General features: G+C 37.1%; 2 protein-coding genes and 1 long non-coding RNA gene across 4 annotated transcripts in view; 2 read left to right on the top strand and 1 right to left on the bottom strand.

The window, feature by feature from the left end:
- LOC126825145 (cytochrome P450 3A6) overlaps positions 1-12,954 on the top strand; it is a 17,425-nt gene extending 4,471 nt beyond the window's left edge. Inside the window, exons 2-15 of the mRNA XM_050554648.2 lie at positions 924-1,040; positions 1,537-1,630; positions 1,796-1,848; positions 2,745-2,841; positions 3,388-3,504; positions 4,345-4,433; positions 4,977-5,125; positions 6,016-6,140; positions 6,739-6,826; positions 7,892-8,049; positions 8,529-8,617; positions 10,417-10,554; positions 11,458-11,617; positions 12,174-12,954. Of these exons, the coding sequence (XP_050410605.1) occupies positions 967-1,040; positions 1,537-1,630; positions 1,796-1,848; positions 2,745-2,841; positions 3,388-3,504; positions 4,345-4,433; positions 4,977-5,125; positions 6,016-6,140; positions 6,739-6,826; positions 7,892-8,049; positions 8,529-8,617; positions 10,417-10,554; positions 11,458-11,617; positions 12,174-12,251 (1,509 nt within the window). The 5' untranslated portion in view covers positions 924-966 and the 3' untranslated portion in view covers positions 12,252-12,954. The remainder of the gene's footprint in view (positions 1-923; positions 1,041-1,536; positions 1,631-1,795; positions 1,849-2,744; positions 2,842-3,387; positions 3,505-4,344; positions 4,434-4,976; positions 5,126-6,015; positions 6,141-6,738; positions 6,827-7,891; positions 8,050-8,528; positions 8,618-10,416; positions 10,555-11,457; positions 11,618-12,173) is intronic.
- A 3,767-nt stretch (positions 12,955-16,721) lies between these two features.
- Positions 16,722-33,559, bottom strand: LOC126825173 (uncharacterized). 2 transcript variants are annotated; one of them, XR_007681822.1, is made up of 7 exons: positions 33,446-33,463; positions 25,905-26,005; positions 20,881-21,185; positions 20,218-20,295; positions 18,873-18,917; positions 18,285-18,340; positions 16,722-16,800 (listed from the first exon to the last, which is right to left on the bottom strand). It is a non-coding gene; the product is annotated as an uncharacterized LOC126825173 (long non-coding RNA). The 2 variants fall into 2 exon arrangements; XR_007681823.1 differs by lacking the exon at positions 25,905-26,005 and having other exon boundaries at positions 33,446-33,559.
- An 11,677-nt stretch (positions 33,560-45,236) lies between these two features.
- Positions 45,237-69,040, top strand: LOC126825161 (phosphoenolpyruvate phosphomutase). Its single transcript, XM_050554669.2, has 8 exons — positions 45,237-45,534; positions 59,004-59,056; positions 60,627-60,723; positions 61,977-62,290; positions 63,294-63,411; positions 64,671-64,750; positions 65,554-65,736; positions 66,235-69,040. Exons 1-8 carry the CDS (start codon positions 45,480-45,482, stop codon positions 66,313-66,315), a joined length of 981 nt encoding a protein of 326 aa, XP_050410626.1. The 5' UTR covers positions 45,237-45,479; the 3' UTR covers positions 66,316-69,040.
- The last annotated feature ends 3,049 nt before the right edge of the window (positions 69,041-72,089 follow it).

The following is a 72,089-nucleotide window of genomic DNA, read 5'->3' as shown; positions in this document are numbered from 1 at the left end:
GAATTTCCCTTATAGCACACTGTATGGCGTATGTCCGTCTAGATTATCCCAGTCGGAACAGAACAATATGATGTTAAACCCCATTTCATTTCATTTTATTTCATACTACTATCCTGAGACTTTCCGATCATTAACAGCAGGCATTGTCCACTGGACATCGGTCACGATCTGGACGAACAACAACGCTCGACAACACTTCGACAAGAGCAGCACATCATCCGGCAACATCTGTAGGATCATAGGATGTCTACTTCCCGTACTGCTGCTACTGTGAAGTGTTCAAATTGGTTTATCAGTGCTGATACTATTCGTGGCCGACCACGCTCTGGCTGAGTGCCAGACGATCTTACAGAGGACCAATCCTGACTCAGTGCCGTTAAGGACTTTTTAATTTTTAGCCCTGATGCCTACACTTCACTATTATGTCCTTCGTGATTTGTTGGTTATCTTGTTTCATCTTTGAATGACATTTAGCGATTGAAAATAATATAACACAACACAGTTCTGTGGATTGGATAACATTCATGATATTATATACACATTATCTAATATACTAATCCTTCACTGCTCTAGAAGTTAACTTTAAACCTATAGTGTTAAACCTGCGCCGGTTTCGCTGGATATTCCTGGGACAGAAAGGAAAAAGTTCAACCCCATTTCATTTAATCTATCCGGGCCAGTGGTTAGGTCTAAATATTAAGGCTAACTGCAGATTTGTTCAAAGGTCATGGGATGTAAACAGGGTTAGCGCTAACCCTAACTAGAGGCTACCATCTCGTCAGCAATCACGTGCCCTAACACTATTTACATCTCGCGACCTTGACGAAATTTGCAATTGGCCTTAGTATTTAGACTTGACCCTGGCGCAATTAATGTATTAATAGTCTGAATCAGTCAAGTGTATTGGTTTTTTTTTCTTTCAGATATATCGACTCTCGACGAATTAAAACAACCAAGTCAACCATCATGAATTTTTTTGGTCTAATTGACATACCCGTTTGGATTTTGTTGATATCTTTCATTCTGTCATTAGCTATCGTGTAAGTTTTCATTTAAATAACTTAATAAGAAATATGGCGATCTTTGATGAAGGAAGACTTCAATTTTAAGAGGTCATATATATCGAAAAAAGTTATCTGGAAAAGGAATCTATATTTTTCGAATTGAAATCCAAATTTGCCCCATTTCGTGAATTAAATACAAAATGTTACAGAAAAATGGTATTTTAGTAAGCCACATTTTTGGGATAGACAGTTGCTCCGAACTGGGCTGATGAAGACGGGCATACGCCATACAGTGTGCTGTGGACGAAATTTTGCCCGGACAGCGGCACTACGGCCTACACTTATATCTAATTCCAATTGTGAAGGGATCTTTTACGTGCACGCCAATGTGTACACGGGACCTCGGGTTTTCTTCTCATCCGAATGACTCCATTTGGTACTGACAGGGTATGTTTAGTTTTCTCAAACAGCTGATACCACGTCTCATTTGCGGTGTCGACATAATAACGATGAGCAAACTTTTATATTTTAGGTATATCACGTCGACTCATGGAATGCTTAGAGCAGCAGGTGTCCCTGGTCCACCTCCAGGAATATTTGGAGTCGTCAATGAATACAATAAAAAGGTAAGACCGGTATCTAGCGGAGCATGTTTATTTTTGGCTGTTGATATTCTAAGCTCAAAATTATTAAATGAATAAAATTGAGGGTTTTAAACAGACCCAATAAGAGAAGTTGTCATCTATCTGAATAATATGATGTTTTATTATATTTTCTATTAATTGATTTAGGGAGTCGGACAGACGGATCTGGATTTAGTCAAGAAATATGGTCGACTTGTAGGGTTAGTGTTATCGTTAAATATTTTATAAAATATGAACACCCAAACAACAAGACAGAATAGTTCAAAACACAAAACTATTTTGTGGTTTCCTCTTGCCAGTGGTGTCAAATCGTTCGGATGAGAAGGAAACCTTGGGTCCCGTATAAACGTTGGCGTGCACATAAAAGAATCCTTTAAAGATGGAAGAGTAGGCAGAAATGCCGCTGTCCGGGCAAAATGTCCCTCGTAGCACACTGCATGACGTATATACATCTTCATCATCCTGGTTTCTGTAGAAAAGTAGGACGTTAAACCCCATTTTTTTTTCATTTCATTTGAGGCAAATATGTCACTCCATCGCCGAGATATAAATGCGGTAAAGCCTAGCTCATAACCCGCCGTAAGTGACGCGTTAGTCCCATAACCCGCCGTAAGTAACGCGTTAGTCTCATTACCCGCCGTAAGTGACGCGTTAATCTCATAACCAGCCGTAAGTGACGCGTTTGTCTCATAACCAGCCGTAAATAACGCGTTAGTCTCATAACCCGCCGTAAGTAACGCGTTAGTCTCATAACCCGCCGTAAATGTTTTAACACGCACGAGTTGTAGGATTTGGTAGCTTGCAAGAAACTGGATGAAAATTTTGTACGTGCCGAACACACGCAAGTGGCGCGTTAGTCTCACTTACGGGTTTACTAACATTTCCGACGTAGGCTGTCAGTAGTAGCAATGCACGAATCGTATGCATTGCATATGGAAATCTATTGCTTTGATCTGACCATTGCCTCGCTTGGCTTTTCAATAATTAACTGAGTCTACTATGATATTATATTAAATTAATTCCATTTATTAAAAGTTTTATACCATTTAACTTTTTAATCAGTGTTAATCCACAGGTGTGTAATATCTATTTTCAGTATTTATCACGTGCGACTACCTATATTACTAGTGGCTGATGTTAATATTGTGAAAGAAATTTGTGTTAAAGAATTTCCTCGTTTTACCAACAGAGTCGTAAGTATAATAGATACAGGAGGATACTCAAATGAACGTCCCGGAATTAAATTCTCTCAATCCCAAAAAACTGACAATCTGCCTATTACAAGTGTTTATTTTGGCATCAAATGTTATATAAATTATTATTTAGACATTTATTAACTTGCCAAGACCATAATCAACTCTCGATGCCATTGGATGTCATATCCATGGATGCACAATTGTCCACTAAGGGTTCGTACGAGGGCTTTTGACCCTATGATGTCAAATATCGATTAATCAATCAGCGTTTCTAGTGGTTTACCCACAGTTCCGTGCATGGCACACCAAGAAGTCGCCGTAACAGAATGTTTCATTGGCTTATTACTCACGTCAACCAAAACGCCGCTAATATAACAACTCTTTGCGATCCTTGTGTAGTAAAGACATGTAAAACGAAATTTTGAACTATAAAAAACGAAACGAAATAGGATCTGTGTTTTAATCATATTGATCCAATGATTGTTTTCAATATTAACTGTATTGTGTTTTCTCAAATAAAATCGTTGTATTTTTTACTGACAGGTTCTGCTACCAAATGATGAAGTGAATCAATTGTCGGTAGGGAACGCTCGTGATGAAGATTGGAAGTTCACACGAAGTCTTTTAAGTTCTTCTTTTAGTAGCGGTAAAATAAAAAAGGTATGCATTTCTTTTGTCTGCATTATTACCCTCGGTGGATGCAAAATGAAATAAAATGGGGTTTAACGTCCTACTTTTCTGCACTGTCTGGGCTAATGAAGACGGGCATACACCATTTATTGTGCTATGAGGGGAAGTTTGCCCGGGTAGTGGCACTACGGCCACTCCTATTTCGAATCCCAATTGTCAGGGGTTCCTTTACGTGCACGCCAATGCATACACGGGGCCTCGGGTTTTTTTGTCTCAGCACAACGACTATACGTTGTCCCTTGCCAGGCGCTCCGCCCTAAACACTGAAAAAGTCGAACCACGTCGGAACATGTCGATGAACGTTCTCGTCAAACACCGGGATCGAACCTATATGCTACCGAGTCAATGTCTTACTCACTGCGAGCCCCTGGTGTTGGCCAAGAAAATCCCCCGGAATTTCCCAGCATGATTTTCCCCGTGTCAGTGTTGTAGGACGGGTTCTTGGCAAGGAAAAGCGTCCAGCCGTTCGGATGGGACGATAAAGCGAGATCCTGCGTACATGTTTACGGAGATGTAAAACAAAGCTTGACAGTTGAAATTCGATGAAAACTAGCCCTTGTTGTACATTGAATTCCGTGGGTGAAGGTTGCCCTTAGTAATCACGAGTTTTAGGGGTGATAACTCTGGTGTCAAATTAAAATTAGATTTTGAAAGTAGAAAATATAAATTGTGACGTCATCCCCTTCATTTATATTGATCCTGTTCACTAATGCAGAAAGGGATAATTAATATTCATAAAACTGTTTCCATGACGGAATTGTTTAACAAAGATGCTGGTGGGCGTATGCTAAGTTACCTCTTTTGTTGTAGATGATTCCATTGATTGAAAGCTGCAGTCACATCTTGATAAAACATTTAAAGAACAAAGCTGAGACTGGCGAGGAGTTCGAAATGAAAAGGTAGAGCATACATAATACGGTACCGGGTCAAAACGATTACCAACCGAAACCGGTTTGACAGTGCACCTTACTTTTTGTAGGTACAAAATAAGCGATCCTTGCCATGGGATTGTTTCTAGCAGGAACCACTGCATGGTTTTCACTGAGTTTCGTCAAGTTGGGATCATAAATGGCTGATTCTGGTCATGAACGGTTGATTTCGGTGACAAGCGGATGATTCCGGTGTGAAACGGTTGATTCCGGTGACAGAATAGAAGAAGTGGTTTCGATTCACCGGTTGTACGTGACAAAGAGTAGGGTCGCCTGTCCAACCTCGTGGGTTTTCTCCGGGTCCTCCGGTTTCCTCCCACTGCTAAAGACCCCTACGCGCAAGCGAATTATTGAAATAAAATTGAACCATATGTTCGTCCCGAAATTACCTAGTTTGTGTCGAGTGGAGGTTAAACCCCATTTCTCTCTCTCTCTCCATAATGAGATAAATGTATGTCTATTTTCGTCTCATATTCAAGTAAGACTATAATGAGATAAATATTCTATTTTCAGATTCATGAGTAGCTTTACTCTCGATGTGATATGTAGTGTAGCGTTTGGTATAGACATAGATTCTCAGAACGACCCCAATAACCCGTATGTACGCAATGCACTTAAAGCTATTAATATCAGTTTTCGTTCACCCGTTATGATTTTATGTTGTAAGTATATCTTTGCATTCTACCTTTAGCTGCGACAAACCTACCGTGAAAGCAGGTTTTGAACTACCACGCTTCCCCCCCCCCCCCCACGCCCCTCAGCTAGGTCACGCGCCTGTCAGCACCTATGCGCTGATAAGACCTGATAAGGGGAACCACCGTAGCAAGAGCAACCCGAGTGTCCGTCATGTCGTTAAAACAACTGGGGTGTATTGTCCCGTGTCCGAAATATCGTGCATACAACTTGGGTGTATTGTCCCGTGTCCGATATATCGTGCATACAACTTGGGTGTATTGTCCTGTGTCCGTATTGTCGTGAATACAGCCTGTATCCAGCGCATTAACAACACTGGTTTCTCTTATAAGTTTTACACGTACACGCTGGTGACATGGCGTCATTGGCAAGCCGGGATACGAACGTATTGTGAACACACTGGAGAGACTTAATTCAGTCACCTTGCTGATATACCCGAGCTATTTAAACATACTTTATGCAAGAGGTAAATCTGTCCATTGCAGGTCTTTCTTTACTCCTGAAATGTTATATGAACTATTAATTAGACATTTATTAATATGAAAAGACCATAATCTTATCTATCCGATTTTCATTGGATTTGAACCCGATTTACTGTTCAAAGTCCGTTGATGATTAAACGCAAAAGTGGATAATCGAGACTGTTAATTATCGTGACAACGCTAACATTGACACATGAGGCAAGAGTGAAAGCATATTCCCTTTACATCATCTAGCTTTTAGCTACTATAGTGTGAACGGCCAGCTCTTTATCTAATCTTTAATGTATCTGTAAATAACAGTTTTCAAAACAATCCAAGGACGACCCCCACCCTCCACCCACCCACTCAAATTACGCTATAACTGGTTTATTTTCTAGTTTTGTTTCCGTTCATGAAAGATATATTTCAAAAGTTGGGGATGACATTTTTGGACAGGAATAGTCAGAATTTTTTCGTAGAAGAAACTTCAAAAGTTATAAAAGAAAAAATCCAAGATCCCAAGGTATGTATTTGTTAGTTGAACTCATATATCATACGATAAAATCCAATCTGATTAAAACACAGATCCTATTTCGTTTCGTTTTTTTTATAGTTCAAAATTTCCTTTTACTTATCTTTACTACACTAGGATCTGGAAGAGTTGTTATCATTGGCGTGTTCTGGATGATGTGAGGGTCTGGGCAATGAAACAGTCTGTTACAGCTGATTGGTTAATCAAATGTCTGACGTCATAGGGTCAAAAGCCGCTCGTATGACCTCTGACGCGACCCATCACTACAACCGGTCAGATCTTCATGTAGTGTAGGCCATCGAAAGTATAAGAAAACGAAACGAAATATAGATCTGTATTTTAATTCGATTTTCTTTTTTTCCTAATATTTGCAAATGGGAAGACAGCCCGAGGTCTCGTGTACCCATTGGTGTGCACGTAAAAGAACCCTTGATAGTTATAATTCGAAAAAAAATAGGCTGTAGCGCGGCTGTCAGGTCAATTTTTTCCTCACAGCACACAGTATGGCGTATGCCCATCTTCAGTAGCCTAGTCGGTGCAGAAACATAGGACGATAAACCCTATTTCATTTCCCCTGTTCTATTTATAGAAACGTGATGATATTTTACAACTTATGATAAATGTCAAAGAAGAATCTCAACAAAATGAAAGTTATTCAGTTGGTGGAGTTCATAAAGGTATTCTATCATAATTTATTTATAGAATCACATATTGAAACCAGTGGTCTAAGTGGGTAAAACGCTGGCTCGCTAGCCTGGAGATCCGGACCCGTAGCCACGGGGGGGGGGGGGGGGGCTTGGGGAGCTTAGCCCCCCCCCCCCCCAAAAAAAATAATCGAATTAGCCCCCCCCAAATATTTCGCCAACAATAATGATTTCTTAGGAGCGTTCTAAGCCGGCCACATCCTCAGCCCCTCCAAAAAATTCCGTAGCCACACCAAATATTAAGAGCTGGCTACGGGTCCGATTCGATACCTGCATTGGTCGAGAAAGTTCATCCAGATTTTCCGGTGTCTAGTCGTTCGGATTGGACGAAAAATCGAGGTCCCGTGTATACATTGGCGTGCACGTAAAAGATCCCTTGGCTGTTGAAAGTCGATATAAGAGTAGGCTGTAGCGCCGCTGTCCGGGCAAAATTGCCCTCATAGCACACGAATTATTTGTCAATTTCAATCAACATTGATGATGTTGTGATCTTCCGGGAAACGATGGACTTCTGATGTCCAATATTGATGACTAAATAAACTTTTTACTAATGGTACACGAATCGTGTACCATAATGCGTTTTATCGTCATTTGTAACAAGGGACTCGAAGAACAAGGCTAGACATGTTCCACATGTCACGTTGTTATATTATTATCTGGAGAGCATGAACAATAAATAATATCGGTGTAGACTTGAATAACCAGACGCTAGAGATTGCCATTCGATTGAGACTTCTGGCATATTTCGCCGAACTAAACTGATTTGAATTTAGAGTAAAAACGGAAACGATTGAATGGAAATCCATTTATACACATTCATATTACATTGTTATATGCGTTACGACCCATTTGTGTCAATTTCTAGGTCCCAAATATTAACGATTTAGCTCCTTTAATAAAACACGGGACTATCTGCAACACCATAATTAATTATGTATGGCCTTAGCAAAATGAAAAAGAGTATTCTTAAACGTTTTAGAGATAGGAATCCAAAGTACATGTATACAACACTAATTGTTTTCTTTATAATGTTTTCAGTATTTACAGATCTGCACATTATATCGAACTCGATCACGTTTCTTATTGCTGGGTTTGAAACGACTTCAAATACCCTCAGCTTTATTAGTCATTTACTGGCAACCAATCCTGAACTTCAAGACAAGATGATACAAGAATTAGATTACTTTGTTGGCGAGGTAAGGGTGTGTTGCACTGAACTATATCTGACATGTTCTGTTGTTGACTTGTGGAAAACGACGATGGTGAAACAGGCATATTCACAGATTCGTGTATCTGGACTCGGATTTGAAGATCTAGAGGGATCTGGAATCTGGAAAGGCCTTTATTCGGATTATTGTCTCCACGACTTTGATTATAAAACTTAATGTCATTGTAGACCTACTCAGATATAAATCTTGCCATACATGTACTTATTAAAATCATACCCAATAAAAGTCAATTTTTCACATATAGAGGATCCGTGTATACATTGGTGTGCACGTAAAAGATCCCTTGGCAGTTGAAATTCGATATAAGAGTAGGCCATATTGCCGCTGTCCGGACAAAATTTTCCATATAGCACACTGTATGGCGTATGCCCGTCTTCATGATCCCAGTAGGAGCAGAACAGTAGGACGTTAAACCTCATTCCATTTCATTTTCGTTTATTTACCAGGGGGAGATAACTAACGACAACTTGTTTAAACTACATTATATGGACAGATTTATCAGCGAAACGTTGCGAATGTATCCTCCAGCCATCAGGTATGTATTATTCATACTGCCATAAAACATAGAAACACTATTGTATAAAAAGGTCACTTTAAAAAACACGGTGTTATGAATTCGCTGTCGCGAGAAGAGAGGGCGGGTCATCTTCGACCTTCGTCCTAATAGGTGCACAAGTCAGGCTACATGTATTATAGAAAAACAGGCCAGACTACATGTATTACAGGAATACATTCCAGGCTACATGTATTACAGAAACACAAGCCAGGCTATATGTATTATAGAAACACAGACCAGACTATATGTATTATAGGAACACAAGCCAGGCTGCATGTATTATAGAAAAACAGGCCAGACTACATGTATTACAGGAATACATCCCAGGCTACATGTATTACAGAAACACAAGCCAGGCTATATGTATTATAGAAAAACAGACCAGACTATATGTATTATAGGAACACAGGCCAGGCTACATGTATTACAGAAACACAAGCCAGGCTATATGTATTATAGAAACACAGACCAGACTATATGTATTATAGGAATACAGGCCAGGCTACATGTATTACAGAAACACGAGCCAGGCTATATGTATTATAGAAACACAGACCAGACTATATGTATTATAGGAACACGGGCCAGGCTACATGTATATGTATTATAGGAACACGGGCCAGACTACGTATGTATTATAGGAATACAAGCCAGACAACGTGTATTATAGAAACACAAGCCAGGCTATATGTATTATAGAAACACAAGCCAGGCTACATGTATTACAGGAACACAGGCCAGGCTACATGTATTATAGAAATAAATGTATGACATGCCAAATTTTGTTTGATATGACAAGCAGTTATAAGTGATGTTAGGTCGCATTGGATTTTCACCCTATTATGTAAACTAATTTTAGATCCATGTATTATAACATAAAACTATGTAAGCACATTAATTACTTTTAGATCGAAGCATTATTACATTACACTATATAAGACAAATTAATCCATTTAGATTCATGCAATATTACATTAAGTTTACATTATGTGAGACAAATTAAATGGGCATTAGGTAAGATTATAGTTGCAATTTCATATTTTTAAGTTATATTTTTAAAATTTATTAAAATTAAGCCTTAAAATAGATTGTTAAAGAATAATCCTATAATTCACTATTGCGAGTTGAGAAATTGGCAAAAATATCATTTTCATCTTCAAATTCCAGCGTTTGAAAATAGCTACTCCATGGTGGAGAATAGAAAACAAGGGAGGTAATTGTGTTATTATTTCCGGTGTAAATGAGTTTTAAGTGTGAGAATGACACCTATGATTGTATAATAGTGAGTTGACAACCTATTGAGCAAAAGACATACAAATAATTATGTTTTGACTTTCTTAGAAAATATGAAATTGTAACTTTAAATAAAAAGCTAACAGTTCTCGCTATAATAGTTAAAAACAAATAGATAATGGAAACAAAATATGCTGAAGATTTCTGAACCAAGATATTAGCCATTGAATTTTAGGCTAGCCTCAGTCGTCATTACTGGCGTTGGTATGATAATAAACAAAGACGACTCGATTATCCAGATTATCAATTTTTACGTTAAATTACCCATCACAAAATGTATTCAAATCCAGTAAATATCGCAGGCTAACGATGACATCGAGAGTTCATTGTGGTCTGGATAAATTAATAATTTAGATAACATTTCAGGCCTACAGAAAGACCTGAAATAGGCAGATTTAGCTCTTGCATAATGCATGTTTACTCCGTTTAGATCCAAGCAATATTACATTGGGTTTACATAATGTAAAGTAATTAATATATTTTAGATCCAATCGAGAAGCATCAGAAGACATCGAGATTGGGGGTTACAAGTTACCACGTGGTACAGAAATAAACGTAGCAATATATGCTATACACCATGACCCCGAATATTGGAATGACCCGGAAACTTTTGATCCAGACAGGTAGGCTAGACCTTTCAATTTAAAGGCATGCTCCTTTGAGAATTTAAGGATATGTTCTTTTTAGAATTTAAAGGTATATTTCTTTGAGATGGGGAATAACCCCTCAGATTGCCATAACACCAGTTAAATAAAATTCTATCCTTCCAAAAACGCCGGAGTTACCCATTAAAGGTATGCTAACATTGGTTGATAAAGACTAGAGAAGGGCCTGGCAAAGAACGCTGTCTAGTCCCTGGCAGTTGAAATTCATTTGCGGCCCGGTCAATATGTTTTTCATAGTATCCTCCATAGCATATATCCTTCTTCTAAAAAACAACCCCAGTTGTACGTGTAGGAGTAGGATCGCCTGTCCAGCCTCGTGGGTTTTCTCCGGGTCGTCCGGTTTCCTCCCACTGCGTGTGACAATATCTGATCAGTTGTAGTGGAAGGTCGTGTCAGGTGTCATACGAGCGGATTTTGACCTTATGACGTCAGACATTTATTAATCAATCAGCGTTGTCGTTTCTAGTGGTATACCCAAACTTCCGTGCACCTCACTCCAAAAAAATCGCCGTAACAGACCGTTTCATTGACTATTCCCTGACATCATCCAGATCGGGTTATATAAAAACTCTTTCTTCCAGATCCTAGTGTAGTAAAGACAAGTAAAACGAAATTTTGAACTATAAGAAACGAAACGAAATGTTTTAATCAAATTGTGTGATTGCATGCGGCTAAGCGTGGGTGTTTTATAGAATAAAATTTATCTTTATCTTTTATCATTGAACCCGTTATTCCAGAAAAGTTTGAGGCTTAATTCCATTTCATTCATTCATATTATTGGTTGTATTAAATGACAAGACTTCTAATGCTTTCTTTATTATTTTTTTATTAGATAAACATCTTCCATTCATTTATTTGTAGGTTTTTACCTGACAGGATGGGTCCCAACCCTCCCTGTTTTATGCCCTTTGGATTGGGTCCCAGAAACTGCATTGGTATGAGGTTAGCTCTTACAGAAATGAAAGTGTCTTTAGTGTCTATTTTACGTCACTACCGGTTTGTTACGTCACCATCGACACAAGTAAGTAATTTGTGTTTTATCGACAAGCCTTGGTTTATCTTTACGGACTTACTCAATAAAGGTACAGTGACCATAACATCCTGTATAAATTGAGATAGTCAGATGTGGGGAAACTTTCCAGTGATTTCCACAAAGAAGTTAAACATTTTTGGCCAATATCGTTTTCCAAATAATGTCTCTATTTTGAACAGCGGTTGTAAATTTTATTATGCCACCCAGTTCTGCTTCACTCCCGTCCGCTACGTTAGCCTTGATAAAGATGGGTCAAATTGTCGATTGGGACTGTAGATTTTTGATTGGGTTCTGATCGGAAGTATGCTTACGTCATGAGATACTGTTTTTATCTGCGCACACCGGGACATTCTTGTCGCAAGCCCAGTAACGATGGCCACTGACCAAAATAAAGCAATGAGGTTGAACTCCTTTGAGATGAAGTCAGTTTTATTGTGGTTTTGGACGTGGACTGTCAACTGTTGAACACATAATCGGTTGTAGCTCAACGTCCGTTCGATCTTTAAAAATGAAATGACATTACTTGTTTTTTTTTTTTTTACAGATACCACTTGTTCTAGCCAAGAATGAAGTTATGCTCCAATCAGAAAAGGGCATATGGCTGAAAATAGAGGCTCGATAAATGTATTCTCTCAGTTTAAACCAATCATACAGTTATAATAGCAGTGACGTGTCTCAGTTTAATCCAATCATAAAATTACAGTTGCAGTGACGTGACTCAGTTTAATCCAATCATAGATGCAATAGCAGTGACGTGTCTCGGTTTAAACCAATCATAAAGTAACAGTAGAATTGAAGTGTCTCGGTTTAAACCAATCATAAGTTACAGCATGAGACAAAAGTAATGTGACGTGTCTCTGTATAATGATAATTCTCAATTTGTATAGCGCAAAAATACGTAATAGCAGTTTCCATGACAACAGGCCCGAGTTCACAAAGCATTCTCAGATTTAAGTTGAGAATTTACTCAAAATTGTTTACCTTGATTTAACTAAAATGTAACCCGTTATAAAACTTTTGTTGTTTTAATGTATCAAATACATCAATAAGAAACTGTGTGCAAAGTTTTGTGTTTCTGGATCAAAGATATTTCTCATAAACAGTGATTGGAAGTTGAGTATATTCTCAACATAAGTCTGAGAATGCTTTGTGAACTCCGGGCCAGCTTTAACAACGTCATTAAAGCTTCTTGGTGTGAACCAACATGACTAATTGTATTTAATATAAACAATATTTATTAGAACGTCTCATTATGACCTAATAAGGTTAATTGTACAATGTGTATGATATCTATAGTTATTAGAACAAAATATCTCCGTATGACCCAGCATGACTCGTATTGTATTTATGATATAACACGTATCAGAGATAGTGTAAATTATATCTAGAGTTTGGGCATATATGGCGGAAGATGCTTACTTTTTATAATCATATAATTCTTTGTATTTTTTATTGTTATTTATGTGATTTTTTTGGGGGGGGGGGGGCTGGCTTCGCTTTGGTTTGCTTTGCTGGCGAGGGTGTGTGTGGGTGTGTGGGTGTGTGTGTGTGTGTGTGTGGGGGGGGGGGGGCTCTTTGGTATGAAAGTTGATAATGTTAAATGAATTTGTATGAGGTTATCTGTATCGAACACTGGTCTGACACTGGTCTGGATGGAACTGGGGGAATCCGTATTGAATAGTGGTCGGGGTGGAACTGGAGGCATCCGTACTGAATAGTGGTCTGGTGTGGGACTGTGGCACTGTGGGTTACTCTACTGAATACTAGACTGGGGGTATCTATACCGAATACTGGTCAGGGGTGGGACTGGGGGTATCTATACCGAATACTGGTCTGGGGTGCGACTGGGGGTATCAGTACCGAATAAAATAACTGACAAGCTTGGAGCCAAAAAAGGAGGATGTGTTTCGTCATTCCTTTGGCTGACCGAGGACAGTCCGAGTCGCAAAAAGGTAAAATATGAACAAGTTTTCAAAGGACTATAACGCCAAACATTGCCGTTTAATTTTAGTGAGAGCTCATATTAAAATATTCACAATGGCAACCCACTATCCTGTTCGTGATTAAATCAAACAGACTATTTTAAAAACACCATAAAAGGACAGATCTGTTAAGAAGAGTCCCGTCTTGTCCTCACGAACCCACCAAACAAGTTGATTTGAATAAATCTAAATAAACACAATTCCATAAAAAATTCTAAATTTTGCTTAAGTTTATCGGGGGTTTCAGAAGAAGATCAAGTCAACATTGTCGCACTTTTCCCTTCATGTTGTCCCTCTTCATGGTGTCCCTCTTCATGGTGCCCCCTGATGACATAAATGATTTTGGTCGATTGGCTAAAAAAACCCACAACTACCCAGATGTGAATGTTTTATTCTTTATTGCTAGGACAAACCGTGCTGTCCTTACCATCCGAGACTACTTTTGCCATTTTTATCAAGCCAGTGTTATAACCACCGTGATAGTACACGTCTGGTTCTAGCCCTTTGTTAGCACGAGCCTGTAATAAAATAAAAACACATTTACATATGAAATCAAATAAGGAAATAAAGGATTGGGGTGGGACACCCTATTGTTATGGTACATTTTATCTATACTAATATTTATGACTGTCGTTTGTTTTTGTTTTGTTTTTTCTCTCGTCTGTCTGTTCGGGGTTGGCGGCTATACTAGGGCTTAGACTGGACAACCTGCTCTAAATGACGTCAGGCTGGTTCCTACCTCACTGCGCTATTCTGACTTCAATATATCTATGCAAGTCAGAAAAGGAGTGACGTAGGAGCGAGTCTGACGTATTAGAGCAGGTTATCCAGTCTACACTAGGACTGTCCCCAGGCTGAAATTTGTTGGACTACCACTTCCGTTTCGGGAGTTATGCTACTTCCGATTCATGGCTATACCCGTGCTACGCCGGGTCAACCGCTAGTATAGTCATGATTCTCTAGTGTGAGAGAGATGGGTTTAGCGTCCACTCGACACAAACTAGGTCATTTCGGGACCAAAATATGACTCAATTTTATATTAATTCTTCGCTTGCGCAGGAGGTCTTTAGCAGTGGGAGAAAACCTACAAGGTTGGACAGGCGACCCCACTCTTTGTCACACACAAGCGTTGGATCGAAACCTCGCCGATTGACTCAATGACAGACCTTACTAAAGATTTCACGCGCACGCGTTAAACCACGAGACCATTCAACATCTCTACCTTGTGGCGTGTAACTATCTGTATCTCCGTGGTGCCTTTTCGCAGAAATACAAACTTTCAGATTACATTTATCTTTGGTGATAAGTTTCCAAATTCCACGCTATCCCAAATCTGCCATTGTTGAAGAACAATAAACGGTAAGTGATACATTTCCAGCTTGACAGCTGCAATAGTGTCTGGCTAACCATGGCTATAAGCGAAAATAGTGTCTGGCTAACCATGACTATAAGCGTGTGGAGGTGTAGTTATACCTCATTCTCCATTTCTCATTCTTTGCAAGCACTGAAAGAAATTGAACCGTTTTTGGACTAAAGTTGCTTTCAGAGATTCACCTTTCACATTACTGCAACTGATTCGTTAGTCTCTCAAAATGAGGTTTAACGTCCTACTGTTCTGCACCGACTGGGCTAATAAAGACGGACATACAGCGTGCTATGTGAAAAATTGTGCACAGGCAGCGGTGCTACGGCCTACTCTTATATCGAATTCCAGCTCCCAAGGGTTCTTTTACGTGCACGCAAATGTGTAGGGGAACCACGTCGGAAAATCCAGATGAACTTTTCTCGGCCAATAAGGGAATCGAACGCAGGTTACCGAGCCAACGTCTGACTCACTGAGCCACCGCGGCTCCTGCGACTCATCGTTTTTCTGAGAATTCTGTGATATGCAATACAATACTGGCAAAAACATACGAACCATTATGAATTCTTTAGCTTTCTTAACATCCGGTATCGACATTTCTAGTTTACAACCCCAATTCACCAGTGCAAAGGGCTGGAACAAAAAGAAAGACAAAAGTATTACTATAGTAAAAACTTTGAACGTACCTTAGACGTGGAAAGTTGATAAAGAAGCCAGTAAAACAGTAAAACCATTGTACGTACCTTAGATGTAGAAAGTTTTTTGTAGGGTGTAATAAGATGGCGTCTAACACAAGAGCGGAGCAGATCGATCAGAGGTTGAAGATCCTTTTTATCAACACATGGATGGTACACCAACAATATAGCAGCATGCTAAAATATTATAAATTATATAATTATAAATTATATAATCATAAATACGAAATATTATAAATTATATAATTATAAATACGAAATATTATAAATTATATAATTATAAATACGAAATATTATAAATTATATAATTATAAATACGAAATATTAAAAATTATATAATTATAAATACGAAATATAATTTATTATAGCGTATATAATTAAAAATACTATATATTATAAATTATATAATTATAAATACGAAATATTATAAATTATATAATTATAAATAGGAAATATTATGAATTATATAATCATAAATACAAAATATAAATTATTATAGCGTATATAATCATAAATATATATAAATTATATAATTATAAATACAAAATATTATAAATTATATAATTATAAATACGAAATATTAAAAATTATATAATCATAAATACGAAATATAATTATTATAGCGTATATAATTATAAATACGATATATTATAAATCATATAATTATAAATACGAAATATTATACAGTATATAATTACAAATACGATGTGTCTAGGATAACTACAGTTGTCCCGCTGGCAATTGTCCTGCTCCCAAATACGATATATGATAAATTATATAATAATAAATACGAAATATTATAAATTATATAATAAAAAATAAGAAATATTATAAATTATAAATAAGAAATGAAGCTAAATTTGAATTCAAGTCTGGCCATTTATACATTTTGAATTTACCCTCACTACCCTGGTGAGTGTCGGATTGATATGATCTTAGAATATGCAGTTCTTTATCCAAGTTACAGTTTCAAATTATGATCAGCAAACAACGAACGACAAGGCAACTTCAGTCGTCTTGGATATACATAATATAAAATAATTTCTCCTTACCTCGAGTCCATGTAACCATCTTTGAGGAGGTAGGTAACGATAAGTCCCAAATGTTGGCCATACTGGACGATGAGAACCACTGTAAGATAAAAATAATCGGTCATATTTTGGTTCTTTATATCATATTATATTGTATAGTCCCATTGGAACGAAATTCATAATGGCTTCAGGTAACTACTTGCTCCAGAAAAGTCTAATCTAAGGGATCATATTTGGCAATGTCGAATAGTAACCTTTTGGGTATTAAACGAGATTATAATACCGGGAATCCTCGTATTTAAGCCCTGCCGTTATTAAGCCCATGGGCTTTATAACGAGTTTAAATTTCGAATTGAAGCCTATGGACTTATATTCAAAATTTATTTTAGAGTGGTACTGATGATTGTAAGATCTGATTTGTCCAAAGAACTTTGAAATTTAAAGTTTATGAACAGTTTCTTTTTGTATTTCAGAACATTTATGTGACGATGTACACCATTAGTGTTTTAAAAAACCCATTTTTGTTCATGAATTTGATTCGTTCCATTTAAAATTATAAAAATAACCCAAATGTTTGTCATTTTTTCCTCTTTTCGAATTTAAGAAGAAATGTTTCACCACTAACATGGTCAAATTCGAAATTAAGCCCAGGGCTTAAATACGAGAATTCCCGGTACCTAATAAAGAGTATCACTCTTGATTTATTTGAAAATCTTCCTCTTATTCTTGAGCAGAACAGTAGGACGTTTTATTTCTTATTTTGATACACAATTTGAAGATTGAATGACTCTTGGTGGCAGAGTAATTAAGGCGCTAGCTCACTAATCAAGAAGTCACGGATTCGATCTCTATGGTGACGGAGATAGTTCCTCGGGAGGTTCCGGTCTGCGTTCCCCTTGTCATTGGTGCATGACGGGAACTTGGCAAGGATGGGGCGCAAAAGAATCCTTGGCAATCATTATCATTGATTGGTCCGCTTGGCGCAGAAGGGACGTCCGGGGGCTTTCGTCAAAAATTGTTGAAAATCTATAGAATTCTGCCCATACATGTATATTGCTTGACATCTATGCCAATTTGAGAAAGGTCGAACGATTGTTGTTGCTTGTAAGATATTGTAACAAAGGGACACAACTCAACACGTTATCACCAGAATTCGTTGACAATCAGTAGCCTTCTATTGTCTAAGTAGACAGACATATAGTACAGGATTTAGGGACTAGCCCACCCCGCACACAGCACGTTTGTATTTATGGGCTTTGCCTTGAATTATCCTTTAACATAGATGACAGATAATATTATATCGCGAGGGCCTGGCAGGGACAGCTGTCTAGTCGTTTGGGTGGCACGAAAAAGCTGAGGTCTCGTGTACACATTGGCGTGCACGTAAACGATCCCTTGACAGTTGGATTCGATATAAGAGTAAGCCGTAGTGCCGCTGTCCGGGTAAAGTTTCCCACATAGCACAATGAATGGCATATGCCCGTCTTCATTGACCCAGTTCGGAGCAGAACAGTAGGGCGTTAAACCCATTTCATTTCATTTCATAATATTATATCTTAATGACACATGTGTATTATAATTTACCTTATTGGTAAGTATTCATGGTACGTTATCCTGTCTTTTATACAGATGTGTAATGGCTGCCAAAAGAAAACAAAAACTCAGAAAACATCTCTCACCCTGCTCAGCTACATAAAAAAAATAGTAAAACGACACTTTATGAGAAAAGTGTAACGGTCGTGTGCTTTATCCTTTATTATCCGATGCTGGGATGGGATGGGCATCCAAAGCGTGAAATAATGATATAGACATGTGTGACATCACAATTAATGCTTTGCATCAATGAAATTGAATCACAATGTGATCCTATTAATTCTTTATAAAAAATGAGGTGTTGGATTTCTCTTTTTAAAAAGTTCAATGTGTATGTATGCCTACGTAATTTAGAGACGTTGATGGCATCTTGCATGGCATCATGCATTGTCAACTGTCAAATTTTCTTAACTGGAGCCTGGCCAACCCGCTCCTGCACAAATTCTTGGATCCGTCCCTGTTCAGTATTGGTACATACATTCATTCCATACATATACATGTACATACATTTCGTAACGGTACATACATTTCGCATCGGTACATACATTTCGTACATAGTAACTATATTCATACACTTACTGATTTAGGTCTTTTTTCACAGACCATTTTAGGTTCATATTTTGCCTGAAAGAAAGTTAAACATGCATTATGCAAGAGCTAATTCTGCCTATTGCAGGTCTTTCTTTGAGCCTGAAATGTTATCTTACTTTTAATTGGACATTAATGAACTTAATCCAGACAACAATAAACTCGTGATGCCATCGTTTGCCCACGATATTTAGGGGATTAGGATCCCATCTGCTGCTCAACGCTCATTAATGATTAAATCAAGAACTGGCTAATCGAGACTATGTTGGGTTTTTTTTATCGTACCTACTTTAGTAATGATGATCGAGATTAGGCCCAAAATTCAATTTATAGTGATAACTGTCAGCTCTTTATCTAATCTCTCATAATGTATCTTTAATACATATAATTTTCATGACAAGGACAGCTGTCTAGTTGTTCGGATGGTACAAAAAACCGAGGCCCCGTGTACACATTGGCGTGCACGTAACAGATCCCTTGACATTTCCCTCATAGCACACTGTATAGCGTATGCGCGTCTTCATTAGCCCCGTTCGGAACAGAACAGTAGGACGTTAAACCCCATTTCATTTCCTTTCATTTACATAATACACCCCACGTTCCTCCTGGACCCGATACAATTACATTCTGTTTCAAAGCGATAATGTGAAAGCCTTCTTTTAACTCTGTTAGTTCACGCGTATTATAATCTACGTGTGACGTCAAATCATACGGCCTCGATAGAACGTGTGTTATTTACATCGGGCGTAGTAACAAAAAGTAATCCGGGCATAATTTGTGCCTTTAGCTCATTTTACGCATTTGCGTACTATTTTATATACCCATATACACTAAATAGGAAATATTTACAGACTTCCAACAGCTTTATTGTTTTCTTAATAACTTAAACAAATGTTTTAGAATTTGATTATGCAGAAGAAATAAGTTAATTAGCCCGCACTGAACACAGAGAGCAATCAACTTCGAGAATAGATCTCTGACCTGAATCGCCGCCATATCCAAACTTAGTAGACTATGTTGTTATACTATGTTCACATCTGTTATAAACACAAAGATTAAATAAACATTTTCAATTTATTAAATGGAAGCTGAATAAATACACCTCAATATTATCGACGTATACTTAATGCTATCGATTTAGGACTTAAAATGTCGGTCAACTAGCTTAATGTCTGTTCTCAAGCATAGCTAACTGTAGACAGACAGCCTACGTTTCGTATGTCTCAGTGACTGTAGCGGCTAGCGAATATTACTGCTGATCAGATTGACAATAGACATACATACGTCATTATATTCCCACCAATAGTCCCGATTATCAAAACGTATATATACTAACATCTTTTTTTAATACCACTCCAGGATCACAGGTATATTCAGCACTCGACTTAGGGTCCCAGTCTACTTCAACATTAGTCTGTAAGGTAAAACATTAGTTCAATAATCAGTCTGTATGGCGGCTGTTACACCTATTTTGTGAAGGCGACAAAATCAACCTGACAACGCGACAAAAAAACACCCCAAAACACCCAAAAAACACGTGCCGCGACTTGTCGCCTTCACTACCCGACAAGTCGAGAATGTAGAATGGCCGCTAACAGCCACCCTAAGTACGTATTAGCGTGGAATACGCCGTGAGAATTGGTTATTTCCCCCCCCAAAATGCAAATCTCACACAGTTACTTTAAAGATAATAACCGTATTTTTGTTATTTTGGTATTCATTGTAACCAAGTCACAAATAACCCACGGTTTGTCGTCACACGGGCACGTTCGCAGATTATTTAAATATGAATACCATAAGCCTGTCATCAAGGAGTCTTTAGCAGTGTGTGTGTGCGGAGGTGGGTGGGGGGAATCGGAAGCACTTAGTCTACAAGCTGGGAATCGAAACCACGCCGCTTGATTCAATGACAGACCTCATGATCTAAAGCCCACCCGTTAAACCATTCAACCACCCAACCCCTCGTTTATCATAGAATCCAAAAACTAATATAACCTACTTTTCCGTCATCACAGCCCTCACTGGGTCCCATGGGAATACCACCATGATCCCTATTCATATCTTCATCCATGTTGTCGTCACGATCATTAGGACTGTCATCCAAGGCCCAGCTATCAAAATAGCGACTGTCCACACCGTCATCATCTAAGGCCCGGCTATCAAAATTGCGACTGTCCACACCGTCGTCATCCACATCATCGAGATACCGACGATAAGGATATACGTTCCTTGTGTCCCTGTATATTTCACTGTCACATGGCGTCCACAGTACAATGGCGGCTATATATAATAACAGTAGCATTCCTGGAATGGAAAAATACCCAGTTATGTCTCCATGTGGGATATTCAGACGGTCGGTGTATATATACAATGCCAAATGGGTCATCAAAAGTCTTGATGATCCTATCTCTTACACTGGAAGACATTATCGATCAACAGACTTGACTCATGATTATCAAGCCTGCAAGATGGAAGAGTTCACAACACATTTCTCACCATTTCCAAGAAACCGATACTTTTAAGGGGTAATTTTAAGTGATCTGACCCCATGGAGGGAGTCAACAGGATAAGGCCCCCTTTTCCTTTCTATTATTATTCCGAAAATCCGAATGTATCCAGAACCAGCTTATTAGCACAAATACGCATTCGCCTCTTGACTTTCTGCGACATCCTTTTTTTACGTCACAATTTATTAAAATGTACATTTTATATTTGGCACAGAACTATGCTAGCGAGAAAAATATTGTGTGTCAAATCTGAGGGATTTTCAGAATGAAAGCATTGAACAATCGTTTAGAAATATTTTCAGACATAACCTACAAGGCGATGGGTTTTCGGTTTTACCATTTTTCAAAATGTTCTTTCTATACTGCTGGGAAAAGAGACCTCCCCCCCTCACTCTCCGCCATGAAACACCCCGCATCACCCCTATAATATTTCAGCCACATTGTTGAGAGAGAGAGAGAGAGAATGGGTTTAACGTCCACTCGACACAAACTAGGTCATTTCGGGACTAACATATGGTTTAATCTTATTTCAATAATTCGCTTGCGCGTAGGGGTCTTTAGCAGTGGGAGGAAACCGGAGGACGCGGAGAAAACCCACGAGGTTGGACAGGCGACCCTACCCCTTGCCACGTACAACCGGGGATTCGAAACCACGCCAGTTGCCTCAATGACAGACTTTATGATACAGCGCGCGCACGCTAACCATTCAGCCATCCAATCCCCCACCACATTGTTGAGAGTCTGTTTAAGTTATATATACCCACGTCGGGAAAGTACCCTGAGAAGCTCGGGCGTGGTTTCACGTTGTCAGTGGTGCAGGAGGGACGACCTGGCAAAGAACAGTGTCTAGTCGTTCAGAAGGGACGAAAAGTTCAAGGTTTTTGGCAGAGATGGTACACCGAGATTTTCCGGCGGGGTTTCGCCTTGTTTTTGGTACAGGACGCAGGGCCTGACAAGGACAGCTGTGTAGTCGTTCAGATGGTACGAAACACCGAGGTCCCGTGTACACATTGTCGTGCACGTTAAAGATCCATTGGCAGTTAGAATTCCATATAAGATCTGGCCGTACCGCCGCTGTCCGGGCAAAATTTCCCTCATAACACACTGTATGGCGTATGTCCGTCTTCACTTGCCCAGTCGGAGGAGAGCAGTGGACCGTTAAACCCCATTTTATTTAATTTCAGTTGTTCGGGCAAGTTCCACTCACAGCACATTACACGAGGCATGTCCGTCTTCATTATCTCGGTTACCACAGAAAATTGGGATGTAAAATCCCATTTCATTTCAGCCATTCATAAAAAGAATGACATAGTTAAACGAGCCCAATACAAAATTTCAGCCATTCATAATACGAATGAAATACTAGTAGTTAAACGAGCCAGATACCAGGCCCGTAGCTAGCGGGGGGGGGGGCGTGGATCAAGAGGGCAACTGCCCCCCACCCCCAAGAAAAGTTCGGCGCTCTTTGGCCATTGGGGAAAATCGGCTCCCCCAATGGGCGCTGAAGGAGCCCTTTCCATTGGACGCAATATGAAGCCAACGACCAACTTGCCCATATCAGTGCGGGCGCTACATAAAGCCGAGTGACATTGGTTGGGAGCCCACGACGAGTTTGGCGGGGCGCCCAACCAATGTCATTTGATTTTATGGGCGCCTCGCAATCATGTTGTGATATATGAGGAGCCCCCCCCCCCCCTTCCCCCACTCAATAATGAGGCGCCTCATAATGACTCACACGATTAACGTCCACTCGACACAAACCAGGTCATTTCGGGACTAACATATGGTTCAATTTCATTTCAATAATTCGCTTGCGCGTAGGGGTCTTTAGCAGTGGGAGGAAACCACGTACAACTCGGGAATCGAAACCACGCCAGTTGACTCAATGACAGACTGTATGATACAACATGCATGCGCTAACCATTCGGCCATCCCCCCCCCCCCTACTCTAGAAAGCACCATTAGTAGTCAGTTTTTCAAAACGAAATTCTCGCGCTAGTGCATGGGTTGGGTGGGAGGAGGTGGTTTCCCTGGTTCGGCCCGGGCCCGGAGTCTTCTTTTACAGTCCGTCCATGGATCTTAAATCTGGGACAAAAAGCTACCACGGACTAAATAAAACGTGTGTTTCTTTAATAGAATACAATAACTGATTCATGACGCCAAACAATCGATAAAGTTTCTTCCGGTAATGGGTCATATTGACCTCGACTATTACTTAATAAGAGTGAATTATACTTCCTTATATGACGGAGTCTACACACTAGTACAGCAAGCCAAAGTCAATAAAATTTCGCACCATTGTACTGATTTTCTTCCTGGGGAGTTATTAATATGATCTTTAAAATTAATTAGAACTGAAATTCAATATTAACACACGACCCGACAGCAACCATCTGAACCAAACATATGGTTATGTTATTTGTAGATTGTAGTCTACATTGTGTTGGATATCGTTTGTAGGTATAGAGTGGGTAGGACAGAGTGGAGTAGGATGGGGTTGGGTGATTTGGGGCGGGTGGATTCCCATTTTATATCAACTTGACGCCCATCTTACTTGTCTGCGAAATCACTCAAATGGGAAGCGGACATACAACGCCGCGAACGAACGAACCGTTCTTCCTGAACAACTAACGAGTGGAAAGCACTTAGGAAAATTCTGGGGAACTTTCTGACAATAAGAGGACCTCCAGGCTAATGAGCCAGCGTTTTTCTCTCTAGAACATCGTGTTCCAACTTTCTTAGGACAGTTTGAGAAAAATTGGATATATTTTCTATTTGGAAGCAAGTGGTATATCCGACCAAGTCACCCTTCGTCTGTCTACCAATAACCCTGGGCCGGATTTTTCGAGTAGTAAACCCGACCAAGTCAGCCTTCGTCTGTCTACCAATAACTCTAGGCCGGATTATTCGAGTAATAAACCCGACCAAGACAGCCCAAAACCCTGGACCGTATTACTCGAGTAGTAAACCCGATCAAGTCAGCCTTCGTCTGTCTACCAATAACCCTGGGCCGGATTATTCGAGTAGTAAACCCGACCAAGTCAGCCTTCGTCTGTCTACCAATAACTCTAGGCCGGATTATTCGAGTAATAAACCCGACCAAGACAGCCCAAAACCCTGGACCGTATTACTCGAGTAGTAAACCCGATCAAGTCAGCCTTCGTCTGTCTACCAATAACACTAGGCTGGATTACTCGAGCAGTAAGTGTTCTGAATCACGACCCAGTTCTAAAGAAATGAAATGAAATGAAATGGGGTTTAACGTCCTACTGTTCTGCTCCTAACCTGGGCTAATGAAGACGGGCATACGCCATACAGTGTGCTATGAGTGAAATTTTGCCCGGGTAGCGGCACTATCGCCTACTCTTATATCGAATTCCAACTGCCAAGGGATCTTTTAGGTGCATGCCAATGTGTACACGGGACCTCTGTTTTCCGTCCCATCCGAACGACTAGACAGCTGTCCTTGTCAGGCCCTCCATCCTGCATCACTGTTACTTAGAGTTCTAAAGGTACCCTCGATTGCCGCAGTTCTGCCCCCCCCCCCCACAATAGAAACAAACATCAAGTTTATTTAAGTCACAAAACGACCAAAGTATTGTCTTGACAAGACGTTAAAATCTCTTTGCATTTATGTAACGTACATCTTGACTTATGGAATATTCTTGAAGCAACATATTCCTGAAGCAATGGCCCAAGAGATCCCTCGAATCAAACGAAACACTGCGAGGAGTATGGGAATAGAACTACATTCGTTCAAGATTTCTCTCATAGTACGCTAGGGAGGTATGGTAGCTGTATGGTTAAGGCGTGTGCGTTTGATCATGTGGTCTGTCATTGAATCTAGTGGCGTGATTTCGATTCTCCGCTTGTACGTGACAGAGAGTAGGTTCGCTTGTCCAACCTCGTGGGTTTTTCCCCTGGTTCCACCCACGGCTAAAGACCCGAAGTATTGAAATAAAATTGAACCATATGTTAGTCTCGAAATGACCTAGTTTGTGTCGAGTGGGTGTTAAACCCCATCTCTCTCTCTCTCTCTCTCTCTCTCTCTCTCTCTCTCTAATTGCACACAGCACGGCATATGTCCGTCTTCATTAGCCCGATTAGATTAGAAACGTAGGACGTTAAACCCCATTCATTAATTTATTCATTCGTGTAACGTTTTTACCATTTATGTTATAACCACCAAGTAAAAAAATTCGATGGACACATATGCCCGATTCTGTGTACCGACCGTCTAGATACATTCATTGCCATTTCAATCATACGGTCTGGTTGAGGCTAACATATGGTGGTTTTTCTATGCCACTAATCCTCTCGGATTTATCAGAGTAGGAAAGTTCCAGTCGTGCTGATAGATACTATTATTCCATAAGTGTCTCTCCAACATGAAACGCAATTTCACCCGGAGTTGTTTATAGCGACCAGTCAATTTCCTATAACCACAACATACACACCGAGATCATTATTAATGAAACTGATGAACCCGTTGGAAGCTGACATGTCATCTACTTACCTAAAGTATCTATAGGCCACAATATCGTAAAAACTATAACGTATTTCTGGTTTACTACACGACCTAATAGACGATACGTTGTCTACTCTCTGTGCTGTAACCTATGGGAGATAATTTAGACGATACCACAGATTCACTACACTATACTAGATTATTCTAATGCATTGATATAATTATTAAAGACACGGTTCTACCATCTATTGGAGTGGTTGCCTAATAGAGTAGAGAAAAGAGGAATGACCAAAGCAATGCGTATCTGTCTACAACTGGGTGGCAGGGGCGGATCAAGCTCGCATGTGGCCCTTGACTGAAAATGTCACTTTGGTATCGTCACACTCACTGCAGGTAGATAATGCCCCCATCACAAATAAAGCTGAGGAACCAGTCCCGTAAGTGTGTGTGTGGGGGTGGGGGGCAGGGGTGCGACCCCCGCCCTGCAAAAAAGTTTCGCCCCCCCCCCCCACTGTGAAACAATTGTCGACAATAAAATAAATAAAAAAACCAATAGATATATATCATCCGACACTTTTACAGCACCCCTCAGAACACTCCCAGCCCCCTTCGTTGCTCTGAGTTAGTTACGGACCTGTGATGTGCCTCCGAAACCCAGCAGAAAGATTTACGCTACAGGCTATTGCATCGGGTCAATAGCTGAAACCAATAGATTGCATAAAGTTCGTAATTTTTGACTATGATGATTTAAACTGTAAGATTTACCAAGTTGATATTTATACGTTTATATCTCACGGTACTTATATAAGTATTATACATTTATATCTCACGGTACTTATATAAGTATTGTACGTTTATTGTAGCACCATGGGTCGTTTGTCAGACGTGGAGAACGGTCAGCGCTAAACCCGGTCGCAACATCCGACGTATAACCCATGCATCGTTTCTTACTACATATTCTGGAACAGCCCATGATCGTCTAATATTGTCTCTGGCCGCATTTGTTTCTTATTTTCTTCTTGTAGGACTCCACTTTAAATATTGTGTATTTATTCTGCCATTCAGTTTATGGTTACACATAGTAACAACAATACCACATTTCGTTTCTACATTTTATATTAAGCACTGCTACAAATAGGTTACAAAGTTACAAGCATAATAAAGTCATTCTTTCTAATCCGCTCTCATGCAGACTCGGCGAGTCCGCTGATGGAGATTCCTACATCTTCTCCCTACGAGAACTACATGGCTGTCTCCCCTAGAGCGCACATTCTATTAATTATATATTCTCAGATTCACACCCATTAATTATTCTATTGGCTAATTATTATGTAATTAATCATGTGATTGGTCACTCTTGCCAAATATGAAATGGTAACTTTCCTACCACGTGTATTTCAAACAATAACAATTTATCCTTGAAAAATGCAAATGACCATCATGTTTACTAAACTCTAACTGCGTTAACGTATCTAAACAACCAGCATACTTTCTCTATTTTTGGTTATGAAGTTAGAATCAATAATTTGAAAGATAACGCTATTGTTCTAACCATCATATTTCTACATTCTTGTCTTTAGACCCCATGTCTTGTTATTGTCACACTATTCATAAACATTTTTAATTTGCGTTTCAGAATTAACTTATACCATAGATAATATTTTGCCAATGGAGAATAATTATTCAAAACTCTAATATTATTTTGCATAGATGTTTCAAAGCATAAATTCTTTCCCTCCATATTACTACATTATATCTCACGGTACCTATATAAGTATTGTACGTTTATATCTCACGGTACCTGTAAAAACATTCTAAAGAGTGAAAACTGACATATTTCAAGCTTTACTGTATTTAAAGAAATAATTTAAATCAGCCGGCTGAAACCCCGTCTCCGCTATTTGTTCAATCATTCTTTAGGTATAGTGCCAGTTTCCAAAGACAATGATATCGCAAACAAGTGTCCAATCTATAAAAGCATACATTCTTACAAAATGTTTCTTTAGTCAAGTGAAACAATAAATTCATAACTATGCGAGGGTTGGGTAGTAAATTCGTGGTAACAAGTCTGAATAGGCTAATCGGACAATAGAGCAAGTTCACCTTGATGTTGACAAATACGTAAGACGATATGAACATCAACTAAAAAGATATGTAATGTGATTCAGCTGCAAGGTGATATATGCATATATGCAGCATAGATAATTATAACTTCTATTCAAGTTAAACCAACTGTATCTATTTATTTAAGTCTTACGTTGAACTGAATACATTTTATGATTTATTGTCATCTATTGGTGGTTAACAGTGTGTAATTAAAAACTAAAATTGGATCTTATTATTGCCAATGATATAATGTACCTTGAATTTTTTTATCACGAAGTCTATCGCATCCAAATATTTAATGCGCGTTTATAATATATTCATTTTTTTGTTATTTCAGGATTGATATATCGTAAAATTCATCTTCATTTGACGAACTACACCCAAACTAGTCAGTGTAAACACGGTTTGGAGACTGTATCTGAACTACAGGGTAGATCGAACTACAGTGTGCATCATGCTTTAGAGACACTATCTAATATCCAACAGGAAAAATGACGATTAATTTAATATCCGCCAGTTTGTGTTGCTGCTATTTTATATTTTCAAAATTTATCTTCAAAATCAGAGACATCGAAAACCATATAAAGGACATAGCAAAAGTCATATCTTACGTATCTTAAGAGATGCCCTTTAGTCTACCAAATTTATGGTTTTTTTTGTTAAATTGCCTTATATTACCAAATTCGGCAGCCATTTTAAAAGAAATGTCCGGCACCACATGGAAAATACATTTCTTTAATTGATGTTTGTCAAATTCGATTTCCGCACATTTCGCGTACATAACCACGATATAATGGTCGAACATTACGTACATCAGATAAACTACTTTTAAAGCCCAAAACTGTTCAACTGGTCTCTCTTAGTTATCAAGCACCTGTTTTATGGGATAATCTACCATTTAGTTTAAGATGTTGTACATCTCTATATTCTTTTAAAAAACAACTTAAATCACATTTATTTAATGAGGCTTTTAACTGACTCTGTATACAATTGTTAACATGTCCATAATCTTGTTGTTTATTTATGATTACATTGTCACTTTGTAAAGTGCCCCTGAACATGTTTTATGAAAGGGCGCGCGCTATAAATATGCTGTAATAATAATAATAATAATAATATTACCAAATTTGGCGGCCATTATGAAAGAAACGCCCGGCACCAAATAAAAAATACTTCTTTTTTTTTAATTGATGTTTGTCAAATTCGATTTTTCGGCACATTTCGCTTGCATAACCACTCTGTGTTTGAGGAATTTAAAAAGAAATCATTTATAATCCAACGAGTAAATAGTAAAACACACTGATTACGAGATATCGCTCTCAGAAAATTCCCCGATTTTGGGTATGATTTTGTTTGATATATTTATCACTGAACCAAACTGCATTGGTTTCTTTTGCATTTTTTTTTAGGGTAAAACGTTATATTATCCCTCAACGCCTAATACTGCAAGAAAAAGACAAATTTTGGTATGTAAACCTGTATGAAGCCATGACGTCATAGCTTTTATGGCGTCATAATTGGGACCCAAAATGGCGCCTGGAAATGAGTTGTCGTAACTTTCCCCACAGTCTACTCGCTCATGTGCTGATCGTTGTATACCAACTATCGTTGAAAAAATAAATTTACGTCGATTTTTGAACATTTTAAAAGCCGTAGATAGAAAAGATATAAATAAACACCAAAAACATGGAAATCAATCAAGTTGAAGCGTTTTGGCGTAAAACACCTGTTTCGGCGAGATGACGTCATTGTGACGTCACACTGTCGTAGTGACGTCATGCACGACCATTGAAATCATTGTTTTTTGTGTGTGCTTGTCCTGTATTCTCCCCAAAACGTAACTGATGATCTTGTATTAGAGAATTCCCTAATGACTGTATTCCAAAAACGGCAAAAAAACCCCCAAAATGACGGACATCGATGACGTCATCAGCCGCTACGACGTCATGACGTCATCAATTACCTCGACCAACCATGCAATGTGAAGAAGATGTCAATATGGTTATGTGTAAGAATATTCAGTTCAATATATTCACGGTGTCTGATTTTATCCATACTTCAATTTTAGTGAGTTAATTCTGCAACGTTTTTAGAAAAAAATTGCTATTTATTTGGCCAGTGCTGTAGGTTATTTTGCTCACAGAGAATCGGGTGTGTAATCATCAGAAACAGATGTAAACTTTAAATGATCATGGGTATTTGGATAATTGCTTGGTGTGGTTCTAGACTCATATAAATGCCATCAAACTGGCCATTTGGTTCAATGTGAAACTTGGTGATGCATGTAATTTGTGTTTGAAAGAGGAGTAGGCAATAATGCTGCCTGACTAAAATACCCCCCACCCCTCTTGCATTCGCATGTAGCCATACATATGAGTCTCAAATTAATATATATTGTTAAATTATGCTCTTTTCAACTCCCCCGCCCCCTGCTCAATGAGTTATTTTACTTTTATTCTGCCATCTAAATAACTCTATACCCATGACTGGTGTACCAAGTTAAATCCACATCAAAACCTCATTTGTCGATAAGTGTATTTATAATCATCACTTTATATTTTTCAGAGACTTGAACATCCTTGGAGAATTATATCTATTTAGAGAACATTAATACCAAAGAAAGAAAACAACTCTAAATTCTGAATATAAAGTCATCAAATTCTTTTACAGATCTTATTGTGGAAACCCAAAAGTTATGTCACCATTGCCTTTTTAATCACATTTTTGTTTTTAATGTCAATTACCAAACCATCTCTAATATTGTTTCATTTTTTAGACTACAGTGTAATCCTAAACACTAAAGATTTGGCCTGAAAACTTAAAAATAATAAAAAGGGATCATCAATAATTAAAGTAGCTAAGTCTCTAACTCAATATCATCCAAAATCTTCAACATTGAAAACACAAATTATTTGTCAATTTAAATCAACATTGATGCTGTGATCTTATCGGAAAAAGATGGGCTTCTGATATCCAATATTTGAGACAAAATAAACATTTTACCAATCGTGTACCATAATGCGTTTCAGCCCCAGTTCTAGCAAGAGACTCGAGGAACGAGGCTAGACATATTGCACCAAACCAAACGGCGTATGTAGACTGGAAATACCAGGCGCTATGAATTTGCATTCGATTGAGACTGCTGGATTATTTCGCGGAACATAACTGATTTGAAATTGGAGTAAAAACGGAAACCATTGAATGTATATCAGTTTATATACATTCATATTACAGTATTTTATGAGTTGCGACCCACTTGGGTCAATTTCTAGGTCCCAAATGTTAGCGATTTAGATCCTTTAATAGTAACATTCGATAATTATAAAAATGTATTATTGTAGGATGAAATCAACCTTTATTTTGAAACATTTAGTGAACATTTCGAATGTTAATGCCTCTTTTACTTTTATATGAAATGGTTTTATTAATTAATCAATTTTTGTTTTACAAATTTTTAATTTTCTCCATTTTATTTGACTTTTATGCTATATTTATTTTATCTATCTATAATTATTTGCCTGTGCTTTATCAATTAGTTCCCATTTATATACTGTAGAAAATTTTGAATTCCTAATCTGTTAAAGGGACTATTTTTTCTTAAAAGTATTTCAATTTAGTGCATTATTAATGTCTTTAGTGCTTGGTTTGGTTGATATTAAATTTAATTATATTTAAAATGTATGTTTTGGGACCATGAGGTAGGGATATTGTGAACATATATATTACATGCTCAGTTCTTTTTAAGGTTAATTGTAAAAAAAAAATAAATAGCTTTTTTTTAAGGGGGGGGGGGATATTGTTATTATTGAACACAATTTTATTAGTATTGGAATTAACTTTGTTGATTAATATTCAAAATGTCTCGGTGCTTTATTTTTCAATTTAAATAGCTACTTTTTATTTAATAATTGGGAATGGGGGGGGGGGATTTTTTCATTGTATAACACAATTCTAATATCATTGGAATTAACTTTGTTTCTTAACCTTCGAGATGTCTGTATTGGTATTAATTTGGCATTAATTTATTTTTTCATATTTATTGAATAAATAATAATTTAACAAACAAAATTATTATGTCATTTATCAATAATTACAGTTTAAACAGAACGAATGGAAGGGGTTGCATTCGAAAAGTTGCTATACTGGATATAAATTGGTAAAATACTTGTTATACACAAGTTTGTATGAAACAACACAGGTTTCAGAAATTTCAACACAAGTTTCAGAAATTTTAACACAAGTTTCAGAAATTTCAACACAAATAATGTGTAGATTTTCACACAAGTTTCAACACAAGTTTTGTGTTGTTTCAACATTTAACACAAGTTTTGTGTTGTTTCAACATTTAACACAAGATTGTGTTGTTAAATAGAGACACCTAACTTGTGTTGAAAATAACACAAGTTTGTGTTGTTTCAACATTTAACACAAGTTTGTGTTGTTTCAACACAAGGTTTTTTCAGAGTGTATAAGTATTGTATGTTTGTATCTCACGGTACCTATATAAGTATTATACGTTTATATCTCACGGTATTCCCCAACGTTGATAAATTCAGTAATCCTGTAGCTCGTTTTAATGTGTCCAATTACTACGATGGCTATCAAGGAAGTTATAAAATAATGTATTAATTATTACAATTAACTGTGTTTTAATCATATAACCGGTTCAATGCGTTTCAATTTAAATCATCTAGACCGCTCTGGGTCAAAAAATTAAATTGCCTATCAAGGAAGTTATTATTTAATGAAAGAATTATCGCCATAAGGCGTATTTTAATCATATAACCGTAGACCTATACCATATGTTGCATTTGTTAATCTATTTCAATCTAAAACATCTAGATCGCTATGAATTGGGTCAAAAATAAAATTATCGATTTCAATGGATTTTATTTGCTAATTTATTTTAGGGATGGCAATCTGTCTTCAATGAAAATTTGACGTCTGCTGATAACCGTTTTCATTAGTCTCATTTGTGTGGAGCAGTAGGACGTTAAACTCCATTTAATTTCATTTCATATCGTATATAGAAAAAGCCAGTGTTTAGATAGTCTCATGAAATTACCATGCTGTCGAAGATGGCCTATCTTTCCATGCCAACAAATTAAGGAACTAACAGTATCGGAACATGTCCGCGATATCACCTTACAGGTGGAAAGTGACATTAATCGTTTACACCGGAAATAATAACACAATTACCTCCCTTGTTTTTTATTCTCCACCATGGAGTAACTATCCTCAAACGTTAAACTCCATTTAATTTCATTTCATATCGCAAAAAGAAAAAGCCAGTGTTTAGATAACCGATTTTAAGTCTCATGAAATTACCATGCTGTCGAAGATGGCCTATCTTTCCATGCCAATAAATTAAGGAACTAACAGTATCGGAACATGTCCGCGATATCACCTTACAGGTGGAAAGTGACATTAATCGTTCGTATCGGAGGTAAAGTTATTTGAATTAATTGATTAACGAAGCTTACCTGTACCGTGATATGTTATTAATGATGACAGGAAAGGTATACACGAGTCTATCTATATCTATGGTAACAGGTGGTGAATATAATATTATTTACTAGTTCTCTATTAAACATGCACACCATATTGATCAACCATACACATCTTCGTTTACCATTAATATAGGATAATCTTCGATACGATTAAAGTTACAATTTCATATTTTCTAAGAAAGTCAAAACATAATTATTTCTATGTCTTTTGCTCAATAGGTTGTCAACTCACTATTATACGATCATAGGTGTCATTCTCACACTTAAAACTCATTTACACTGGAAATAATAACACAATTACCTCCCTTGTTTTCTATTCTCCACCATGGAGTAACTATCCTCAAACGTTTGAATTTGAAGAGGAAAATGATATTTTTGCCAATTTCTCAACTGGCAATAGTGAATTATAGGCTTTATTTTAATACATTTTAAAAATATAACATAAAAATATGAAATTGCAACTTTAATTCAATGTGGGTGTATAATGTCACCATACTGTCCATTAACAATTGGCCATTAATGGTGATTTGGATATAGTTTTTAACGCAGTACAAATTTGGAGAGAGAGAGAGAGGTTTCGATTTCCCACTTGTACGTGACAAGGAGTAGGGTTGCCTGTCCAACCTCGTGGGTTTTCTCCGGGTCCTCCGTTCCCCCCCCCCCGCCTCCTACACAAGCGAATTCGTGAAAATATAAGTTTTCTTGCTTCTCGATGAAATAAAATATGTTATTCACTCTAAAACGACAAATATCCTCTATTTATTTATTTAATATATTATATTATATATGTAATATTTAACCAGATGTGGGTGATATGTAGATGTACGATATATATGTTATATCGATTATGGTTGAGAAACAAGACAATAATTGTATTATAACACACGCTTTACTTTTACATTCACCGCTTGATACTATGTCCAATCTGATACACTTGACAGCCTGTTATTATTGATCGGGTAATTTTGACATTTAAAAGTCAATTCCGCCAGGACAGGGGTTGATAGACTGACAGTTATTTCATTCAACTCTTAATCTTTCAGTTTTTATATTAGGCCTACTATATGTTTTAATGCTTTGAGAATTGTGAAGTAGAATTTCGGCAAGGCAGTGGTTGACAGACTGGGAACGATTCAATTCAACTCTTCAACCTATTTTGATATTACTATATTACCATGTTTTAATCTTTTGGGAACTGTGAAGTAGACTTTCGCCAGGGCAGTGGCTGACATACCGGCAGTGATTTCATTTAACTGATTTCAATATAAACTTTGATAATTGTGGTGTAGAATTTCGCCAGGGCAGTGGTTGACAGGCTTTTAGCTTGAATTCATTACAATGTCAGTCTTATGGCATACTGTAATTGCATATTGCTACGATGATCTTTACAACACTGTTCTTTTATTAGGGGCCGTAGAAATTTTTCAAGCCCGACCTTCACAGATCAGGGGACGGGCACCTGCGACACTGATAAGCGAAGCGTGCCTAATTTTTCGAAAGGGACAAACATCGACGTCCATTCGTGTACATATTGGTGTACACGTAAGAGAACCCTTGGCAGTTGGAAATTGAAGAAGAGTAAGAAATGCCGCTGCCTTTCTCGCATTACAAACGTAACTATAAAAATAAAAATTATCACACGAGTTTTTGTATCCCCCCCACCCCCGCCCACTACTCTGGAATGACTATGTTTTGAATTGAAATGGTCATTTATTTGCCTCATAATTTACATTGAATAGTAACAATACTTGACGAAATAAACAACAAAAATTTTCCATCAGGGACATGAAATAATAGTAGAACATAAAATATATTAATAATATCAAAATGGTTCCATATAATTACAATTTAAACATTCATTAAATATATAGAGAATCTCCTGCCTCGTTTTTTTTTTACTTTATCAATGAGTCTTTTTTGATATCAAAAAAGAAGAGTAGGAGATTTTATTTATCACCCAATCCCTTCTTACATGCACAAATAGATAAATATAATTCTTTGCTGTAGATTTCACTTTTACTGAACATTACGGCGTAGTGATACATCATTGTTTGACATCAATTCAACCATTGCAAAGTCCTTTATATCGACCCAGTGTTTCCATCAGGGTCAATTGAATAACAATAGTTCATTTTTAATATAAAAAAAAGAAGTAACTTTTAATAAAGTAACTTTAATGAAAATAAAAAAAAGTAGTTCCTTTTCAACTGACCTATCAAATTCATGTAAAGCGATATCTCCTAATGAGATATCGCAGTAGATTATGAAATATATCACACAAACGATATCTACTGTAGAATGTATTATTGGGTGATAAATTATAATATCAAAATGGTTTCATATATAACCTATACAATTTAAACATCCATTAAATATATTATAATATCAAAATAGTTTAATATATAAACAATACAATTTAAACATCCATTAAATATATTATAATATCAAAATGGTTCCATATATAACCAATACAATTTAAACATCCATTAAATATATTATAATATCAAAATGGTTCCATATATAAACAATACAATTTGAGCATGCATTAAATAATATATTATAATATCAAAATGGTTTCATATATAAACAATACAATTTAAACATCCATTAAATATATTATAATATCAAAATGGTTTCATATAGAACCAATACAATTTGAACATTTATTAAATGTCCCATTGTGCAAAAGATGGGTTATCAAATCCGCCATGAAATTGTTGATATCAAACAACAATAGGTATATTATCAAATTGACCGACGTATTGTGTTGACGAGACATTCACTCCTTTTGCATTTAATTTATGGATTAGAAACAAATACACCCTCACTTTAAATCATCAAACAATTTAATATATCAATAAAAGCTACGCCGCCTTTATGTTTGGCAATATTATCATTATATAGGCTACATGCTGATGATTTTATTACGGCCTTTGTGAGGTGTGGATAAAACTGTGATATACATAAAGTCCTGGCCCCAAGTTCACAAAGCATTCTCAGACTTAAGTTAAGAATTTACTCAAAATTATTCGCCTTATTTTAGCTAAAATATAGCCCTTTATAAAATTTTTGTTGTTTTAACATATCAAATACATCAATAAGAAACCATGTGCAAAGTTTTGTGTTTCTGGATCAAAGATATTTCTTATAAACAGTGATTGAAAGTTGAGTAAATTCTTAACTTAAATCTGAGAATGCTTTGTGAACTCGGGGCCTGTTTTATTTAAAGATGCATTATGTAAGATTTCGGTAAAATGTGGTAATTCTTGCTATAATAGATCAATAATAGGTATTAAAAAATTATTGAAAATTTCATCGCATTAATTTATTCTGGGCGAAGTAATGATTGTTTGAAGATGTAGCGTATAGATCGCTTATTATAGTAGCAACGGAACTTGACAACCGAGACTAAGTCTAGATTGTCCATTTTATCGTTAAATTTTTAAATGCTGCAGGTGTTCTAATCCATTTAAATCTCGGCCATCCAATGCTCTAGAGAGCTGATTATATAGGCTTGACATGTGAATAAATGTCTAAATATAATTTATATAATATTTGAGGCCAAAAGAAGGATATACAACAATAGGCAGATTTATCTTTTACATAATGCATCTTTAACGACTGTTTACGTATGAGAGAGAGAGAAATAGGGTTTAACGTCCATTCGACACAAACTAGGTCATTTCGGGACTAACATATGATTTAATTTTATTTCAATAATTCGCTTGCGCGTAGGGGTCTTTGGCAGTGGGAGGAAACCGGAGGGCCCGGAGAAAACCCACGAGGTTGGACAGGCGACCCTACTCCTTGTCACGTACAATCGGGATTCGAAACCACACCAGTTGACTCAATGACAGGCCTTATGATACAGTGCGCACGTGCTAATCATTCGGCCACCCAACCTACATAATGCATCTTTAAAGATTGTTTACGTATGAAATATCAAACAAATTATACAGTATGAAATAAAATACAATTAACCGGAAGTAAACTTTAATGGGCTATAGTAATAATGAGGAAGTAAACTTTTATTGGCTTTCTAACCACCAGGGAATAATAAGCTAATAAGGACACGATTTAATATTGATTTTTAACCGAGATTCTTTAAAAAAAAAATCAAACTTCTGTTAATATTATTCTATAAATTACGCCTATAAGCATAATCTATATTAATTGAATAGATTCGTTGAATAATGTAATAAAATGAAAATCAAAGAGAGAGAGAGAGAGAGAGAGAGAGAGAGAGATGGGTTTAACGTCCACTCGACACAAACTAGGTCATTTTGGGACTAACATATGGTTCAATTTTAGCAGTGGGAGGAAACCGGAGGGCCCGGAGAAAACCCACGAGGTTGGACAGGCGACCCTACTCCTTGTCACGTACAACCGGGGAATCGAAACCATGAAAATCAAAGCCTCTGTAAGTTAGATAATCATATCCAGACTAAAATTGGATAATCCCGGAGGGAATGGCAAGGGACAGGTATAGTCGTTCGGATGGGACTAAAAACCGAGGCTTGCACGTAAAAGAACCCCTGAAAATTGGAATTCGAAATAAGAGTAGGCTGCAGTGGCGCTGCCCGGGCCAAATTTTCATCATAACACACGGTATGCCCATCTTCATTAACCCAGTCAGAGTAGAACCCTATTTCGTTTCATTTTAGTATACTATAATGGCAATTGGTTATTTAAAATCCATATGGCTCGTTTGTGTCCAGCGTTGGAGAATCGGTCTTTCGGTGTAGGATAAAGTCCTCGACTTCGGTTATGCAGGCCTCGGGTTTTCCTTTTTCTCGAATTATTTCTTCGAGGACTTTATCTTGCTTATAAATCGTCTATGTTTACATGTACATAAAATGAGAATATCACAGAATTCCATGTAAGAAAAACCTTATATCATGTTTTCTTCTGGTCAAAAACCCTACCTTGGAAGAATACCCCGTTACAGGTTTAAAGAAAAAACTTTCAGAAAAATACCCCCAAATTCCCATTCATATATCCAAAGCCACCTCCTACTTTCAGACTGTAACTTATTCCGGACATAGAATACCCTTAAAGATCGAAGAGATTTACCGTTACAGGTTTATAAAGAGAAATAATGGTCTGACTCCTGTTATTATATATAGTGGTTTCCCTTTAAACCACAAACAAGGCTCTATATCGTAAAATGAATATTTAGGCCATGTAGAAAAAAGATCCTGGTTCCCAGAGCAAGAATCTGATGACGGAGATTTTGTTTTTAAAATGGAAGCCAAGATGGCTCGGCGAGTAGGACGTTGGCTTTCTAACCTGAAGTCCCGAGTTCGACCCCAACCGATGTCAGCCATTAGCGTTTACAGATGGAGTGTGGGTGTGGGTGATGACCCCGTCTATCCACTTTAGGGAGTGGAGAGGCGGGTGGGGGGGGGCATCTCATCAAATAGGCGTACGGGCACGATGAATGTTGGGGGGGGGGGGGAGTAGAAAATGTGTAGCACCATGGGTCTTTTGTCTGACGTGGAGAGCGGACCAGGAAACCGGTCGCCACATCCTACGTAGACCCATGCATCTTTTCTTACTACATATTTCTGTAGCCTTGTGATCGTCTAGAATTTGTTTCTAGCTGTCTTTACTTCTGCTTCACGTTGTGTATTTACTTCTTACAGTTTCTTAAGACGTTTGTCTTACCAGGAATAACAATGCAACAGTTTGCTTCTACATTTTATATAGCTGAATACAGGTATACAAGCATAGCACAAATTACAATACTAGCTAAAACCATTTCTCAACCCTAGCCAGCCTCGCGGCTGTCTAGGAACTCAGATGGAAGCTCTTTGGAATCTAATGGAAGTCTGACTTAAAACTTTACTGATTTAATTTATAAGACTCCTGCACATCACGCACAGAAAGCCTGTTCATGGCCCTGAACCTGTGCAATTAACGATATGATTGGTTACTTTAAGCTAAATGATTCAATTAGAATAATTCCACTCACGTGTAATTCTGGTGGTAAATTGTGACACCTGTTTTGGTTAAAAAAGCTCTTTTTATGTAACAATATGTCAATTACAGACTAAGTTGATTTAGTACAATTCCACATATGTGAATATGTTTGAAATTACTAACTTGCCAAAGATATTAATTAATGAAATATAAAGCCATCTTATTTCTCTATTCCTTGTCTATAAATTTAAAAACAATGTCGCAACGACGATAGTGCTACACCTGAACCTGAAATCTCACTCTGTGCTAATTTCAATTCCAATCAGACTGTTGGAGCTGCATTCACAAATAATAATTGATGCCCAAAAAGGTCGCACAAAGCAGAATGGCTCCAGACAAAATGTTTTAGTCCATAGTCAATTCAGTACAAATTTGTGGTATTCAATTAAAAAAAGAAAAGCGAAATTAGTGTTTTATTAGATTTCGAACCTTTATTTTGCCAACTAGATGAAATAATAAATTATGTTTTCACTATACTTATCTACCCGAAATGTCACATGCCTCCCCCCCCCCCCCACACACACACCTCTCCCTGGCTCGTATGCCTATGTTTGAATCAAAAAGTTTATTTTCGTCTGTCTCGCATTTCTGGATAAACTAAAGTCTTCGGAGCAGACAATCCATCAGTTTGACCCGGGTATTATTACCATGGGGCGAAGGGGCGGATCCAGAGGGGGGGGGGGGGAGTTGGGATCGACACTTTTTATGAGAAAAGTTTCTCGGCCGTGTGCTTTATCCTTTATCGTCAGATGCGGGACAGGATGGGCACTCAAAGCACGAGATAATGATATAGACATTATGTGATATCACAATTAATGCTTTGCATCCATGAAATTGAATCACAATGTCATTGTATTAATTCATAATAAAAATTAACGTCAAACGAGTTGTAGAATTTCTCTGTTTAAAAAGCTCAAAGTGTATGTATATACGCCAAAATGTCGATAGAGACCATGCGGAAGGAGGGGGGGGGGAGATACATATGGCTCGTACATATGTAAAATAGCACGAAAACGTGTTTGCAGCCGTCAAATATTCTAAATTTTCTTGGGGGGGGGGGGGGGTCCATACGAGGCAAGCTATGCTTCTTCGCCTCTCGAGGAAGACTGGCGCCGCTGTCTGTAAACCCGAAATTTTTTCGGGCATTTCGGGTTCTGCCCCCCTAACTGTCATCGAGCCCGTACGCCTATATGTATATATATATGGATATAGCTGATCAAAAGGTGATACCGTAGTTATACTGAATAGACCCCAGTTTTATATCAACATGAAATGAAATGAAATGGGGTTTAACGTCCTACTGTTCTGCTCCTATGCTGGGCTATCGAAGACGGGCATACACCATACAGTGTGCTATGAGGGAAATTTTGCCCGGGCAGCGGCACTATCGCCTACTCTTATATCGAATTCCAACTGCCAAGGGATCTTTTACAGGCATTCCAATGTATACACGGGACCTCGGTTTTTCGTCTCAACCGAACGACTAGACAGCTGTCCTTGTCAGGCCCTCCGTCCTGCATCACTGACAAGGGCGAACCTCGCCGGAAAATCTGGACGAACTTTCTCGGCCAATGCAGGGATCGAAAACCCGACCTCCAAGCTAGCGAGCCAGCGTCTTACCCACTTAGCCACCGTGACCCCCCCTACACCATTTCAAATTGATTAGCAATGAATATTCGCTAGGCCACTACAACACTCAAAGGGGTGACAGTGGTGCGGGTTAATCAGTTCGCAATATTTACCTTTAATCCAGCGTTATAAGAAGGCTTTCGCAATACCCCTGTGAAACAGATTGACATTATATTTCAGTGACAATTCACGAGATCTTAACAGGTCTTAAAATTTTAGACTGATGAGGAAATCCGGGGCCTCATGACAGGTCGTAACTTTTTTGGTTTACGACTGAATCCGGGACCTCATGACGGTTGTTAAATAAACCCACAAAAAAATGAGTTATATTAGTTCCAGTTGACTGTTTAATGGTTCCCATAAAATAAATATGTTGATTTGTATTAAAGATATATTCCCGCGTGCAAACTGGGTGATTTAATGGTATATAATTTGTCATAATTTTGCTTCAAATCCTTCTCAAACATTGCAATTGCCAAGGAATGCCCTGCTATAAAAATTCGATCAAACCAGGTCATGTTTAAGTCACGTGACTTACCTCTCTCGGAAGTCAAAGGAGAATTCATTGCATACATAAGACGATGTTGTCTTTAATCACGTACTATTTATTACAAATATCGAATCCTAATTAAATTCTCGGATTATCCACAACCCGCGTATTTTCCCGTCATTTTTATCTCCGAAAGTGTTGTACGTCTAACTCTTCATAAAGTTTATCAACTTGTACATCACGCGTGCAGAAATTCCTAATCGCCGGGCTGTCGATTAGGGGAACCCTTACATTTTTGTCCTATATATGCTCCATGAGTGTTTTTCGGGGAATCCAGTATTTTTCTAGTAAGATTGGATATCTCTACTTTCCATATATACCAAATTGCCATACTTTTATTAGAAATAACTACCCGATAAATACTTTTCTGGGAACCCATCTTTAATGTCATTTCTGTAATTGTATGCGGCTCCTCGTGGGCGTTTTTATGCAATAAATTTACTTACTTATTTTCTTTAGCTCAATTTTCGTCAAGGTCACTGAGATGTAACTAAGATTAGGGCAGACGATTGTTGGCGAGAGTAGGTTAGGGCTAGGGCTAGGTCCAGGGTTAGGGTTAGGATTAGCGCTAGCTAACTTGAACAAACTTGAAGTTGGCCTTACCAATTAGATCTAACCCTTCACTAGCTGAGTCGCTGTATAAAAGTATAGACCGTTTAACCCCATTTCCATGTCTCGAAAATGAAATATCACTATAAATCTTTCCTTCAACCCAGTTCAACCCAGTCGGAGCAGAACAGTAGGACGTTAAACGCCATTTCATTTCATTTCTTTCCTTTAAAAAATTAGATCACGAAGGACCACGCCATAGATACCACATTCTTAAACATCGTTATATTCATGTGGTCATTTACAAAACAAACAAAATTCGCTATTGATATTAGCTTTACCTTTATATTTCCCCGATAGGCGCGTTTTTAATTAAATAGACAAACTATTTACCAGGAAAATACTTTTGTTACCAAAACCACTATATCTGTCGAGAGATTTAAAGGAATACCTTTCCATAATATTATACAAACTTTTAACACAGCCTCCATAATGTATAAACTCATACGAGACGATGAATAGACGAGTATTGCATAGCGGGGTTTCGACCTACTCTTATTTCAATCTCCGTTTGTCAGGGGATCTTTAACATGATATCGATAGTCTACTACGGGACATCAGGGGTGGATCCAGGAATTTTTGCAGGAGGGGGTTTGCCAGGTTCCTGAGACAATGCATCTCATTTGAGGGAGGGAGGTCTCCCCCCCCCACCCCCAGTTGTAAACATTTTTGAGAAATATATGGTTTTCTATCGTCATTTTGGCGTACATTGGGGTAACCAGAGGTCAGTTTGACAAAACACAGAAACTGGGATGTTGCATAAAAACATACTACGCTACCATACATACACACTGGGCTTTTTAAAGAGAGAAATTCTATACCCCGTTTGATGTCAATTTTTATTCAAGTTCACTGATGCAAAGCATTAATTCTGATATCACATATGTCTATATCATTATCTCGCGCCTTTGTAATACTATTTTGTAATGCGATTCTCGATCCCGGCATTGACCGAGAAAGTTCATCCAGATTTTCCGGCGTGGTTCACCCTTGTCAGTGATGCAGGACGGAGGGCCTGACAAGGACAGCTGTCTAGTCCTTCGGATGAGACGAAAAACCGAGGTCCCGTGTATACATTAGAATGCACGTAAAAGATCCCTTGGCAGTTGGAATTCGATATAAGAGTAGGCGATAGAGCCGCTGCTCGGGCAAAATTTCCCTCGTAGCACACTGTATGGCGTATGCCCGTCTTCATTAGCCCAGCATAGGAGCAGAACAGTAGGACGTTAAACCCCATTTCATTTCATTTCATTTCATTTTGTAATGCGGCTCTACTCTTTTTCACATCTGTCATACACAGTACACAAAGACTGAATAAACCTTTTCCATTTTAATAAATGAAAGCGAAATATATAAATGCTTATCAAAATTCTCGAAGTATAAGCTTTTCGACAAAAATCGTCGATTTGAGAATTAAAATGTCGATCAACTAGCTTAGTGTTTGTTCTCTAGTGGAGCTAGTTGTAGAGGCGTACGCTTAGTATGTTTATCTGTTAGACATGGAAACATTACTGCTAATGTGGTTCGTTCGTGCTGTTAGTAGTATTGACAGTGCGTTTTGGATCAAATTAACGAGCCCCCCCCCCCCCCTCACCACCACCCCCGTCACACCCCAGGACGTTTAAAAGCATATTCAAAGCAATGGCATTTTTTTTTCAGTCTTTCGTTAAAATTACATGGTGAAACCGCCGAAAACCGATGGTTAAATATGGACTCTATCCGAAGGCTGCATCCGGGACATTGCTCTAGATTTAGTTGACAACAGATTCGATTATCTTAGGGAGAAAGGAATTACGGATATGATTTGTTGTCTTTGTAATCCAGATTTAAATAAAATTGTTTTGTTGGTGTAAAGGTACCAGCAATTACAGATGAATTGTGTAAGAGCTAAATCTGATTATTGCAGGTCTTTGTTTTGGCCTCACATGTTATATAAACTATTAATTAGACATGTATTATCATGGCCAGCCCGTAATCAACTCTTTAGACAGTCGGATGACAGAGATTTAAATAACATTCGAAATTAAAAGCACGAATTAGAAGTTCAATATTGGTCCATTTCAATTAAAGGCTCAATACCAATCTTGTTGTAACTGAATAATATGCCCCAATCTTTATTCTGGTCAACAAATTGTACTATTTTACAATATTCCAATTAATTGATGATACAAATTTCATCTTAACACACCTAATTTAAAAAATTGGAAAAGTTCAACTAAATGATTTGAAAAGCCTAACGTAAACCTTTTCAAATGTGACTTGGATTTAAAAATATTTTCGAACCCTCTAGACAAGTAAAATAGGATTTAATGGATAATTTACACAACAGGCAGGGCACTTAAACATCTAATACGTAGAATAAGGCTATTATTTATTTTCTGGAGCTGCCAAGTCAGCAAGAGTGTTATTGTCCCTTTAATACCTTGCCCTGAAAATATAGGAACCTAATATCCAAAGAGAATTTAAGACATATTGGACATTTTATAATCAGTACACGAGTCGTGTATTCTATGGTTTTGCGCGTCATTTGTACCGAATAAAGAAAAACATATCCTACAACACAATGCGGAAGTTATTAATAATGACTGATTCACTAACAAAATAATTATTTAAAAAAAAGTGTAGACTGGATTAAGCTAAGCAGGCGTAAACGACAGTATTCAATAAAGTTGGACTGTTCACGTATTTCACCGAACATGATTAGAAATAACAATAATTCCTTTTTTGAAACTGCTACACATTAAATATTTAAAGGGAAGTTATTTTCTCATGGTCCAATTATATAACTGAAGCTTTGGTGACTGGAGTACTAATACAGCCTTCCATTGTTATTATTAATAAATTAATCATCATAGAATTCGTTATCTTTAAGCTGACATGGGTGGGCTTAACTTCCTGCATGTTGCTACACGATTATTTCGCAACCGTTAAAAGGGCGTGTTTGTACTGTGAGTACGGTAAATGGAATAACTGACTGGCAGCTGTATGCAGTGACTATAACGGTATCAGCTAGTATTCCACACGCGACAGAGATCATACACAGTGTATAGGCGTTTCGTTTTTCTCATTCATTAATAACCTCAAATAACGAACAAGCATCGTTCGATACACGATATCATCACGGGGAAAGGTTATACTCCACCGGGCTTAATATTACTCTCCCTGAACACAGATATCAAATATACCCCAGTAATATCGGCGTGTGATTCATCGCGCACTCAGCACCATCTTTCCGCTATGGCTAAGAACCTAACATCAAGGGCAGCCAACATAATATGGAAGCACGTGTCCGGTAAGTTGATCTTTCTCTTGATATTAAATTTGATTTTATTAGTAATAATTAATTGTAATGTTTTATTTGAATGTGAACGTGTGAAAACGTAAATGAAATAAATGGGTGGTTATCTCCTGGTATGTGCCAGAGGCCTAGATCAAAGAATTTCTTACTCTACACAGCGGTTCCACAGCAACATGTCCAAAGACGATTGGCTGAAATATGTCGTCTGCTTCGTTCTTTATCATTCATTATCCAGTCTGATTATTTCAATGGGAAATGGACCAACGAAGCGGGAGTGGTGGGAGTTTTTTTTTTTTTTTTTTTTTTTAAATCTTCTCTTAATTCGCTAGATACGCTACTAAATCAGTGATGTGCGCAATGTTATATTACATAAGATATTTATTTCAAAAGATAATAATAAGGTATTTTATTGTATGAATTACACGCCCACAAAAGACAGCTGTACAGGCTACAACAACAAAGAATGTCGGTTATATGACAATAGGAACTCGATATAGGATAATAATAATAATAATACAAGTGGTGTAGGAAGTAAAAAATAAACGAATTATAAAAAACATGACACAATTACAAGACGACACTTGGGAGTTTTACAATATTTACGAGGGTATACTTGTTACACAATGACCGAACACTGAACCCTTTTAGGTTTTGTGTTCAATGACTGAGATCTTACAATAGACGAACACGCGACATTTATGGGATTGGTTAACCCAAATACACTCAAATACACTCAAATACACCCAAATCAGGCTGCGGAAGGGGGGGGGGGGGAAGCGGCACAGTCTACAGTAGTTATTTTAGAGCTATGGTCGACAACTTTTTTTTGGGGGGGGGGGGCAAAACATTTTTTCAGGGCGGCATTTCCCTCCCTTGCGCCCCCCCCCCCCCCTGGCTACGGGCCTGACCCAAATACACCATCAAACTATCCAAATCTACTAATATTTCAATTTATATCATATTAAATTACTATCATATTTTGTTATTGGAATGTTACTGAGGAAAAAGAAATATAATTCTATTAAGTGAAATTTTTATACATGTTCAGATTTTCCTAGATTGTTTGGGTGAATAATGGAATGACCCTCCAACTTTTCTGTAAGGAACAATGCCTGGACAGCAGTTCTGCAGTCTCGTCTCATTTTGAATTCCAATTGTCAAGATATCAATTTGTACACAGGACCCTACTGTTCCTTGCTGGGATCTAACCCACAGGGACCTTCTTGATAGTGACCAAGTGCCCTTTTTGACTGAGCCACTGTGACACTGGCTTGCTGGTTCATCGGAATTTTCCAGGGTGGTTTACCCTTGTGCAGGACGGAGGGCCTGCCAAAGACAGCTGTCTAGCCGTTTGCATGGGACGCAAAACCAAAGTCCCGTGTACACATTAATGTGCACGTAAAAGATCCCTTGGCAGTTGGAATTCGATATAAGAGTAGGCCATATTGTTGCTGTCCGGGCAAAATTTCCCTCATAGCACACTGCATGGAGTATGCCCATCTTCCTTAGCCCAGTTGAAGCAGAACAGTAGGACGTTAAACCCCATTTCATTTCATTTCTGTGACTCCCCAACACAATGCTAATTATAATACAATTTAGAATAGATAAACAAATTTAGAAATGTGTTCAATCAATGCATCGACGAACTGAAAAATACAACGAATGTATCACATTTTTTATAAAAAAAAATCCCTCAAATGGAAATTTTAGAAATTAAATCGAATCATTCTAATATTAGCAGAGGTCGAGCAATTATACTTTTTATACGCCCACATTTTCATGTGGACGTATATTGTCGTTGCCCCTGTCCATCCGTCCGTCCGTCCACAATTGTTTGTGAACAGTCTACAGGTCACAATTTATATCCGATTTCAATGAAACTTGAAATACAGGTTTATCACCTGAAGATCTCGGTTCCTTTTGATATTGGCATGTATCGATTGGACTGTAACTTCATGGATTATGGCCCCTGATTGTACGAAAAATCACGTTTTTAGCTTGTGAACACTGTAGAGGACACAATTTTTATCCGATTTGGTTTAAACATGAAATGTAAGTTTATAAAAAATCATGTTTTTAGTTTGTGGACCCCGTAGAGGTCACAATTTTTATCCGATTTAAAAAACCGTTACAATATATCACCGTTACACCCTAAGGATGGTTGAGTTAAAATTATTGTGTATCAGGGTTGTGGACCCTCTGGAGGTCACGATTTTCATTTGATTTTGATGTTTATAACTAACAGATCTCGGTTCCTTTCGATATTCGTGCATATCGGAACATAACTTCCTGAATTATGGCCCCTGATTGTACGAAAAATCGCGATTTTAGCTTGTGGACCCCATAGAGGTCACAATTTTTATCTGATTTAAAAAAACTGCGAAGGGGCAGTGAAGTTTTTAGGGGGGCACACCCGGCACAGTCTACAGTAGGTATTTTAGGGCTATGGGCCTGATTACATGGATTAACATACATATGAATGAAGCATTTAATTCAAATTCAACACTGACTTAGCAACTTGTCATGTTATCAAAATAAAACTGTATAAAACAATAATAATGATATATATTTAGCGTGAACTTGCCTGGGAATATGGGAAAAATAAGTCAAATTACAGAAACAAATTTAAAGTTTACTACACAAATTATTTTTAGGACCAGAGATGGTCAAAAAGCACTCGGCAACCTCTTCATACTTAGACCATCAAAAAAATCACATGAAAATATTCATTTGCCCCTCTGATAGACAGATTTGAATATTAAAATAATGCTTTTTTATTTTATTGTTTAATTACTTTTAAAGACAGGGGGAAGTGGGGGATCCCATAAGAGAAAAAAAAGAAAAATGATATTGTGATCAATAGATGTCATCTGCTCCATCAATTTGATTTTTTAAAAAAAGATTTAATATAGAATTTTTTACCGGTTTTTACACTCTACCATGAGATAGGCTATTTTCGGGCTGGTTGGTTGTGTAGCAATATTGTCATTGCGCCATTGTTTTCAATTTATAGGCAAGGAATAGAGAAATAAGATGACTTTATATTTCATTAATTAATATACTATTCAAAAAAAGTAGGGGATATTTGATTTTTAAGTGTTATTAAAGTCACCTAATGAAACTGACGAAGAAACAAATGACAAAATGAAATGAAGTTCACATTCATCGATTTATTCCAAATGATCGTTAGACTAAGTAAGGCACAGACTGACCATTATAAGGGTAAAATGATACCCGGGGTCAAACAGCAAAGTTACCACAGCATCACAACCAAGTCAGTAACGGGTAAATCCTCCTCTGTTTGCCAAACAAGCATTGATCCAACGTGGCATACTCCTAATGAGACGTCTAAGGTCATTTTGGTCCAGATTGTCCCATTCCTGTTGCAACGCAGCAGCAAGTTCTTGGACATTGGCAGGACGTTGTTGACATTGACGTAACCTCTGTCCAAGCATGTCCCAGACATGCTCGATGGGGGAGAGGTCGGGACTCAGTGCTGGCCAAGGTAATGTGGTGATGTTCTGTTGTTGGAGGTAACCTGTAACGATCCTGTACCTGTGACATCTTGCGTTGTCATCCTGGAAGATGAAACGGCGGCCATGACGTCGTGCGAACGGCACAACATGGACTGCCAAGATGTTGTCCCGGTAGTACTGGCCTGTAACACGCCCTGCAACAACATGTAAAGCCGTTCTTCCAGCAACAGTGATGCCTCCCCACACCATAACAGAACCACCCCCAAATCGATCATGTCTGATGACGTTAACGTCTTGGAAGCGCTCGTTTCGACGACGCCACACCCTCCTACGTCTGTCCAAAAAATCAACAGTGAACCTTGACTCATCTGAAAACATCACATTGCTCCAGCGTCGATTATCCCAGTGTTGACGATCCCTACACCAACGACGTCTTGCCTGAATGTGATGATCTCTCAAACAAGGGATCACGCGAGGACGTCGGGCGCGAAGGTGACCCCTATGCAGTCGATTCCGAATCGTCTGGCCACTCACTCTCACACCAGTGTCTGTTTGAAGACGAGCGCTGATCTGATTTGCTGTGATGACACGATTTCTCAAGGCTAAGGTACGGATAAATCGATCCTGGGCTTGAGTTGTCGCCCTTGGTCGACCTGAGCGTGGTCTGTCCTGTACAGATTGTGTATCACGGTATCTGGACCATAGCCTGCTTATGACAGACTGAGAAAAATTCATCGTCAGCGCCACAACCGCCTGTGTTGTGCCGATCTGTAGCATGCCAAGGGCACGTAACCTTTCATTTTGGGTAAGCCGACGCATATCAAAATTTGTTTTCTGGTCACTAAAACAATTAAACTGATGTTTCCACCCTGGAATTCAATGCCACAATGACTGTAACATTCAAAGTCAGAGTCGTGCAAATCTTGGGTTGGACCCCCATGATGATCCCAAGCATCACCTGCATTCCATGCGGTAGCTATTGGTGCGTTTGGGCGTCACATGTAACTGGAAATGTTTCTTCTGTTAGGTTCTATAGTGACTTTTTTCGTAGTCATTTGCATATTTTAGTATTATGCCCCCAAAATCAAATATCCCCTACTTTTTTTGAATAGTATATATTTGGCAAATTAATAGTTTTACACATATTCACATATATATTATATATAGTGTGTACTTAAATCAACTTAGGGTATAAATAACATATTGTTATATAAAAAAAGAGTTATTTAGCCAAAACATGTGTCTATAAAATATCACGAGATATCACGTGCATGGAAATTTACCATTGCATCATTTGGCTTAATTTAACCAATCATATCGTTAATTGCACAGGTTCAGGGCCATGATCACACTTGATTGTGTATGATATCCATAAGTTCTATAAAAGAAATCATAGTAACCTTTTAAGGCAGACTTCCATTAGATTTCAGAGAGGTTCCATCTGAGTTCCTAGACAGCTGCGAGGCTGGCTAGCGTGGAGAAATGGTTTTAGCTAGTATTGTTATCTATTATGCTTGTATACATGTATTCGACTATATATATATAAAATGTAGAAGCGAACTGTTGCATTGTTATTCCTGGTAAGACAAACGTATTAAGAAAACTGTAAGAAGTAAATACACAACGTGAAGCAGAAGTAAAGACAGCTAGAGACAAATTCTAGACGATCACAAGGCTACTAAAATATGTAGTAAGAAAAGATGCATGGGTCATATGTAGGATGTGGCGACCGGCCTGCAAACTCCCGTTCTCCACGTCAGACAGAAAGTCGCATTGTGCTACAGTTGTGAATACCTTTGGGCCGATGTTAAATAACACAAGGTTTTTCAGTAAGGGTTACCGGTAGGGTAACCCTCTGTCTAAACCTAACCCTAACTGAAACCATTGTGGTTTTTTTATTTGATATATGAATTTTCTGTTTGGAAATGACCTCCCCCCAACCTGATCTCACTAACCAACCTGATCTCACCAACCGGCCTGATCTCACTAACCAGCCTGATCTCACCTGATCTCACTAACCAACCTGAACTGACCAACAAGCCTGACCTCACCAACCGGCCTGAACTCACTAACCAGCCTGATCTCACCTGATCTCACCTGATCTCACTAACCAACCTGATCTGACCAACAAGCCTGACCTCACCAACCGGCCTGATCTGACCAACCTGATAATATGATTAAAACTCTGATACATTGTAGTTCACCATTAAATATAAAATGATATTATGATTAAACTCCATTACTGCATTATAGTTCACCATTATTAAATAATACGATAAACTCTGTTACATTACAGTTCACCATTAAATAATATGATATTATAGTCAATATGTGCAACAGTGTGCAACAAATAAATATTGTTGTTGTACACTAACAATTAATGAATTAAATTAAACCTTAATCCATATAGCCTGCTTTCAAATTGATAATCCTTCTGGTCTAGTTAAACTGTGGTTGTTAGCATGTCTTTGTCTGGGTTATAATGTAGCGAAACGAAATTTTAATATGTTTAAAAGTGCACTCACTCAATACACTATATTACTAGACATAGGTTTTATTATGTCAAGTAATATAGTGTATTGAGTGAGTGCACCTTTAAACATATTAAAATTCCACTTTGCTACAATAATCATATGTCAAGTAATACAGTGTATTGAGTGAGTGCACCTTTAAACATATTAAAATTCCACTTTGCTACAATAATCATATCCATTAGAAACAGATTAAATACTTTAATCTGCCCATTTATCAAAATAAGGAGATAGAGAGAGAGAAATAGGGATTAACGTCCGCTCGACACATACTTGGTCATTTCGGAACTAACACATGGTTAAATTTTATTTCAATAATTTGCTTATGCGTAGGGATCTTTAGCAGTGGGAGGAAAACAGAGGGCCCGGAGAAAACCCACAAGGCTGGACAGGCGACCCTACTCCTTGTCACGTACAACCAGAGAATCAAAACCACGCCAGTTGACTCGCGTGCTAACCATTCAGCCATCCCTCCCCCCCCCCACCAAAGATTAGGATATTAAGCCAGAAACTCAGAGCCATAATCATTATCAGTTTATGTCTTGAAACATTAAAGACGGAATATGTTAAAGGGACAGTAACACTCTTGCTGGCTTGACAGCTCCAGAAAATAAAAAATAGCCTTATTCTAAGTACTAGATGTGTTAGTGTCCTACCTGTTGTGTAAATATCCATTAAATCCTATATTATTTGTCCAGAGGGTTCAAAAATATTTTTAAATCCAAGTCACATTTGAAAACCTTTACGTCAGGCTTTTCAAATCATTTAGTTGAACTTTTCCAATTTTTTAAATTAGGTGTGTTAAGATGAAATTTGTATCATCAATTAATTGGAATATTGTAAAATAGTACAATTTGTTGACCAGAATAAAGATTGGGACATATTATTCAGTTACAACAAGAGTGGTATTGAGCCTTTAACAACCATATTCATTGTTATAGTTTGGGTTGGGTGGCCGAATGGTTAATGTGTGTGCTTTGGATCTTAAGATCTTGTCATTAGGTCAAGTGGCGTGGTTTTGATTCCCCACTTGCACGTCAAGTGGTTTGGCCTCGGCTACAACACAAAGATCTGACAAATTGTAGTGGGAGGTCACATCAGGGATTGTGACCCTATGACGTTAGACATTTGATAAGCCAATCAGCGTTGATGTTTCTAGTAGAATACCCACAGTCGAGGCAACAGACCGTTTCATTGGTTAATCCCTCACATCAACCAGAATGCGGATTATATAACAACTCTTCCAGATCCTAGTGTAGTAAAGACAAGTAAAACAAGATTTTGAACTATAAAAAAAACAAAACGAAATAGGATCTGTGTTTTAATCAGATGAAATTAGATCCTGGTAAAATTGTTAATAATTTTACAATATGGTTCAAACAATAGATAATATAAACAATATTTACAGGACAGTAGGCAACAGCTGGTATCATATATATTCCAAAGCCATGAAGTAATGTTAATGATTGCTATTATATAGAGAATCTCCTACAAGTCTTTTTTTGATATCCCAAAAATATCAACGCAAGTCAATATAAAAGTAACAAAAACGAGGCTCTGCCAAGTTTTTTTACTTTATTGACAAGTGTTGATATTTTTTGATATCAAAAAAGACGAGTAGGAGATTTTATTTATCACCCAATCTTTCTTACATGCACAAATAAATAAATATAATTCTTTGCTGTAGATTTACTGAACCTGATAACATTATGGCATAGTGATACATCATTTTTTGACAGCAATTCAACCATTGCCAAGTTCTTTATATTATTGACCCAGTGTTTCCATCAAGGTCAATTGAATAACAATAGTTCATTTTTAATAAAAAAAAAAGTTACTTTTAATAAGAAATGAACTGTTCTTTGAAAATAAAAAAAAGTAGTTCCTTTTCAACTGACCAATCATGCAAATTCATGAAAAGCAATATCTCCTAAGGAGATTATGAAATATATCACACAAGCGATATCTACTGTAGAATGTATTATTGGGTGATAAATATCAATGTCATTATGTTATTAAGTTGAACATATTTCAAATAGACAACTGAGGTGTTATATTCACAATCATGGTCATTTTGGGACTAACATAATGTCATAGCTATGTTATTACGTTGGACAGGTTTCAAATAGAGAACTGAGGTGTTACATTCACAGTCTTGGTCATTTCGGGACTAACATATGGTACATATGTACAGGAATTAACACAATGCTGATATATGTTCCTATTTAACGATCTCATGGTTGCATAATACCGGTATATTCGTCAATTGTGTGAGTGACTTGGTAATTGCTTACCACTTCAATGTACATGTATGTAGGTCTAGTGGTTCGGATGGGATGATAAAAATGAAGTCCCGCATACACATTGGCATGCACATAAAAGATCCCTTGACAGTTGAAATAAAAGTAGCACTGCCACTGTCTGGGCAAAATTTCCCTCATAGCACACTGTATGGCGTATGCCCGTCTTCATTAGCCCAGTTTAGGAGCAGAACAGTAGGACGTTAAACCACATTTCATTTCCTTTCCTCATAACAAAATCAGCAGTCACTACAGCCTTGGCCCCAAGATCACAAAGCATTCTCAGAGTTAAGTTAAGAATTTATTTTCTCAAAATTATTCACCTTTTTTTAAACTAAAATATAGCCCTTTATAAAACTTTTGTTGTTTTAATATACCAAATACATCAATAAAAACTATGTGCAAAGTTTTTTATTTCTCGATTAAAGATATTTCTCCTAAACAATGATTGAAAGTTGAGTAAATTCTTAACTTAGGTCTGAGAATGCTTTGTAAACAGCTCCTTTAAAGCGATAATTTCATATTTTCTAAGAAAGTCAAAACATAATTATTTCTATGTCTTTTGCTCAATAGGTTGTCAACTCACTATTATACGATCATAGGTATTATTCTCCCACTTAAAATCCTTTGACCCCGGAAATAATAACACAATTACCTCCCATGTTTTTCTATTCCCCCCATGGAATAGATATCTTCAAACGTTTGAATTTGAAGTTGAAAATGATATTTTTGCCAATTTCTCAACTGGCAATATTGAATTATAGGATTAATAGGATTATTCTTTAACAAGGTAGGAGTGTCTATAGATACCATCTATTTGAAGGCTTTATTTTAATACATTTTAAAAATATAACTTAAAAGTATGAAATTGCAACTTTAACTTATGTCTGAGAATGCTTTGTAAACAGCTCCTTTAAGAACGGGTGCACTGTTCTATAAATCAGCCGATGTCTAAGTTTATACTGACCTGCTCTGGATTAGTGATTTGGGGCAGACTGGATATTATATACTCCTACATGTTCAGACTGATTTAAACATACATTATGCAAGAACTAAATCTGCCAATTGCAGGTCTTTCTTTAGCCCTGAAATGTTATCTAAATTATTAATTAGACATTAATTAATTTATCCAGACCATAATAAACTCTCGATGTCATTGCTAACCTGCAATATATTCTGGATTATGATCCCATTTGCTGCTCGACTTCCATTCATAATTTAATCATGAAATGGATGATCGAGACTATGTTTTTTTATCATACAGACTTTAGTAATGATGATTGCTTAATTCTCGGTACATACTGGATCAATTTGACTGAAAGTTTCAGCAAATTGACTTTACATTATCTAGTTTTTAACTATTATAGTGAGAACTGCCAGCTCTTTATCTTATCTCCCATAATGTATCTTTAAAGTCTAAACAAGACCAAAGTGGAGATTTGATATCAAGTTGTTTTAAAGACATTGACCTGTAGTTTAGCCCCCCGCCCCCCGGTTCATATGCCACGTTTGTTAAGGCCTATACAAGACCAAAGTGGAGAGTGAAAATTTGATATCGAGTTGTTTTAAAAGACGTTGCCCTGTAGTTTCGGCCTACTTTCTTTACCGACTGACTTAAGTTCGACAATTTACATTGTTCACGCTATCTAAATAAAGTTGAATGTTTGAACATCTGATTTTTATATATGGTAACTCGATAAATTATTTACTGTTTTAAAGGGACAAATTGTAAAGAGAGAGAAATGGGGTTTAATGTCCACTCGACACATTCAATGCAGTGGAAGGAAACATGAGAACCCAGAGAAACCGATGAGGTTGGACAGGTGACTCTACTCCTTGTCACGTTCAAGCAGGGAATCGAAACCATATCACTTGACTCAATGACAGACCCTGTGATTTCACACACCTGTGTTAAACCACTGGACCACCTACCCCCTCTCCAACCTTGTGGGTTTTCTCCGGGTACTCCGGTTTCCCCCCACTGCTAAAGACCCTACACGCAAGCGAATTATTGAAATAAAATTAAACCATATGTTAGTCCCGAAATGACCTAGTTTGTGTTGAGTGGACATTAAACCCCATTTCTCTCTCTCTCTCTCACCTAACACCCCCCCCACCTCACCAAAGGCCTGGCAAGGAGCAATGTCTAGTCATTTGGATGGGAGGAAAAACCAATAGCCAATATCCTGTGTACACATTGTATTGCACATTAAAGAACACTTGATGGTTGGAATTTAAAATAAGAGTAGGTCGTAGCTGCTGTCTGGGAAAAATATTTCTCATGGCACACTGCATGGTGTATGCCGATCTTCATTAGCCGGCATCCAGATTTTCCGGAGTGGTTTCCCCTTGTCAGTGATGCAGGATTGAGGGCCTGATAAGGACAGCTTTCTAGTCATTCAGATGGGACGAAAAACCAAGGTCCCGTGTACACATTGGTGTGCACGTAAAAGATCCCTTGGCAGTTGGAATTTGATATAAGAGTAGGCCGTAGCCCCGCTGCCTGGGCAAAATTTCCCTCATAGCACACTGTATGGCCGTCTTCATTAGCCCAGGTTAGGAGCAGAACAGTAGGACGTTAAACCCCATTTCATATCATTTCATTAGTGAATAAGATCACAAAATAGATTTTGACAAAATTTAGATATTTAATTTGATGAAATGTCCTATAGAATCTGTAAACAAAGAGTGACAATACATCAAATACAGGAGGTCTGTTGGTATGTGGAAATTTCTCAGTAACTACACAAATATATAGATTGTATAGAAATTATCTCATTATATTTAATATAAAAATTGAACAGGTGCCCTTTTAACATCCTTATCTGATCATGTATTATTATACAATAAAATATCTCATTTATAGTCAGGGGTCACGGTGGCTAAGTGGGTAAGACGCTGGCTCGCTATGAATTATTATATAATAACAGGAACAGCATATTTGTAATTAATAATTTTCAAAGACCTAAAATACAATTATTGAGTTCGCTCCGATTTGAACTTGGCTGTTTTTCATTTCTCACATCTCTTTGTTGGAAATATTGTGTGAACATATGAAACTGCAACAAAGAATGTAACAACCTCTTTTTATGCAACGAATGTCATTTCTAGTCGACTTTTGCCTTGTGTTTATATCTCTGCACAATCGCTTGAAAGTGTCACCAAATAATATTATGCTGTCCTCAATACGCTTGACGAGACTTTGGTTTGGCTGAACCCCACCCCCAACCCTTTTGAAAAATCATGTATCCAACCTTCTGAACAGCCTTGTTCTGGACAAAATACCTCGTCCCAAACACATGGCAATTTAAAAAAAATACTTTTTTTAACTCCAGACAAACAATGGCATTTTGTTTTTACCACGATACAACGTGGTAAAATTGTGTCAAAAATTTTAACACGTTTTTGCCACGCTTGGGCAAAAATGCCGTACAAGGCATTCTGGGGTTTATAGTGTAATGTGCTAAAAATAGAAGTAACTGATAACAAAATATCCACTAAAAATCAGTCATTGAGAAACAGACGAAATAACAAAATTAAGATTGAGAAACAGTGAAATAACAAAATTAAGATTAAAAATCAATTATTCAGAATAAAAATAACAAAATTTTCCACCCCCAAAAAAGCAGCCATCAAGAATCAGCAAAATAACAAAATTTCTATAAAAATTATGTTATTGAGAAACAGCTTGGTAACAAAATTTAGATGAAATATCAGTTATTCAGAATATTACTTATTATTGAGTTTTTATAAGTTCACATTTTAATGTGGTTGCAAATTGCTATCACATCTGTCTCGCTAACCATATGCTGTTCACATTTATTGTGGGCTTCAATAGTGGCTACAATATTGCATGGTTTTTATAGTATTGATATCCACTGTCTATCCCATTATAATAAAGAAGTCTATAGATTTCCAACATTTTTTGTTAATAAGTTTTAGAGTTATGCTCCTTTGTTACAGAATTTGGTTAGCACTATATAACGTGCAGTTGTTAACATATATTTTTTCTAATGGTTGTTTATCCTTTTACCCTAGAACCTTTAATTATATTCTCCTCTTCTTCAAATTTTCGGAGCTCGTATTTTTCTGGATGACTTAGTTGGGGACACACTGATCAGCAGTGAATATTCTCTAGTCAGCAACAATCACTGATAGGGATGACATCGATGCGGCTTAATGAGCCCCCAATATTAACTTTTTTCCTTCTGCAAATTAAATTCTAGAACATATTTTTTAAGCATTAGAAAAATAGATAAAAGTGTTTCAAGTATATGTAGGTAAAAAATATTTAGTGTAAATGGGTATGTAAAGTGAGTAAAAGGCACCATTCTGATAAAAACCAGTAATGCCTTATGTAAACAATGCATGCGCATTAAGCCAATGATTGACGCCGCAAGATGTGACGTCACATACTGAAAGCAGTCATCTTTTACAGAGCTATGAGTTTTCGCAATAACCTCTGTGAAACAGATTGAACTCGGGGATGTAGGTTGTGCAGCCTGGCAACCAATGTTGAATGTACTCATGGTGCAAATGCATCTAATGTTTTGCCTTGTTCCCCACTGTCCATAAATTATCTGTGTTTACTTTCTTTTTAATTGAGAAGTGGTATCAAATGTTATAAAATGGATTGGAATCACTTGGATTTTAGAAGCATAAACGTTGATGTTTTTAGGGGGTTCATGGTTCCCTCACAGACAAAAAAATTATAAGGAAAACAAATTTGCAGCAATCAAAGACTATTGTTTCCCAATATCCTGTAACACACCCCACTCAACCCACCCCTTAATCTATCTGAAAATACTATACTCAAACTGTCTGAAAACAATACCCAAACAACACTCAATCTATCTGAAAACACAATGCTCAAACTATCTGAAAACACAATACTCAAACTATCTGAAAACACAATATCCGAACAACACTCAAACTGTCTGAAAACACAATACTCAAACTATCTGAAAACACAATACCCAAACTATCTGAAAACACAATACTCAAGCTATCTGAAAACACAATACCCAAACAACACTCAAACTATCTGAAAACGCAATACTCAAAACAAAAGTTAGTGAATCAATCAGTGTATCTATAGAAGGATGTTTTATATTAATTGCCATATTTACGAATGAAAATTATTATTTTAATTCCAGATAAATCCAACAGATTGTCACAATGTCGATATTATACAGCACATGGTGCCAAGGTAAGATTGATATACTGTAAAAAAATTATCCAGACACGCCTCTTTTCTGTTATATATGGGGAGGCTGGCTCTCTAACCATGAGGGGGAGTTGGATGGCTGAATGGTTAGCACGTGCATGCTGTATCCCCGGTTGTACGTGTCCTCCCACTGCTAAAGACCCCTATGCGCAAGCGAATTATTGAAATAAAATTAAACCATATGTTAGTCCCGAAATGACCTCTCTCTCTCTCTCTCTAACCATGAGGTCTCTGGTTCTCTACCAGTGTTCTCTCTGGATTTTCAACCGGTTTCCACTTGTCAGTGGTGAAAGAGGGTCCGACAAGGACAGTGTCTAGTCATACAGATGGGACAAAAAACTGAGGTCATATGTACAGATTGGCATGCACATAAGTCAACCATTGACAGCTGGAATTCAAAATAAGAGTAGTCTGTAGCACCTTGTAGTACGCTGCATGCCATGCCATGCCCATCTGCATTTGCCCAGTTGGTGCAGACAAGTAGGACATTAAACCCCATTTCCAGGGGCGGATCCAGAAATTTTTGCAGGAGGGGGTTTGCCAGGTTCCTGAGACAATGTATCCCTCCCCCCCCCCCCCCATCCCGCATTGCCTCTATTGTCATTTTGGCGTATATACATACACATTGAGCTTTTTAAACAGAGAAATTCAACACCTCGTTTCACGTCAATTTTTATTATGAATTAATACAATGACAGTGTGATTTAATTTCATGGATGCAAAGCATTAATTGTGATATCACATAATGTCTATATCATTATCTTGTGCTTTGAGTGCCCATCCTGTCCCACATCTGACGATTAAGGATAAAGCACACGGGCGAGAAACTTTTCACATAAAAAGTGTTGATATACAAAAAAATTATGTAGCTGAGCAGGGGGGGGTCGACCCCCCTAACCCCTCCTCTGGATCCGCCCTTGATTTCTTTTCATTTTGGTTATTTTAACCATAGAAATAAATATGCTGATAAAGGGCAGGTAACCAACCTTACAGCAAGGCTTTAAAATCTACCTGGAGGATTGGATGGCCGAATAGTAAATACGTACGCGCTGTATCATAAGGTCTGTCATCGAGTCAACTGACGTGGTTTCGATTCCCCAGTTGTACGTGACAAGGAGTAGGGTCGTCTGTCCAACCTGATGGGTTTTCTCTGGGTCCGCCGTTTTCCTCCCACTGCTAAAGACCCCTACGTGCAAGAGAATTATTGAAATAAAATTGAACCATGTGTTAGTCCCAAAATGACCCTTTTCATGTCGAGTGGACATTAAACTCCATTTCTCTCTCTCTCTTTATTGATATTAGACCATTTTAACAAATATATGATGATAACACATGAAGACCATAAATATAAAAAAAAGTACCAATCATGTCATTTGACTTTTAACCTTTAAATCTTTTTTATCCCATGTTTCAAGCAAGGCAACCGTATTGATGATAATATAGGTACATACGGTATTAATGAAGATCACAAATAAAAAAATACCAAATCTCGACATGTGACCTTTAAAGCCATGATCACCATTATTATAATGATGTTTTTATGTATTTACAGAAATCTGCAGCGTTAAAGAAAATGTTAACATCATCAAATTTAGAATATATAATGGAAGCTCATAACGGTCTTAGTGCTAAAATAGTTGAAGAAGCAGGTAAATATTGATATTATCTTAATTCAGAGTTGACATTGTTGTCACCACGGTCTATCAAGACCCCTATAATTACCTTTCTGTGGTTGAATTAGAATATTAGCATTAACATATAGAGAATCTCCTACCAGTCTTTTTTGATATCAAAAAATATCAACACAAGTTGATAAAGTAACAAAAAACGAGGCTCTGCCGAGTTTTTTTTTACTTTATCAACGAGTGTTGATATTTTTTGATATCAAAAAAGATGAGTAGGAGATTTTATTTATCACCCAATCCCTTCTTACATGCACAAATAGATAAATATAATTCTTTGCTGTAGATTTAACTTTTACTGAACATTATGGCGTAGAGATACATCATTTTTTGACAGCAATTCAACCATTGCAAAGTCCTTTATATTGACCCAGTGTTTCCATCAAGGTCAATTGAATAACAATAGTTCATTTTTAATATTAAAAAAAGTTACTTTTAATAAGAAATGAACTGTTATTTGAAAATAAAAAAAAGTAGTTCCTTTTCAACTGACCAATCAAATCCTAAGGAGATATCGCAGTAGATTATGAAATATATCACTCAAACGATATCTACTGTAGAATGTATTATTGGGGGATAAACATTTTTATTAGAATACTCCTTAAGAGAAAATGAAATGAAATGGGGTTTAACATCCTACTTTTCTGCTCCTACGTTAAGAGGACTATGCTCTAAGATGTTATATATCAGTGTTAAGGTAACCCAATATTAATTCAACCATAGAAAGGTAATTATAGGGTCTTGATAAACCGTGGTGACAACAATATTACCATCTTAATTTCTTCCTCCATTAATCCATCCAATGAAATATGTAAATGAAATGAAATGAAATGGGGTTTAACGTTCTACTGTTCTGCTCGAACTGGGCTAATGAAGACGGGCATACGCCATACAGTGTGCTATGAGGATAATTTTGCCTGGACAGCAGCACTAAGGTCTACTCTTTTATCGAATTCCAACTGTCAAAGGGTCTCTTATGTATACACCAATGTGTACACGGGACCTCGTTTTTTCGTCCCATCCGCACGACTAGACAGCTGTCCTTGTCAGGGCCTCCGTCCTGCATCACTGACAAGGAGGAACCAATGCAGGGATCGAAAACCTGACCTCCAGTCTAACCCACTTAGCCACCGTGATCCCCTTCACCAATAAAACAATTATTGATATACTTGACAGTATATTTGTGTGCGTTGTATTAATTACATTTTATTTATCATCAGGTTTTCAGGGTATCTGGGCAAGTGGTTTAGCCATGTCGGCACAAATGGGTGTAAGGGACAGTAACGAGGCATCATGGACTCAAGTCGTTGATATTTTAGAGTTTATGAGTGAAGCAACGGAAATACCGATATTAGTTGATGCCGACACAGGATACGGAAACTTTAATAATGCTCGTAGATTAGTGGGCAAATTAGAGGAACGAGGTGTTGCAGGCGCATGTTTTGAAGATAAATTATTTCCAAAAACAAACAGTCTCCATGACGACAGACATCAACCATTAGCTGACATGGAAGAATTCGCTTTAAAAATAAAGGTAAATTTTGATGTCTACAATTCTAAGAGAGGTCGGATAGCTGAATGGTTAGCACATGCGCGCTGTATCATAAAGTCTGTCATTGAGTCAACTGGCATGGTTTCGGATCCCTGATTGTACGTGACAAGGAGAAGATCCCTACGCACAAGCGAGATATTGAAATAAAATTGGACCATGTGTTAGTCCCGAAATGACCTAGTTTGTGTCGAGTGGACATTAAACCCCATCTCTCTCTCTCTCTCTCTCTCTCTCTCTCTCTCTCTCTCTCTCTCTCTACAATTCTTAATTATTTTTTTTTATGTCGTAGCTTCGTTAGTATGGCACTGACTTTATAGATCACTATGTTGACCCAATGCAGAAATCATTGTTAAAATACATGTGTAGGGAGGTTTGGTGGTTTAACGCGTGCTCGTTAGATTATAAGATCTGTCATTGAGTCAAGTAGTGTGGTTTCGGAATATGGTCGCCTGTCCAACCTCTTGAGTTTTCCCTGAGTCGTCCTGTTGTCTCGCACAGCTTAAAGAACCCTACATGCAAGTGAATTATTTAAGTAAAATTGAACAATATGTTAGTCCTGTAATGACCTAGTTTATAAGGTCTGTCATTGAGTAAAGTGGTGTGGTTTCGGAATATGGTTGCATGCCCAACCTCATGGGTTTTCCCCGAGTCGTCCTGTTTCCTCTCACAGCTTAAAGACCCCACCATGCAAGCAAATTATTTAAATAATAATAAAATATATGTATATATGAAATGAACATGTGTATTAATAATAAAATATATATAAAACTTTAAATACATAATATTTCACAATTAATGTGGTATGTACATGTAGAGTTATACTTTACTCTATCACAGTCCTGTAATGACCTAGTTTGTGTGGAATGGATGTTTAACCCCATTTCTCTCTCTCTCTCTCTCTTTGATGTTGGCATACCATTATTGTCCTGCCCTCGATCATTTTATCACATTTATTTACCGTTAATAATAAACCTTGTTTTTATAGGCTTGTAAAGATTCGTTACGGGATCCTAATTTTTGTATCGTAGCTCGTGTAGAAGCGTTTATCGCAGGTTGGGAGTTAGAAGAAGCCTTAAAACGATCTGAAGCTTATAGTAATGCAGGTAATTCTTTTTAAACCTTTGGTTCATGTCATGACACCTTTTTAACCCTTTGGTACATGTCATGGGACCTTTTTAACTCTTTGGTACTTGTCATGACACCTTTTTAACCCTTTGGAACATGTCATGACACCTTTTTAACCTTTTAGAACATGTCATGACACCTTTTTAATCCTTTGGTACATGTCTTAACACCTTTTTTACCCTTTGGTACATGTGATAGCACCTTTTTAACCCTTTGGTAAATGTCATGGCACCTTTACAGTAATGTTGGTAATTCTTTTTAACCCTTTGGCACATAGCATGGGATCATTTTAGCCTGTTGGTACATGTCATGGTGTTTTTTTTAACCCTTTGGTACATGTCATGAGATCATTTCATCCTGTTGGTACATGTCATGCTGGATTTTAAACCCTTTGGTACATGTCATGAGATCATTTTAGCCTGTTGGTACATGTCATGTCACCTTTACAGTAATACATGCCATGTCACCTTTATAGTAACACAGTAATGGTAACACGTGCACATTAAATCACAAGGTCTGTCATTGAGTCAAGTGGCATGGTTTCGATTCCCTGCTTGTACATGACAAGGATCGGGGTCGCCTGCCCAACCTCGTGGGTTTTCTCTGGGTCCCCCATTTTCCTCAGACTACTAAAGACCCCTACACCCAAATGAATTATTGAAATAAAATTGAACCATGTGTTAGTCCCCGAAATGACCTCGTTTGTGTTGAGTGGAAGTTAACTTCCTACTTTGCTGAACCAACCGGGCTAATGAAGATGGGAGTACACCATACAGTGTGCCATGAGGGAAATTTTTCCCCGGAGGCAACATTTTATTCCAACTGTCAAGGGATCTTTTACTTCCACACCAACGTGTGCACATAACCTTGTTTTTTGTCTCATCCGAACTACTAGAGACTATTCCTTGCCAGGCCCTCCATCCTGTACCACTGACAAAGGGAAACCAAGCCGGAAAATCCTGATGAACTTTCTCGGCCAACACCGGAATCGAACCTGCAATCTCCAGGCTAGCGATGGACCTTAGTTTTTTGTCCCATACAAACTACTAGACAGCTGTCTTTGTCAGGCCCTCCATCCTGCACCACTGACAAGGGGATATGATACTTGAAAATCCAAGGCAACTTTCTCAGTCGACCTTGTGATTAAAAACTGGACCACTTGACTGAGTTGATTCCACAATTTCATTAAGACAACTTTTTGTTAACTGAATATTAATTATGTGAATAATATTTTCAGGTGCTGATGCTATATTAATGCACAGTAAAAAAAGTGATCCATCAGAAATAGAAGCATTCATGAAAGCCTGGAATCATAAAGTAAGTAGATTATTTTGCATATGTTTTGAGGGTGGGGGTGGATTGTGTTGCGTGGGGGGGGGGGGAGTCGACGGCACTGCAAGTCATGTGTTCTATCCCAGGTTCATACATATTCAGCATGGAGTGGACGCTCGACCGTATATGCATTCTCTTCCCACACATACTACCAGTAGTCTTTGTCATCCAGAAGTACGGGTCTGAGCCAGTTGTCCACATTTGAAGAAATGTGACTGGATAATCAACCACATACATAACCAAACTCCTGGTTGCACATGGACAATGAAACTTTTTAGTTCAAATTTTAGCTAAAGTCAAGCAAGAGTTGTATCCCTTCTCGTGAAAAGGAATCAAGATAATAAAAAAACCCACAGAGAGAAATTTTACAATAAAACAACTTCAGAGTGTTGGATGTTGGACAGTCAATGGTAATAGATTTGTCTGATATGACAATTCTTGAACATGATTTCTTGGGTGTCAACTAATGGTTTTGGGATCTATTTATCTCCCTTACATCCTCTGATTGACAAAAGTAGATTTCGTATACATGGTAGCATACACGACTGGATAATCTAGCCAATGACCCTGATATGCTCAAATGTTGACAATTCATTCAGACTAATTTTCATAGCATATCCGTCTGAAAGATAGAGGCTAAACACATACGGGTCTGACCTTTTAGTGGAGGGGAGGGAGGGAGTGTGATTAGGAGTTGTTGGACGGTTTGTCCGAGACCCAGAATATTTTTTTTGTATCCATTTATAAAAAATCATTTAGTATCAATATATTATTTCATTGATTTTCAGACACCTGTTGTCATAGTACCTACTAAATATTACACAACACCAACACAGCAATTTAAAGATTGGGGTGTTTCCATGGTGATATGGGCCAATCATAATATACGAACGTCTGTAAAGGCCATGCAGGATGTCACGGCTCAAATATATAAAGAACAAAGTTTAATAGGAATAGAAAAAGAAAAAAAGGTCGGTGGAAATAGTTTATGATTGATAACAACAGGCATAATGACTTTACTTTAATGACGTTGTATTATAGGGTGGTTTTGATTCCCCGGTTGTACGTGCCAAGTAATGGGGTTGTCGGTGGAAATAGTTTATAATTGGTCACAGGAGGCATAATGACTTTACTTCTTCTGACGCTGTATCATAAGGCCTGTCATTGAGTCAACGGTTTCGATTCCCTGGTTGTAGTGACATGGAGTATGGTTGTCTGTCCAACTCCATGGGTTTTTTCATGGTCCTCCAGTTTCCTCCCACTGCTAAAGACTCCTACGCGCAAACTAATTATTGAAATAAAATTGAAACATAGGTTAGTCCCAAAATGACCTGGTTTGTGTCTGGAGGTTACCATTTCATTTCGTTAGATTTATTTTTTTATTAAAGTAAAATGTTCTACTTGTTTTCATTAAGTTTTTGTTATAGTAGAATGTTAATCCCAATTCATTTCAATTCTTTTTGTTATAGGTTGTACCTGTTAAAGAAATCTTCCGATTACAGAATGATCACGAATTAGTTCAAGCAGAAAATAAATATTTACCTAAATAATGTTTCTTACACTATAGGATTTAAACAATTATATTAACTTAAAATTTAATTAATAATAAAGGGTAAATAGGTAACTCTACTAATTAAAATCTAAAAGGGAGGTAGATCTACTAACTTAGAATTTAATTAATTCAAAAAGGGAGGTAGATCTACCAACTTGGAATTTAATTACTTCCATAAAGGGAGGTAGATCTACTAACTTGGAATTTAATTAATTCAAAAAAGGGAGGTAGATTTACTAACTTGGAATTTAATTAATTTAAAAAAGGGAGGTAGATCTACTAACTTAGAATTTAATTTATTCAAAAAGGGAGGTAGATCTACTAACTTAGAATTTAATTAATTCAAAAAGGGAGGAAGATCTACTAACTAGGAATTTAATTTATGGGGGGAGGTAGATCTACTAACTTGGAATTTGATTAATTCAAAAAGGAAGCTCGAGGTAGATCTACTAACTTGTAATTTAATAATCTTTGATAGTCATTTAGTAACTGGATAGAGCAATAAACTATAAACATATACTTATGGAAGAACAATTACTGGTTTATTTAGTTAATAATGTTGAGAGAATACTCTTCGAAACGTCAGCCAAAAAAACAAGTAGCTGTTTTTCCCAAAGTATGTTATAGTTTATTGGAATTTAATAATTTCAAAAATTGGGAAGTAGAAATTTCTCTCACAGCAGACTCTATGATGCACATCTTCACTAGCCAGGTTGATGCAGGATAGTAGAGCATTACACCCCCATTTCATTTCATTTCATGTAGTGTAAAAACCTTCAAAATAAATGAAATGAAAGTGTAAACTGATTTTAAACAATCTGATTAAAACACAGATCCTATTTCGTTTTGTTTTTTATAGTTCAAAATTTCGTTTTATTTGTCTTTACTACACTAGGATCTGGAACAGTTGTTATATAACCGGCATTCTGGATGGCGTGAGGGATTAGCCAATGAAACCATCTGTTACGGCAAGTTCTTGGCGTGCGATGCACGGAACTGTGGGTAAACCACTAGAAACGTCATCGCTGATTGATAAATCAATGTCAGACGTCATAAGGTCAAAAGCCGCTCGTACGACCCCTTATGTATAAAAAATAAAACGAAATATAGATCTGTATTTTAATCAGATTGGATTTTAAATAGGATAATTTTATATCATGGGTAGAGTTCTACTTCTTAGTTATCATCATCATTTTACCAAAGATAATTTTAATATGCAAAATTTATTGTATGCTCAATTTTAGCTTAAATGTCAATATTTTATTACTTCGTCTGTGTGTAATTATTATTATATATTTGCTTTATTTAAATTCGAGTGGGGTGGTTTCGATTCCTCCCTAGTACATGACAAGGAGTAGGGTCGCCTGTTCAGCCTCGTGAGTTTTCTTCGGGTCCTCTGATTTTCTTCCACTGCTAAAGACCCCTATGCACAAGCAAATTATTGAAATAAAATTGAACCATATTGTTAGTCCCAAAATGACCTAGTTCATGTTGAGTGGAGGTTACACTCTATCTCCCTCTCTCTCTCTCTCTCTCACAGAGGTAATTTTCATTGGTTAAGATCTAAAATTTGTACTAGGATTTTAATCTTCAACCAATGAAATGGCTGTATTTTTGACATATTTTTGTTTAAGTGTTATGAATAGGGACCCAGATCATTTTATCCATCATGTTGTGGTTTAATTTGTCAAGTGTTTACATGTTACGTTTGACAGAAGTGTGGGGGGGGGGGGTATCTCTTAAAGATGCATTATGCAATCAATGACTTTACTATCATACCAACGGTAGCAATGATAATCAAGACTCAACTATTCTCCAAACAGCCCTAAAGTCCCTCAGAATGAAATAATCTGACTGAAATTTTCAAAATATTTCCTTTTCATTATCTAGTTTTTAATTATTATAGCGAGAATGGCCAGCTCATTATATAAATCGTACATGATGCTTCTTTAAACTGGGTTTTTTGGTACAATGATTCAACTGGGGTTTTGGGTTAAATGATTCATCTGTGGTTTTGGGTACAATTATTCATCTGTGGTTTTTGGTACCATACTTGAGAGACAAAGCATAATTATTACACCACAGTGTAAATGTGTCGTATATGTGGGGGCAATGCAATAAAAGGGATATAATTTCAAGGGTAACGTATCATATTTTAACCAATTGATTGACCAAAAATGTCTTTGAAATAATGTCACATTATAAATGGATCATGTGTTAAAATCACTTGGAAATAGTGCTAAAATCACTTTACAAGTGTTAAGATAACTCTTAAGTTTGCAAAAAGAAAATTTAATGTTATTCAGGTACCATTTTCAAGTTAGAAACCTGTTATCACCATACACAAGCCTGCAAATAAGGCACCTGTCACAGACAATGTCAGACACAGATCAGGTTTTGTCAGGCACAAAACCTCTGGTGACTGTCATTTTGGTCTGGCACTGATTTGTCTTTTTTTTTATATTATTAATACATGTCAGGCACTAAGTTGAAAATGGCAGGTACTATTTCTGATATTTTGTCAGGTACATCTAAAACCGTTATTACCAGGTCTGACCATCGATACGAATTGATGCATAATAAACAGTAGTGTATGTACAGCCATTGCTATTTATTTATTGCGATTTTATTGAATTAATAATTAATATAATGACTTTAAATTAACAATAATTCACGATATTTACTCATTGTATTTATAAGAAATAAAAGTATTTATGCAGATATTTTGTTTTAATTTGTTTTCTGTTTTTATTTTATTATATTAAACATGCATTATGCAAGAGCTAAATCTGCCTATTGCAGGTCTTTCTTTAGGCCTGAAATGTTATCTAAATTATTAATTAGGCATTTATTAACAAAACAAGACCATAATCAGCTCTCGATGCCATCGGATGTCTCCGATGTTAAGTTGATTAGAATGGTTTATTCATTTAATGATTTAATTTAAAAATGGAGAAGCGAGGCTAAGCCGTGAATCTACCAGTACCGTGATTACGATAATAAACAATGCACACATCTTGTCAAACCTTCAAAGGCTAAGAGTAAAATGGGGTTTAAGTCGACTGACACAAACTAGGTCATTTCAGGACTAACACATGGTTCAATTTTATTTCAATAATTTGCTTGCATGTGGGGGTCTTCAGCAGTGGGAGGAAACCAGAGCACCCGGAGAAAACCCACGAGGTTGGACAGGCGACCTTACTCCTTGAAATGTGCATGTTAAAGAACCCTCAACAGTTGGAATCGGATGAAGTGTAGGCAGAAAGGCCGACAGTCCTGACAAATTTTTACCTCATAGGTATTGTGTACATGCTGGCATGCATGTAAAAGAACCCTCATGGTGCAGGAAAGTGGGAATTAAACCCCATTTTATTTTCCCTCCCTTCTAGTATAAACACAAAATAGTATTTTAATTTTAACCATTTATTCATTTGTCATGATTTTACATGTATGTGAAATGTTTGTTGAAGCTCAAAATTTTAAAAAAATATTTACAAATACATTTAAAAATAACATACCTGATATTTATTTACAATTTAAAATCTGGTAATTTTAGTACAATATGACTTAAAACATTATATTCATTGTACATTATACATTTACCATTCTGTGGCCATATTCTTGAGAATCGAGGATGATGTCATACACATCATCATATATAAAATCAAGAGTCTGTAAATCAATCTGGTTAAAACACAGATCCTATTTCGTTTTGTTTTTTATAGTTCAAAATTTTGTTTTATTTGTCTTTACTACACTAGGATCTGGAAGAGTTGTTATAAATTTAAACCCGTGTTCTGGATGATGTGAGGGATTAGCCAATGAAACGGTCTGTTACGGCAAGTTTTTGAGGTCCATAGATCTGTGGGTAACCCAATAGACACATCAAAGCTGATTGGTTAATCAAATGTTTGACATCATAAGGTCAAAAGCCGCTCGTATGACCTGATGCGACCCGCCACTACAACTGGTCAGATCTTCATGTAGTGTAGGCCATCAAAACCAAACAAAATATTGTCTTTAAATCAGTGCACAAATTATCCAAAGAACAACATGTCAAGATTCATTGTACTTGGTCTGCTGAAGTATTCAGCTTTTTTTGAAGAGCTATTTAAATAATCATGATGATTTTTGACAAATTTGTACAAAATAATAAAAACAATTTATGATTGATTCAGGCCTACATATAGGCCTACAATTGTACAAACTGAACCAATATTTACAAAACATATAACTATAAATGTTGATGATAAAACATGATCCCAGATAATCTAGACTAGGAAATCAATAGGACAAGATCATCCAGTGATAAAAATACAAATCTTAACAAATATGATTTATTTACTGATAATTAACAAATTGTAATACAATGAGATGAAAATGAAAGTAGGATAAAGTTTATAAAATTTATATTGTTCATTACTGATAATTAACAAATTGTAATAAAATGATATGAAAATGAAAGTAGGATAAAATTTACTACATTATATTGTTCATTTCTGACAATTAACAAATTGTAATACATTGTAATACAATGAAATAAAAATGAAAGTAGGATAAAGTTTATAAAATTTAATATTGTACATGTAAATATTGTATTGCTCTATTTCAGACAATTCAAAAATTATAATACATGAAAATGAAAGTAGAATAAAATTTATAAAATTTACACATAGATGCATAGACGTGTTAACAAAATAAAAATAATCTAGGACTGAAACTACAAAGATATACATATATTATATAAGTACATACACTAAAAGATAAAGAATGCCATGAAATAGGGTTTAAAATCTGTAAAACAATCTGTCATAAGAGGCATTAGTGCTATGGAGATCTTTGCCAATTTTATTTATTGGCCATTATTTGACTGTTAAACATACATTATGCAAGAGCTAAATCTGCCTATTGCAGGTCTTTCTTTAGACCTGAAATGTTTTCTAAATTATTAATTAACTTATACAGGCCATAATCAACTCTTGATGGCATCGGATTTCTCCGATATTAAATAGATTAGAACAGTTCAGCCATATTTTGATTTAAGCTAAAAAATGAAGGAGCGAGACTTAGCTTCGAACAATCAGTACCGTGGTTGAAATTATTGCACAGGTCTTGTTCAACCTTCAAAGGCTAATAACTTTGCTCGCAAAAGAGTAATTTGAATGAAATTTTCAAATTATTCATTTTACATTATCTATTTTCAAACTATTATAGCATGAATGGCTAGCTCTTTATCTAAATCTTACATAATGTATCTTTAAGTGTAAGTCAGTTAGTTTTGTTTTTGGCTTAAAATGGTAACAGTAAAATACAAAATCTAAGCGATTAAATCTTTATTTCAAATTATAAAAGATGCATTATGTAAGAACTAAATCTGCCTATTACAGGTCTTTATTTTGCCTTTAAAGAGAGAGAAATTAGGTTTAATATCCACTCGACACAAACTAGGTCATTTCGGGACTAACATATGGTTTAATTTTATTTCAATAATTGGCTTGCGCGTAGGGGTCTTTAGCAGTGGGAGGAAACTGGAGGACCCAGAGAGAGAGAGAGAGAGAGAGAGAGAGATGTGGTTTAACATCCACTCGACACAAACTAGGTCATTTCGGGACTAACATATGGTTTAATTTTATTTCAATAATTGGCTTGCGCGTAGGGGTCTTTAGCAGTGGGAGGAAACTGGAGGACCCAGAGAGAGAGAGAGAGAGAGAGAGATGTGGTTTAACATCCACTCGACACAAACTAGGTCATTTCGGGACTAACATATGGTTT

The sequence above is a fragment of the Patella vulgata genome, chromosome 6, assembly GCF_932274485.2.
Source record: "Patella vulgata chromosome 6, xgPatVulg1.2, whole genome shotgun sequence".
In the NCBI taxonomy this organism is placed as follows: Eukaryota; Metazoa; Mollusca; class Gastropoda; family Patellidae; genus Patella; species Patella vulgata.
Note: the sequence above shows the minus strand (reverse complement) of the source record. Positions and strands in the feature narration are given on the sequence as shown.

Excerpts from the sequence above, each read along its gene's own strand:
- LOC126825161 (XM_050554669.2), top strand. The coding sequence starts at position 45,480 with ATGGCTAAGAACCTAACATCAAGGGCAGCCAACATAATATGGAAGCAC. Across the intron at positions 45,535-59,003 it reads AATATGGAAGCACGTGTCCG|ATAAATCCAACAGATTGTCA; the intron begins GTAAGTTGATCT and ends TTTTAATTCCAG. Across the intron at positions 63,412-64,670 it reads TGAAGCTTATAGTAATGCAG|GTGCTGATGCTATATTAATG; the intron begins GTAATTCTTTTT and ends TAATATTTTCAG.